The following is a 72,089-nucleotide window of genomic DNA, read 5'->3' as shown; positions in this document are numbered from 1 at the left end:
GAGCCTTCGGTCAACCCACACTTGATTATTTGAGGATGGGTCATTACATCAGCAAAGGTGACTTTAGGTGCAGCATTTCAGATTCCAAGGCCACTATATTGCCTCTCTTCTTTTGTATGTTTCCCTATTATACGAATGATCACTTAATTTTATTTTATTATATAATAATTATATTAAACTATTTAGTATAATAAAATATAATTTAACATAATTATTGTCACGATCCAACCGGAGTGCCATGACGGGCACCCGGTGCTAACCCACCCGGGCACCTCTTATCGTACATTCATGTTCACATCTAGGTGGGCCACATGGCCTGCCTTGTCGACTCATATTTTGTATTTAATTTTTTAGCCTCGTCGACTTGTGTATATGGATATGGGCATTGTTGTTGATGATGATATAAATGTGTCATTACCCAATGAGATTAGTATTATTGATGCATAGAAATCATGAGCAGGCCATGTGACCCACCTAGATGAGAATATGAATGTACGATAAGAGGTGCTCGGGTGGATTAGCACCGGGTGCCCGTCATGGCACTCCGATTGAGTCGTGACAATAATTATGTTAAATTATATTTTATTATACTAAATAGTTTAATATAATTATTATATAATAAAATAAAATTAAGTGATCATTCGTATAATAGGGAAACATACAAAAGAAGAGAGGCAATATAGTGGCCTTGGAATCTGAAATGCTGCACCTAAAGTCACATTTGCTGATGTAATGGCCCATCCTCAAATAATCAAGTGTGGGTTGACCGAAGGCTCCTTCACGCACGAAATTCGTGCGTGAAACCTATTAATGTAATTTATTTTTTTTTGTACTAGTTTAGTTTAACTTTTTTTTTATGCTAAAAAAGTCGCGGATTCCTGAAATCTTGGAGTATCATAAATAAGCTACAAATAATTAATGCTTGTTTCCTTTTTCCTCGTTTGACCCACTTCTCCCCACCCTTTTCGCTTTGCTTTGACTACACTAAATCTAATAAAATAATACTAAATTTTCTCACCACACACTTGGTCCAAAGGCTACCATCCACTTGTTCCAAACAACTATATATAAAGAACCTCTTGAACTTCATGATATGCCATTAAATCACATATAATCTCTCTTTTAACAAAACCCTTTGAGGTATCATCAAAAGAATAAAGCTTTTTTTATTTTTAAATCTTTCATTATGGGAAAGAAAATAGGTTACAATATCCACAATTGGGTTGAGGTAGCTCCTTCCCCTTATATCTCTTGCCAAAAAACTTCTAATGCTCCCAAAGAGGGAAACCATTCTTGAAGAAGGATCTGAAAATTTGAATTTCGTGAACATTAAGCTAATTTATGTTCTTCCTGTCCTCCTCTCTTTTGCCTCTTATGTATTGATCAACAAATATGTCTTTTTCTGATGTCAAACAATCAAAAAAGGAGTTCAAATTCCAATGGGAATAATAGAACACTCTTGGTGATTTGATTTCTTCTCATATATTTGTCTAACTATTGGTGGACAAGAAACGTTACACAATACCTGTGTTGGTTGGAGCTAATAGATAAGTACTTGAAGAAATAGTTAAGGTGCACGTAAACTATTCCGCAAACCCTGCACATGATGAATTCTTAGACGGCAAATTTTGGAGAGAATAAAGGGGGATTTTTGATGAATAAGAGGTGTAATATTTGCAAAAACAAAAGGGTGTACTCTTATTATCATCTTCCTGCATTTTCCACAAGAGGGCGAAAAACAAAAGAGGGTTGAGTGTGTTATTAATCAAGAGTGAAAAGAATGGAAGATGTTTAATTATGAGTTTTAGGCTAGGTTTTTTTTCTTCTATATTCTGGTGGCAAGGATAGGTCTGTATCAACTTTGTTATCATTATGGTTTCTTATGTATCAATGGTCAACTTAATAGACCTATCGTGCCCCCTTTTATGTTTCCCACGTTTGTGGATGTTCGTTATCTTTTTGGGGACCGACTAATTGAAATTTGTATCGCATAAGGCGTAAGGGGAAGCGCTTCCTAAAAAATTTATTTTCATCCTATACAACTCGAACTAAAAACCTCTTGTTATAATTAATTGCAGAGGGATCCTATCAATACTACCATAAACCTGGGTGATTATTGTGTCATTATTTACGTTATTTGTTCGTTGCTCTTTTCTTTTATATATCATGTGATGGACTAGTAGTCCTTTAACTATAAAAAGATGGTACATAATAGTTTATGCTAGGGTTGGTCTTTTTAATTTATATAAAAAATCGAAAAATTTTCAAATCAAACCGAATAGCCTTACATGTATGAAATATATTTTATATGTTACAACTATGTTAAATTGAATATATAAAATATATTTTATAAGTTCTGTTTCAAATATAAAAAAGAATTTTGGCCACTAAATTTTGGGCATTTAGTTGATTGGATTTAGTTTCAAAAGGATACCTCATATACATAGTCATACGGTCATAGATTAAATGATTTAAGTAGGCATGTTTTGTTATAGTTAGCACTAACAGAAGTTTACCTCCATCTTGGTCTCCTCTACTATGTTTCTTGATGTATATGTATCAAACTCAAGCTGTGATTTCTGTGGCTTATAAGCTAATGTTTGTTTTGGCTCAATTCAACATTGTTGTCTTTGGCAAGTTATTCTTCTCCCTGGTCAATCAGTGAGGATGCACGTCGTGATGATGCCATCGTTGTTGTCTTGCTACTTGATATAACACATTTCAGTTTAATTACTTTGTGTAGTTTTTTTAATAGCTTTTACATTAAATATTTCATAAGAAACAAATAGAAGCTTTATTTGATGGTGTACTACAAATAGGTTTGTGGAGGTTGGGTTTGTGGAGGTCTGTGTCGTTGCATTTTAATGGTAGTATATTCTTAGGTGACACTTTAAAACTAAAATAACCGAAAATTAACCGAACCAAACCGATACCGAAGAAAAACCTAGATGATGGGACGATCTCGAAAAGTCTAATTTTGGTTATACAAAAAAAAAAAACCGAATAATTGAAATGGTATAATATTTTTAAAATATCCGATCGAACTGTCCCACCGACACCCCTAGTTTATGCTTTAACTCTAACAAACGGTAATATAATAAGAACCGACCCAACCCATAAGTCATAACTTCCCCATTACGGTATCTACACGTCTGACAAGCTCTAAATGGTCCTTTTATATGAATAATGCTCCCTCCCAGATCCCACCCTTATCGATCACTTTAATTAAAAAAAAATTGGTTCAAAATATATGTCACTTTAGAAAATATAAAAAATATTAATGTGTTGTAAAGGATGAAAGCAATAGAAATAGAGAGACATGGGATGAGAACTTTCTTGTTCATCCAAGTGTGTTCAAGTGTGTAAGTACATCATCTTTCATACCCTTATTTATGCTACTACATTGAGGGTAGTCCAAAGGTGTCCATAAACATGGCAATAACTATGAAGGTTATGGGGGGGCAGATCATGAAAGTATGGGAATAAATATTTACATAATGAGGATAGGATGTGGGAGCTTTAATAGATACATCATGGAGAAGAGTAGTGGGAGTTAATTCTTTAAGAGTTGGACATCCACCATAATATTCTAATATTTCATTACACTCCCCCTTGGATGTCCATATAGATAATGTGTCTAGTTAAAACGTTACTAGGAAAAATCCCGTGGGAAAAAATTCTAGTGAAGAAAAAAGAGTACACATATCTAGTGATACGCATTGTCAGCTGCCTCATTAAAAACCTTGCCAGTAAAACTCAGTGGGACAAAACCTTGGCTAAGGGAAAAAGAGTACAACGCGTATTGTACTCCTCCTGATTAAAATATCACTTGATTCTTCGAGACAACACATCCAAATCGTGTATATCAGCTTCTCAAATGTTGAGGTTGGTAATGTTTTAGTCAACATATCCGTCAAATCATCAATCGAGTGTATTTGTTGAACATCTATTTCACCGTTCTGTTGAAGATCATGTTTGGAAAAAAAAAACTTTGGCAAATGTGTTATGTTCTGTCTCCTTTGCTATCTCCTTCTTTCAATTGAGCTATGCAAGATTCATACGATATTGTTTAAATCTTCATCTCCACATAAACATCATACTATTGCAAAATGTGTTGAATTATTGATCTTAGGCAGACATGTTACTGATTTGCTTAGTAAGTAGCTATCACTTTGGCAGGACTTGAATAAGTATCAATAATTGACTGCCACATAGAACGTCATAATGTGGAAATATCCTTACATGCAAATCAGTAACTCGCTTGAAGAACAAACTTCATGTAATAATAAAAATAATGCCCTGTATTTTACATAACCAACAAAACCTTGATAATATTTGTTAGGATAAACAAATCCATATCAATAATTTCTTTTGTAGAATATGAGATCATGATTCAATATACCCATCATTTTCATGAGGTCTAAATTATATTTATTATATCTAGCGACATCACAACCATCAGGGTACTCAATGGAATCGCACCCATATAAAGATTTGTTGAAGCTTTATTTTCATAAACCTTAAATGCTTCAAACCAATAAATTCCTACGAATTTTCTTCCGTTCTCTATATGGCCATATTGAAAACAATTAATTATACGCATTCGAAATTTTCATGCATTGCCAGACTGATAAGAAACCCCAGTGCATCCACCACAGAAGAGTACATACATCTCTATACAATAATGTCAGGACTTTTGCGAAACACCTTTTATGCCACAAGGTAAAGTTGTACTTTATATTTATGATTTTTATTTCTCATTTTACTTTTCGCACAAGAATCCATTTGTACCCCCCACCGACATTATACCTTGAGGTCCTTGGACTATAGGTCCAAAACATCACTGTTTCAAGTGAAACAAAATATACTTGAATTGCATATTTTATTTGACCAACCTGTTCACATTCTTTGACAAATTTGAATTTAAGATCCTCATCACCATTGAGGATTATATCCTGAAGTCTCTTTATTTTTCATCATTTTCAAGTACCTGAACCTTTATCAAGGTTTTATGAAGTATTATATCCTGATGCTCTTTTAAAGCACTTGCCTCATTATTATGACCATCCTGATCATTTGCTCCTCTCCTTCTTCAAGGAGTTTAATGTTTGGAACTGATTAGTCTATCATTGTAGACTCCTTCCTTCAAGGACTTAAATTCTAACTGGAGCATTTGCAGCCGAAACATTCAATTTTGGATCAACAAATGCGTTTGGAAGTTAGCCTGAATTATCTTTTCAACGAGGATAATACCAGTGATAATTCATTACATACACTTTATTTTCTAGGCACTTATCATCCCTCCCCCTAATGTTAGGAAACCTAACATTTACCTCCGAACCTTATTTGGGGCCCCATCTTTATGTGTTGTGGTGGAGCAATTAAATCATATACCATACATAAATTTTTAAATGGAAATTATTTGGTCCCTGGCCTTGAACCAACCTTGAGGGGAGGATCATAACTCATTGGATTGATGCATAAATGCGCTGCTACATATTAAATACCATATCTCATACCAAATTTCTTTTGGGAGTTTTGTTCTCTTAACCAATTGTTTAGACTATAATTGGAGGCATACAATACTAACTTGGATATAAACCAGCATATCAATATACTTTTCATAGTTTGGAACTGTGCTCTTAATTTAATAATTTGAGCAAAAAACCTTGCAAAAATACAATTGCAAGTTGATATCAATGCACATGTGACCATAACATATAGATGCATCTATTAAAATCAAATAATAGTAAACCGGTCCACATGGCAGGTGACTGGGCTCATATATATATATATATATATCACCTTTTGTACGTTCTAAAAATCAGGGGATACAATCTCAACCTTAGCTAGTACAATAATTAATTTATCACCATGAGAACAAGCAGCTCAAGAGAATTCGTGAAGAACTTTCTATTTCTTCAATATATAACCACATGAATTCTCAATTGTTTTGCTTTGCATTTGAACAGAGATGGTCAACCGGTCATGCCAACTTCCATAGCATGTGATTCCATCATGCTTGTATTTATGTGGTACAAATTCGGAGGAAAAAGGGGCAACATTTCACATATATTTTGTTTACCCGCTATAGTTGTAGTAATATGAAGATATATTAAACCTTCCCATGATTTATAGTCTCAATATAATTCATATTTGGCCAAGGCCTTTGAAACTTAAAAAGTTTCTTTTGAGACTTACTACAACACCAATATTATGCTCAATTTTATTCCTCCGGGTAGTAACAAATTAGCTTTTCCAGAGCTCTCAATTAATTACGTACTACCACATATTTCATAACACCATCCATATGGTGAACATCTCCTTTTAGGGAGTAATTGTCATTATGATCATGGCCAAAACCTTTTTAAGCAAGACTTATTTCTTGCTTTTTACCCTTTGATAATCCATGATAAGACATACCACAATATTTGTGACGTACTAAAAGTACGTGACTAATGACCGTTTTTCCAAAATAGAATTTCTTTGTTTCTCTCCAACCTCCCGTAGAGGTGAGTTATGGTATTTATTCATCCATACATGAGCATGTCCTTATCCATAATCTTACACATTTCACTTTAAAAAATGGGCGAGCATTCACGATGCTTGTCATAAGTCACATTCTCTTCAAGGAATGAACTATAATCATATATATGTGCTTCATAAATTTTCATTATATGCCCATTGTCTTTATCACATTCATAGACCCACCTCGACATTACTTTGAAATTATATTCCTTTTTTTTATGGGGGATTTATAAAATTTTATCAAATTAGGTCGCACGTCAACCGCGTACCAAATTATCTTTCATACCATATTGATTATAAAAAATTGCCTTCGCCTTTGAAGGACCATATTAAGAACGCATAATGTTGTTCCTTTTATAATTACCACAATGATGACTTATTATCATTTTGTCCCTTGTTTCATACAACCATAGTAATTAGTTTGTCATCATTCAGACTTATCATATACTGCTACCACATTCACTTAATAGATCGAATGGAGCAAGTTCAGTGGGACGGACTTCACGATTTTTAATCAAAAGCACATTATTTTGCTTTAGTCATCATTATATCATCAATATATAGTAGTGCATTAGGACTTAAACTCAACTCCTTACCCAGAAGGCGTGATAGGCCATAAAGTCATGGGACTGGAACCTAACATCTTATCATCACGGTGCACCGAGACTTTAACTCGATGTCTTACCCTTAAGGTACGTTGGGACTTGAACCCACCGTCTTACCCGAACCAATGACATAATAGGCCAAAGTGCAGCGGAATTCACCCTTAAACCTTTAAAAATATTACCACTTTGTGATTAGATGTATACGTGAATTATGTTTCAACAACACATATGAAATATAATCATTCCAGTAGAACATGTTTTCATAAACTCTATCAAATTAATGTGTCTTAATCTCTCTTGAATCCTTTTTATAATATTGCTACTCTCTAAAAAGACAAGAAAATAAATTTCCGACAAAAAGTGTTGTAAGAATTTGCTTGCAATTATTAAAAGAACTAGTTATGTGAGGCCCGGGCTTAGTAAGAATTTGCTTGCAATTATTAAAAGAACTAGTTATGTGAGGCCCGTGCTAAGCCCGGGCCCAAACTCAAGATATAAAAGTAGATATTTTAACTAAAAAAATATAATCTGTGTTAGTACAAGTGTACAACAACAACAACAACAACAACAACAACCATATACCCATTGTAGTCCCACAAGTGGGTAATTATATAAAAGCAAAATTTTCATTCCACTGCTTTAATATTTTAACTTCCATTTTGATAAAATTATTTACTTCAAATCAAATGCGGAGCCAGAATTTGACATTTATAACTTATGTATCCTAATTTTCTGAAGTTATTTAGTTCTAAATAAATAATCTATACATAGTTAATGAACTTTTAAGACAAATACATAATTTAACTTGTGCAGCGGATGGAGCTGCTCCTCTCTTAATTAGGGATTAGGGGTTCGAACATGGATATGGAAAAAATCTTTGGAGGAAGCGTTCCCTCCGAATAGGCGCGATACAGTGCTAATTATCTAGATTAATTGGGCTTAAATGCGGATATCGAGCACGAACCAGAAAATCAAAGAACATGAAAAATGAGGTAGAAGGTTCGATAGCTTTTGAAAAGTAGACCTTAAAAATAAAAAATAAAAAAATTGACTTAAATAAATAAGATTAGGACCTAAAAGTAATTAATTATTTTTTTTTAAAAAGAATTAGAAATTATTGTGAGGACTACAAAAGTCCTCAGGTTCGATAGTTTTTGAAAAGTAGACCTTAAAAATAAAAAATCAAAAAATTTACTTAAATAAATAAAATTAGGACATAAAAGTAATTAATTAAAAAAATTTTAAAAATTTGGGAAACTCTTGTGAGGACTACAAAAGTCCTCACATTCCCTCTTATATTATATAGTAATGTAAGAATACTGTTTGCGGTTATTAAAAGAACCTACAATCTTAGTTGTTGAAAATAACATGTATTTACCAAATGAATCAACATTGTCATCCAATTTTTTTTCTAGCAGTGAATAAAAATAAAAATGGTGTGGAATACCTGTTCAACTTCCTTGCGGACAATTGCGAACACATACCGTAATCCCGCAAGTAAGGCTTTCCGGGTGGCAATACGGATGGAGAACTTTGTAGCGATAGATCTGTTATTGTGTCCTTTCTTTTCTTTTCTTGCCAGCAATTATGCTTCCGACAAATTTTTATGGCTTAAGAAATGCATTAGCCATAGCAATTTAAATTAAGATGAATATAAACTCTATAAGTTCAGGTGGATCATAAAATTAATGCCACAATAATAAAATCCATGTACTAGTAACCAGATCTAGTAGCAAATTAAAATGGAAAAATAGTTAAGCTAAATTTTTTTTGGTTAATATGAATACTTTTGCTGTACTACCGTCAATAAAATGCAAGTCCAATAACAAACTTTTATCTCCTTTAATTTCGAATTCTCCATCGAAATTTGCACATTGCAAACTACCACGGTTAAAATAGGGGTGTCAAGTGGGCCGGGCCGGGCCATTTAAATGTGGGCCACAAGGGGCCGGGTCGAGGCCGGGCCGTAAGTTAAGTGGGCCGGGCTGGGGGCCGGGCTTGGAGAGGGAAAGGGTGTCCGGCCCAGCCCACCTCGGATAGGGGCTACACGTCGGGCTAACCGGGCCCGTTAGTGGGCCGGGCTGGATTTTAGTTAGTGGGCCGGGCCGGGTTTTAGTTAGTGGGCCGAGCCGGATTTTAATTATTTAAAAAAAAAATTCTAATGCTAAAATTTATTAAGTTTAATACTTTAAAATCTAGTTGTTGTCAACTTTATTTTAACCTTCAAGTTCCTTAAATTATACTTTGGCCCTATTTTCAAACTATAAATACCATTCATTCTTCTCCATATTATCTCACAATTCCCTACTCTCCTCTTTCTCTAAATTTCCTACTCATCTAAATGGGAACTAAATGGGAACAATGCACATGAGTTTTGATACTAAACCAAAGTTCTTAATTTAATTATCTCATCTGATCCTAAGTCCTAATGTCATGTGCAGATTGTCACGTCTCCATCATCGGTGGAGACATTTCAATATGCTAAAAAATATTTAATTATTATTATATATAAAATATTTGAAACTAATAAGATTATATTAATATATTATTATATATATAACTAATAGTTTATATTATTATATAGTATACTGTATAACCTATTGAAATATTTTTGAACTTGTGTAAGCCAACAGCAAGATAGTAACTTAAAAGGGGTATTTGATTTATTTCACGCATCAGCAATTTCAGAGGTAAATTATTTTTCATTTAGTAGCAATTAAGCAATTAAATATTAACGAATTCGATTCCTCTTCATTTTTATTGTCTCCATTTTTCTCAAGTTCTTACTTGAATAAGAGACACATTACATGAGTTAAAATTAATGGTTAAGTTTTAATTAACTAAAGTAAGATTCTAACTATGGTTTGAATAATTAATAAATATTTCATATATTTGCTTCCAAAATTTTAAGAATCCCACAATTATAGCTACAACTATTTTATTGGGATACAATGTTTTTAAAATACTTATTATTAGTAATAAATGTAATACTTATCTTTTTTTTTTTAATTTGAAGTGGGTCGGGCTGGGCCGGGCCGGTGCCCCGGTGGGCCATCACCCGGGCTTATGGTGGGCTGTCCACCTTGTCCGGCCCAGCCCCCTAATAAAACCCACCTAGCCCAGCCCCTTACACCTATTAGTGTGCTTGGGCCGGGCCGGTGGTGGGCCGGGTTCGGGCTGGCCCGACCCACTTGACACCCTTGGGTTAAAAAGATACTCCTGCTTTTCAATCTAAATAAAAATCGCTAGCTACAATCAGAGGCGGATCTAGGATTTAAAGGTGGCGGGTGCCACAATTTTTTCCAATGTACATCTTGTTAGGAACGTGTATTTGGGTCGGGTCCATCTCTTTTTAGTTTATTCGGGTCAACTTAATAGGTTTTTTTTTATTTGCAAATATGAAAATTACATCTCAAAAATCAAGGAACGAACATAATTATCATCTTAAACAAGGAATCACACTCATTAACACCCATTAACAACAGAAGTAAAATCAACATTTTCACCGAGAAACTTGCATCTCTTATGTATATTAAAAAATGAATTTGCACAAGTAAAATAACATCTTTAATAAGAGAATTACACCAATCAAAATAAGAAAAATAATAGAAAAACTCTTCAATATGTAAATACACCCCATAAGTAAATGTATAATTAAATAAACTACAAGTTTTCAACAATAAATCATAAATTTCATATTTTTTCTAAGCAGTACTTACGAAGTTTCCATCACAATTTAAGTAGTAGAGTGATTTAAATTGAATTTAACAATTATAGAATAACATAAATTTTTATAATACACTCGCTCTGTCCATTATAATAAATTTATATGTCCACTTTTACTTGTAAGTTATATAGTTTGAAAAACCGAGACATAATTTACCATTTTATACCTATTTTACCCTTATTAGTAAGTACTCCAATTTATTTCTCATTTTATTTATTGCTTATTAAGAGTGTCCCAAGTCAAATATAGACAAGTAAACATGGACGGAGAGAGTAATAAACAAAAGAAATTATTAAAAAAATGAATTTTGATCTCAATCCAAAATTCCCATTGAAACCCAAGTTTTTCGATTTAAATACTCACAGATTTGAGATTAAGAGAAATGCTTAATTTAAGGAATTTTGAAGTTTCTATTTGTGTGTTCTCGCTAAAGATCACAGATAAAATAATAGAAAAGAGGAAAAATAATATAAATAATAAAAGATAAATAGAAAATTGGGAGGGCCGAAAAGGGAATTACTGGTACAAAGGAAGTAAAAAGCGCAAAGAAAAACGGGAATCGAAAAATGTTAAAGATATATTTAAACTTGTGTCTACCAGCCGTGACACCTTTGTCTAATTTACGACTGAGGGTGACAAGATCAAATATTTAACCTAATTTAAGCAAATTACAACATAAATATATAAAAAATTATTAATCGAGGGGGTGTCATGCCACCCCACCCCAAAGGGTGGATCCCACCCCGGCTACAATAAAGCAGTAAATTTATACCTTCTGTTAACCGTAATAGTTAGTTTTAGTTTTACCGTGAAGTCAATAAACTTAATAAGTACTAGGGTCATGTCGAGACACTATTGATCTGAACAAGGTATACAGATAGTAGAATATGATGCCACATGCAGTCGATTTTGGGTGACATCCTGTCGCGGCTTTCTGATTTGCTACAAAGAAAAATTCAACGCTTCGATAGAGAAAGTTAGACAGTCAAACCTTAAGGATAAAGTAGTTATATTTCCCACCTGTCCTTAACATTAAAAGCATTGTTTGTGAAATAACGAACTAATACAGATAATCAACATAAAGTTGTAGGCAGTCTGTGACGATTCGCTATACGATTTTAATTAATAAAAGATTTGCTCTAATCAAAGAAAACTGACACGACGACGATCTATTTCGTTTTAGCTAGAGAAAGCCATGAAATATCATGTACCAGTAGTGTAAAGGATTTTACCTTTTCTATGTTGAGGCGGTAACATACAAGTAAAATCATAATGTGATGGTCATGAAGGACAAATGCAATTTATCAATGGTATTGCTGACATATTTATAGCAGGCTTAATTAAAAGCTCAATTTTGAATTATGCTAATACTGCAACTGACAAAACAAACACCTCCCGTACATATCACCAATGAATTCATTTTTCTTTTTTGACAAGAAATGAGTGTGGTATTACGTACATACCTGAATCAGATCGACAAAATTAACCCAACTCCTTTATAGGAAGCTGTATATGGTAAAAACCGGATACGTGTTAAACCGGTGGGACCGAAGGCCGAGGGAAGAAAGGGACAAGAACGTGCATGAAGGCTCCCGTTCTGAACCGGGAAAACGCTTGGACCGGAGCAAAGGAGGGGCATCATTTGGTCCGGATTCTTTCATGACCGGTTGTTCGAGGCCGTATGTCCATTTGGTCGTGGCCGGTGGTCCGGGAGATCCGTTGCGCGGTTGCCACACGTCGATGACGTCCTGCTATGTTCAACTGCCAATCGTGCGGGTGTCAGACCGTACGGTCTACCTAATCCAACCTAACCCAACTCAGAACTTTTTCATCATTATTTTATTATTCATGTTGTGTGAAGCCCATGGGGCACTATTATAAATAATAGGCATTGTCCTCCTCTTAGGGGGTTGGCTTCTACATTACCAAGAACTCTTGTAATAGCAAAATATACAAATCTCCCTCTCAATATATCAGGTTCGATCTATATTTATTGTGCTTATTTCTTACGTTTCCTAAATCAAATAACGTTTATGTATTAGTAGATACACGAGTCTATAGCAAACCATAGATCATCAATTGCTCCTTTATAGCATATTCATATATTTATTTTTTCTATTGAATAGGGTCAAGATATAACCACATATCCTATACCTCTCTTACAATTTTAATTGATTATCCAAAATCGGGGTAAACAGTTTGGCGCCCACCGTGGGGCTAGGATAATAGTGGTCTTCTATCTTGATCTCTACCTTACCCGTCCAAATCAAAAAACACCTTCTGTTCGTCTCTGAAAAAACGGACTAAATGGCTGACAGTGGGCAATCTGGTCACGTCAACAACAACGAGATCCTGGCCGAAAACGAAGGCAGCGGGCCACGAGGATTGCCAAACCCTGCTGACCCTAACCCCGTTAATTCGAGGGAGGGCCTCAACCGCCAAAACACCGTGGACCAGGAGAATGCCACCTTACCGGCCACTGATCCTCTAAATACCCACAATTCTGTTACTTTGTCCCGGGCACAGGGCCGGAAAGAATCGGGTACACCTAATGACAATATTGACTTATGTTTAATCTTTGAAATGTTGCAGGAACAGGGAGCAGCGATTGCCGAACAAGGGATCGCAATTGCCCAGTTGCAAACCCGAGGGGATACAGCGACCCCGGAAAAGTCGAGCGCTGTCGCTGAACCCAGAAGGGACGAGGCAGGGGTTATTGAGAGCAACGGATCCGGAGTTGGCTCCTCCACCGAGGTGCTAAAAATGCTCGAAACTTTGGCAAAGCGGGTAGACTCGACCGAAAAGAGGGTCGAAACATACAACTCTCGGGTGGATCAAATACCGGGGGGCTCCGCCTTTACTGAAGGGGCCAGATTCGAAAAGGTACATCCAAAGGCCTTTTCCTCCTAGTGCAGCCCCGAAATTAATCCCGAAGAGGTTTAAAATGCCGGATATCCAGAAGTATGACGGCACAATGGACCCACACGAACACGTGACCTCATACACATGCGCCATAAAAGCCAATGATGTGGAGGAGGACGAAATTGAATCGGTGTTGCTGAAAAAATTCAGGGAAACTTTGTTAAAATGAGCATTGACATGGTACGACCATCTACCCAAACATTCGATCACCTCTTTCGAAATGCTCGTCGATGCCTTCATCAGAGTTCACGCCAGTGCCAAAAAGGTGCAGGCCCGTAAGGCCGACATTTTTCGTATAACCCAAAGAGACGACGAGTTACTGCGTGAATTCGTCAACCGATTCCAACAGGAACGGATGGAACTCCCCCCGGTTCCAGAAGAATGGGCTGCACAAGCTTTCACAAAGTAGCTCAATGTTCAGAGTTCAACAGCTTCGTTCAAATTAAAATAAAGCTTGCTGGAATACGAGGCTGTGACATGGGCTGATGTCCATAACCGATACGAGTCGAAGATTCGGGTGGAGGATGATCAATTCGAGCTCCCCCCGGGGCCAATAAATGTGAATAAAAGTTTTGAGAGACCAAGGAAGGGTTACGAAACAAAGGCCGAATCGTCCAAGGAAAGGTATCGGCCATACTCCCATTCGGAGAAGCAAAGTTTTAGGTCGGAAAAATTAAGGGTGAGCCCAAGCCGTTTCTCCGGTCGGGGTAGTAAACGGGTCGAGCGCCTATCGAACAGCCGGGGTCTCTCATTCAGGAGCGATGCCGGAAGCTCTGCCGGCAACAAGGACTCACCAAAGATATCGGAGTACAACTTCAACGTCAGTACCTCGGGTCTCATCTCGGCCATCGGTCGTGTCCCGGATGTAAGATGGCCGAGACCTCTAAGGTTGGATCCGGGCCAACGAGACCCGAGCATGGTGTGTGAATACCACGGAACCCATGGTCACAGAACCGAGGATTGTCGCCAGTTGAGAGAGGAGGTAGCCCGGTTACTGAAGAATGTTTATCTCCGAGAGCTGTTGAGTGAACGAGCCAAAAGTCACTACAAGGAAAGGGAAGCTCATCAAAGGGCCGAGCCAGTAGAACCCCAGCATATAATCAACATGATAGTTGGGGGTATCGATGCCCCTCGGGGGACGGTGATGAAACGGGCCAAGGTTTCAGTTGTTCGCGAAAAGCGCAGCCGGGATCATTCACCCGAGGGTTCTATCTCTTTCAGCAACGAGGACGCAGAGGGCATCATTCAACCGCACAATGATGCATTGGTAATTTCTGTACTTATCTTTAAAACTAAGGTTAAACGTATTTTGATTGACCCAGGTAGCTCGGCCAACATCATCCGGTGGAGAGTGGTCGAACAGCTAGGGCTGCTCGATCAGATCGTACCGGTAGCCCGGGTACTCAGTGGGTTCAACATGGCGAGCGAAACCACAAAAGGGGAGATCTCATTGCCTGTGAACATCGATGGCACTATCCAGCAAGCGGTGTTCTATGTAATTGAAGGGGACATGAAGTATAATGCATTGCTGGGTAGACCCTGGATACATAGCATGAGAGTCGTGCCCTCAACACTGCATCAGCTGCTGAAATTCCCCACCCCGGAAGGGATAAAAACCATCCGAGGTGAACAACCCGTTGCAAGGGAGATGTTCGCAGTTGAGGAAGCAACACCTCGGCCCAAAGAATCGGTTCAGAAGGAAGAAGATCTAACCGGAGGAGAGGACACCAAATAGCAATCAAAGCACATCGGGTCGGATCCGGGGTGTGAAGGGGATGATTTCGATGTACCCAGATCGTTTGTCATGCCGGATGACTCGGATGCAACCAAGTCGACTGTAGAGGAGCTGGAGCAGATCATCTTGTTCGAGTACCTACCGGACAGAAAGGTATACCTGGGCACGGGGCTAACCTCGGAGCTCAGGAACGAGTTAATTGAATTTCTTCTAGCTAACGCAGATTGCTTCGCATGGTCCCATATAGATATGACAGGTATATCACCAGAAGTAGCAGCTCACAAGATTAGCTTGGACGGGAAGTTTCCCCCGGTGAAGCAGAAGAGAAGGCCCATGGCGGAAGCAAAACACGCCTTCGTAAAAGACGAGGTAACAAAGCTTTTAAAAATAGGTTCTATCCGAGAGGTAAAGTACCCGGATTGTCTAGCTAATGTGGTAGTGGTGCCCAAGAAAGGTAATAAATTTCGAATGTGTGTTGATTACAAGAATTTAAATAAAGCATGCCCGAAGGATTCATTTCCGTTGCCTCACATCGACAGAATGATCGATGCAACGGCCAGGCATGAGATGTTAAGTTTTCTCGATGCTTACTCCGGGTATAACCAAATCCGGATGCACCCCGGAGGATCAAGAGAAAACATCCTTCATTACCCGGTATGGGACTTACTGTTACAATGTCATGCCTTTTGGATTAAAAAATGCCGGTGCAACTTATCAACGCCTAGTTAATGAGATGTTCGAAAAACGAATAGGAAAAATAATAGAAGTTTATATTGATGACATGGTAGTCAAGTCCCTGGAAACAGAGGACCATTTAAAACATTTGCAGGAAACCTTCGACGTGCTCCGCAAGTATAACATGAAGCTCAACCCGGAAAAATGTGCCTTCGGGGTAAGGTCTGGAAAAATTTTGGGTTTCATAGTGTCAAACCGGGGGATTGAAATCAATCCGGAAAATATCAAGGCCATCGAGGATATCGAGGTGGCGAATAACGTCAAAAGAGTACAGAGGCTCACCGGAAGGATAGCGGCGTTGAGTCGCTTCATATCGAGGTCCTCAGACAAGAGTCATCGTTTCTTCTCCTTACTAAGGAAGAAGAACGACTTCGCTTGGACATCGGAGTGCCAAAAAGCTTTACAAGATTTGAAGAAGTACTTGTCTAGCCCCCCGCTGCTGCACACGCCGAAGGCGGACGAGCCGCTTTTTCTCTACCTTGCTGTCTACGAAGTAGCGATAAGTGGCGTTTTGGTCCGAGAAGAATCAGGTACACAATTCCCTATCTATTACGTGAGTAGAACTTTGGGGGATGCGGAGACCCGTTATCCCCACTTGGAAAAATTGGCATTGGCATTGGTAAGCGCTTCTAGAAAGCTCAAGCCCTATTTTCAATGCCATCCGATATGTGTAGTAACTACTTACCCCCTAAAAAACATCATGCATAAACCGGAATTATCGGGTAGACTAACTAAATGGGCTGTAGAAATTAGCGGGTATGATATCGAGTACAAACCTCGAACGACCATCAAGTCCCAGATCTTGGCCGACTTCGTGGCAGATTTCGCCCCGGCTATGGTCCCCGAGGTCGAGAAAGAACTTCTGCTGACCCCAAGAAAGGCCTCGGTTATTTTGTCGCTACATACGGACGGGGCCTCGAACCTCAAAGGTTCCGGGCTGGGAATCGTCCTTAGAACCCCGGCCGGGGATGCCGTTCGACAGTCCATTAGAATTGCTAAATTGACTAACAATGAAGTCGAGTATGAGGCTATGATTGCAGGTTTGGAGCTGGCCCGAGGTATGGGGGCCGAAATAATCGAGGCAAAGTGCGATTCGCTTTTGGTCGTAAACCAGGTGAACGGCGTCTTCGAGGTCAAGGCCGAACGGATGCAGGGGTATCTTGAAAAGATCCAAGTGATACTACATCGATTTAAATAATGGACCATACAGCACATACCGAGGGAGCAGAACAACGAAGCCGATGCACTAGTAAATTTGGGATCCTCTGTCGAAGGGGAGGAAATCAACCCCGGGACAACGGTGCACTTGTTAAAAACGACGATAGAAAACGGACACGCCGAGATAAACACAATGGGTTTAACTTGGGATTGGCGCAACAAGTACATCGACTACTTGCGTGATGGGAAGCTCCTGAATGACCCAAAAGAATCACGGTCATGAAGGACCAAAGCTGCGTATTTTTGCTTGGTAGACGGCCAATTGTATCGACGGTCTTTCTTCGGACCCCTGGCCAAGTGTTTGGGTTCCGGAGAGAAGGAGTATGTGATGAGAGAGGTGCACGAAGGAACCTGCGGCAATCACTCCGGTGCCGATGCTCTGGTCCGAAAGATTATCAGGGCCGGTTATTACTGGAACCGGATGGAGGAAGACTCGAAGAATTTTGTCCGTAAATGCGACGGGTGTCAGAGACATGCTCCGATGATTCATCAGCCCGGGGAGTTGTTGCATTCGGTGGTGTCGCCCTAGCCTTTCATGAAGTGGGGAATGGACATCGTCGGTCCATTACCATGGACACCAGGTAAAGCCCGTTTTATTCTGTTTATGACTGATTATTTCTCCAAATGGGTTGAAACGCAGGCCTTTGAAAAAATCAGAGAGAAGGAAATCATTAACTTCATATGGGATCACATCATCTGCCGTTTCGGTATCCCCGCTGAGATAACTTGTGATAACGGGCCCCAGTTCATGGGTGGCAAAGTCAACAAATTCCTCGAAGGGTTGAAAATCAATAAAATTGTATCAACTCCGTATCACCCGTGTGCGAACGGACAGGCGGAATCCACGAACAAGACAATAATCCAAAATCTGAGGAAAAGACTTGAAGCATCAAAGCATCATTGGAGAGAAATATTACCGGAGGTATTATGGGCTTACAGAACCACATCGAAATCAAGCACGGGGGAAACTCCTTTCTCGTTGGTCTATGGGGCCGAAGCCCTTATTCCCGTGGAAGTCAGAGAACCGACTCTCCGGTTCTGATATATAATCGAGGAGTCAAACGAGGAGGCCATGGCCATAAGACTCGATCTCACGGACGAACTTCGCGAAAGCGCGTCGATCCGTATTGCAGCCCAGAAACAGAGTGTGGAAAGGTACTACAATCGGAGAACCAATTTTCGTCATTTCCAGGTTGGGGACTTGGTGCTTCGAAAAGTTACCTTGAACACCAAGAATCCCAACGAAGGAAAGCTGGGTCCGAACTGGGAAGGACCGTACAAGATAACCGAGGTAACGGGTAAAGGATCATACCAGCTGGAGTCCATGGACGGGCAATGATTGCGCAATAATTGGAATGTGGCTCATCTGAAAAGATACTACTGCTGAGGTATGAACTCCCCATGCTTTTCTATTTTTGACCCTTCTTTTTTGCAGGAAACCGAGTACCGGGCAAAGAAAAGAGCCTAATTCTGAAAACACGTGTTGCACTCTTTTCCTTAGTACGGTTTTGTCCCAAAATGGGTTTTCCGACAAGGTTTTTAATGAGGCAACAACGTGTTACTTGACAAAGGTAAAGGACAGACGTCCGGATTCTCGGGGTCACACCCAACGAATGGGGACTTGATAGCACCCATCCGATCTTTCAGCTCGGCTAAGGGCTAGGGGATTATTACACCCACTCCGTAGTTTGCCCCGGTTAGCCGAAACCAGAGGCCGCCCTCAACTAACAAAACCGGACCAAAAATGTTAAGTCCCGATGTAAGGACCAAACGATCAAAACGAATCGTGTCCACACAATATTTGCTACGGCAAAACAGAGAACCGGACCTTCTGCATTAGGTTCCAATGTAAGGACCAAACGATCAGAATGAATCGTGTCCATTTAGTAGCTGCTACGGCAAAGGCAGGAGGAAAAAGTTCGTTCTCATGTATACAAATATTTGCAATGCAAAAATTATCGAAACTTTGGATAAATATTCTCGAAATGTCTTTCTGGTAAAACACTTTACCCCGAGGATTACTGTCGTATTTCGGCACTATTTCATTCATATATACCCGATACCGGGCGCTACAGTTGAAATTCGGCAAAGGCAACAAGGTCATAGTGAACCGAGCCAAAATTGGTTGCCTCACAGACGGGGACTTCTACATCAAAATCCAGCTAAGGCTGAGATTCAGGTGTCCGAACAATTCCGGCCCTAATAATGCCCGTTGTGATTCGGAGACGTCCTTATTCACAAAGCATAAGATAAGTCCCACGGGCAAAAACTCAATAAAATTCTCGGACAAAATGTACCGGATGAGGCAAAATGCCGATATATAGGCACAGTCAGAAATAATGACTCCCTAAAAACGAAACTGACAATTCGGGCGGAAACCATAACAAAACATTCAAGCAAAGTGGAGTCAAGGAAAATACATGTTCCATTTATGACGAAGGATTTTTACATTGAAAACTCCTACAGAGGCAAAAAATAACAAAAGGCTAAGTACAGGCCCTAATCTATCCGGAATGGCTGGAGTCGGAGTGCTCGGACACTGTCCGCTCGGAGTCATCAGAGTCGGTCCCGAGGGCACCCTTTGCCTCTTCCTCGACTCTTTTAGCCTCGAGAATAAGGGCCGGCAGATCTGTAAAACCATGCTCAGCTTGCTCAAGGGTGATCCTCCGAGACTTCCATTTTTCGTATTCAGCGGCGATGGTAGCATGAGCCTCGGCGGCCTCGACGCTCTTCAAAGCTTCGTCCAAATCGGCCTCGGCCTGGGCTAACTTCACCACTAGAGCATCCCGAGCCTCTCCAAGAACATTCTGCATTTGGATAGCCGAGTGAAGCTCGGCCTGGAGAGTGTCATTTGCATCAACCATCTTCGTAAGCTCGTTTTTCAGATCATCACACATCCGGGCCCTCATCTACGCCTTCTCCTCGAACACCCTTGCACGCTCTTGATATTGGGCACTCTCCGATTCGAGCAGCCGATTCCTCTCGGCCAAGCTTGCAGCATCCGACTTCACCAAATCCAGCTCCTCCCGGAGTTGGGAGAAGGTGGTTTCGAGCTCACCAAGCCTCGAGGAAATTTGAGCGTTGTCTCGGCTAAGGCCGGTCTTGTCAGCTTCGAGACTCTGATTGTATTCGGCCATCGCGGCCAGCTCACTCCTTAACTGATGGTTTTCGGCCTTCGCTGCGTCAAGCTAGGGTCGGAGATTGGAAAGAGCGGCTGCTCGGTTCAACTCTTCCTCCTTCTCCTGAAGAAGGTGCAAATATTTATCCGTTTCCCAGCCCTGGGCATCCAGTTGGCCCTAAAGATCGTCCATCTCTTGCTAGGCACAGATGAAGGCTTCGTTGACGAGCACCACACTATGCAAGTGAAGCAAGTCAAAAACTTGAACAAAATAAGGCTAAAATTCTTAGTAAAGTTATGCAAGGACGGATAAAAATCTTACCCGGTTGCCCGCATGCATACCCTCATTAATGAGGCACTGCCAAGAGACTCCGGTCATCTTCCGCTTGTCCGAATTCGAGACAAGAGGCCTCAGATAGCTTGCCACACCCACCGGGCGAGAAAGAAAGCTGCAGTCCTCGGGGACAGTGACCATAACCGATTTTGTCCTCCTCGGCTCCACGCTTAGGGCCGGAAAGATACGAACCAAGCTGTCCCTGGCCCCAGATTCGGAGGTCCGGCTGGCCGACCTCGTGGCCCGAGGGATCGGGAGATGCCCGAATCCTGCGGCTTCGCCGGTAGCGGGAGGAGTGCCCGAGAACATATCCTCAAATTCGTCAGGCCTCGGAGCCGGGGTTGAGGAACTTGGAGAAACCTCAGCAGCTTCAACAATGAAAGGGGGCTCTATAGTGGCAGCGGCCTGATAATCGGGCGACGGGCCAATGACCGGTGGAGCATTGCTCTCGGGGGCCGGCTCTGTTCTTTGAGCAGCGTCGGCAGCAGCCACCCCCTCCCCCAGATCTACTTGCCCGTTGCAGGGGGGTCTCTTCGGAGGAAGCCTCACCTGAAATGTCGATGAAATCAATCGACCTTAGAGGAGCCGGGTGAAGAACTTCTTCCGCACCTGTGGGTAGCGCCGGGACTAAAGGCCCTTCACCGGCCGAAGGAGGTGGAGAACCGGTGACATCCTCCTCCGGAACAGGGGCCATGGCAGGGGCCGCACCGATACTTCGGACGAGAAGCTCGGGCTCTGTTTCGTCTCGGAGAGTCCTAACAACGCTCCTCGCCCTTTTCTTCATTTTCTGCCCTTTGTCTGAGGGCCTTTTTCTTTTGGCAGCAGCAAGGATGCGGGATGCACTTGTTGAATCAAACTCGGGTGCCGAGGTTGTGGGTTCGGCTGTCGTCTCCGGTCTGGGATCCACCGAGCCCTTGGGCAAACCTGAAAATCAAAGACACAATGAATACGGGTAGTAGAAGATGCAGTGAACACGGGTAAGGGCAAAGTGTTACCGTGGTTCTGGACGACCCATCGGCAGCGTGACAGGTGTCCTCACGTCCGGTCATCGTGGATATGTTGGCTAAGGAGTGCAGTGACCCATTCACTCAGGTTCCGGACTACCGTAGGAATATATCCATTGGCTGATATAAATAAGAAAAACGGTGAGAAAGTGGGATCAAAATTTGACGAAGCATACAAAAGCAATTACTTAAAGATTCAGACTTACGCTTGTTGTTCCACTTCTCCGGGAAGGGCATGCAATTGGCCGGAATGACGTCCTCGGTCCTCACCCAGACATATCGCTCCAGCCATCCCCTGTCTCTCTCTTCGTCCATTTTTGAAACAAATGGATTCCGGCTGCGCTTGGCAAGTTTTATTACGCCACCCCGGAACAGCCTCGGGGAGTATAAGCATATCAGGTGGGCCAGCGTGAGCTCCTTCCCGGCATTGTTGGCCAACAACCGGAGGCATGCTACGACCCTCCAAACGATCGGACCAATCTATGCCAAGGTCACGTCGTAGGTCCGGCACATGTCCAGGATGACCAGATCTACCGGAGAGTCGAGCTTGAGAGTGAAGGGATAAGTATACATATACAAAAAACCATCCCGGTGGTCGGTGACTGATTCACTCGGCCCGGGGGCAAAAACCCGAACTGGATGGGTGTCCCACCCGCAGTCAGCCCGGACTATGTCGAGTTTCTCCTCAGTAATGGATGAGGGGTATCGCCTCACATCGTACCCCCTATCGGACACCGAAGAAGGTTTTTCAACCTCAAGACCTTTGTTGAAGTTGTGTTTGGCCGGTGTAATGTCCGAGGCTGTAGGCTCGAAGGTGCTCTTTGCTTTAGCCGGAGATGCAGGCTCGGTTCCTTGGGATGAAACCGAGGGAATGTCATGGGAAGTGGTCTCAGACATTTTGAAAATATGGAAAGAAGAAGTTGAGAGTATTCAGAAAGGGAGTTAAAAAAGAGTAAGGGAACAGACGATTCAAGGAATGACCGAGTAAGAAGCAGCGACACTCGAGCAAGAGCAGTTAGCAAAGATGGTAACAAGGTTGTTTCCTTTTACGTGATATAAGCGGTGGATCAACAGCGAACTTGCTATGGAGGAAAATATATATGGTGAAGATGAAGAAGTGTAGAAAGAGTGAAAATGAAGAAGGAATGGATCGTAAAAATGTTAGAATGAAGAGGTGAAAAGGCCGTATATAGGTAAGGGCTGTGACGGTTACGATTTCCCAGCCAACCGGGGAGCACCACGTGCCCCATAATTAATGAGGAATGACTTGAAACTACGTGCGTGCGGCGGTTGTCAGAGCGGACCATTCGGGAAGAGACACGTGGCTGATGGCAGAAGAACGTGGCGCAACTGTTCCCGCCAAAAATGAAAAGGTAACGACGGACAAAGGGAGTCACCGGTTTAGTGATTCATCCACTCCCTGTCACTCCGCCAAATCTACGATTCAGGAAGTGTGGGGACTATCTGTATACGGTAAAAACCGGATACGTGTTAAATCAGTGAGACTGAAGGCCGAGGGAATAAAGGGACAAGAACGTGCATGAAGGCTCCCGTTCTGAACCGGGGAAACGCTTGGACCGGAGCAAAGGAGGGGCATCATTTGGTCCGGATTCTTTCATGACCGGTTGTTCGAGGCCGTATGTCCGTTTGGTCGTGGCCGGTGGTCCGGGAGATCCGTTGCGCGGTTGCCACGCGTCGATGACATCCTGTTATGTTCAACTGCCAATCGTACGGGTGTCAGACCGTACGGTCTACCTAATCCAACCTAACCCAACTCAGAACTTTTTCATCATTATTTTATTATTCATGTTGTGTGAAGCCCATGGGGTACTACTATAAATAAGAGGCATTGTCCTCCTCTTAGAGGATTGACTTCTACATTACCAAGAACTCTTGTAATAGCAAAATATACAAATCTCCCTCTCAATCTATCAGATTCGATCTATATTTATTGTGCTTATTTCTTACGTTTCCTAAATCAAATAACGTTTATGTATTAGTAGATACACGAGTCTATAGCAAACCATAGATCATCAATTGCTCCTTTATAGCATATTCATATATTTCTTTTTTCTATTGAATAGGGTCAAGATATAACCATATATCCTATACCTCTCTTACAATTTTAATTGATTATCCAAAATCGGGGTAAACAGAAGCAACATAGATCCGATCGAAAGCAGATAATCTCAATTGGTTAGAGACTCGTGCTGATAACGTGTTGTAAAGGATGAAAGCAATAGAAATAGAGAGACATGAGATGAGAACTTTCTTGTTCATCCAAGTGTGTTCAAGTGTGTAAGTACATCATCTATAATACCCTTATTTATACTACTACATTGAGGGTAGTCAAAAGGTGGCCATAAACATGGCAATAACTATGAAGGTTATGGGGGGCAAATCATGGAAGTATGGGAATAAATATTTACATAATGAGGCTAGGAGGTGGGAGATTTAATAGCTACATCATGGAGAAGAGTAGTGGGAGTTAATTCTTTAAGAGTTGGACATCCACCATAATATTCTAATATTTCATTACATAATGTATCTTTTTCTAGTTCAACCATTACTATTCTAAGAAGGCATATAGAGATAAAGAGTTCTTTCAAATGGTCCGTCAAGTATAAGAGAGTAAATTTTATTCCCTATTATATTATCTTGAGCATATATGGTTTTTTAACTTTATCAAATCTGAGCACTTTTCTTCCAAGTGACAGAACATAGAAAATACTTATTGAAAGTACAAAAATGCACAGGTTTGTTTACGTGAGTAAAACTACCCCTATAGAGATATTTTTCTGAGAGTTACATTTTCCTCCAATTTCAGCATTAATAACAAGTCATAATAAAGTACTAGAAAAGATAAATAAGAGAATCACCATATTAGAAGAAAAGAAGCCTGTCAATAACCAAAATAATCCATCATAGGAGAAAATGAAATTGGGCAAGACGACCTCATTAAGAACATTATTTAGCTTGGCACATGGAAGACGTGTGACATTTATGTTAGTTACAACTGATACATTTGATTGTTTCTTCTGTTAGATTAAACGTGCTAATTTTCAAACTTAAAGAGGATCATATGTACTGAGGGCAATATAATAAGTACTATGATAGATTTAATCCTAATCTCAACAGACGTTTAGGTTAAAAAATCAAAGAGATATAAGGATAATTCAGTCAAATACCCCTTGTGATATTTCATGAGTGAGTCAAAACCTTAAACAAAAATAAAAAGGAATCGGAGTAATTGAGATGCTTAAAGACAACCGTGTTGTGTGCTAGCGTAGAAAGATACGATGATGGGAGTTTTATATATGTCGAAAGCAAAGAAGGCAAGGGGAGAGCTCATGCCCGGGTAAATTTGTGGGTCTTTAGATCGAGTGAAATCTTTATTCCTTTAGTGGTTTCAAAAGAAGGGGAACCTACCTTCTAAGTCCTATCTATCTATCTATATCTATCTATCTATCTATCTATCTATATCTATACTATTTTAAAAGCATGAATATAAATGTTGGTTGACCAAAATACCATTCAAATATTGAACGACTTTTATATTCTTAATGAGCTCTACTCCTTTTTCTTTTTGAACATACTTTAAACCTAAGAACCCTAAAGAAAACGTTAGGAGTATTTCTTTGGGACATGCTTAATCCTATTACAACTAGAAACTTAACTCGCTAATTGACCCATATATTCTTTTATTGTTCTTCATTTAACCTTTGTCATTTGTTTGTGTCTTGACCACTTTTTATAATTGAGTTTTCACATTTGTCAAGGTTTAAAAATTTGTCATAACAATTAGGGAACTTTATGAAATTTGAGGACAATTATGAGAAGAATTAAGGGATCTTTTTCTCAAGATTATAGCAATTGAATAAAAATAAAATTTATATTGACAAATATTTAATAAAATAATGGATAGAATTCAGAGAATCAGCTTGAAGTATATATAATTTTTTGCTAGAAAGACTAGATTACAAAGTCGGCAGGAATGTGTCGTTAAGAAAGTTGACACGATGTCCAAAAATAATTATTAATAATTAATTTGATCAAGTTTAGAAGCCAAATTTTTTCTTTTAACTGCTTATTTTAGAGAATTAAGGTATTTGACCAAGTTTTTAAAAAATAAAAGGTGTTTTTAGGAGTAGCAAAGCTTTAAAAAAATAGCTTTCTCCAAAAGCATTTTTGGAGTCAGGGTCAAGCATAAATCGTAGCTCTAATATTGATAAAAGCATATTTTAAAATTGATTAGCCAAACACAAACTGCTACTCTTTAAAAGTATTTTTTCAAAAAATACAAATGACAAAAATATTTATTTAAAATAAGCATATTTTAAAAGTTGAATCAAACATGATGTAAATAATATATATCTATTAAAACCATTATTTTAAATTGAGAGTACGTAAGATGTGTACCAAGATTTAACTATACCATCGGGCATGAAATTTGATTCTCCCATTCGTGAGATAATAGGTATCATACTAAATAAGATGGATACTTTATAAATTGACATCATTTTCTTTATAATGATGATGCTACTAGATGGTGAACTATTTTCATTCGCGTAATACATGTTAGTATTAAAATTACCTTAAACAAGCAGTTCGAATTTCCTTTTTTTAGGAGCAATGTTAAGACAAATTAGATAATAAGGAAGACATCAATAAAAGGAGAAACTTAGGCAGCGAATTTATATTTTATTTATTCTTCAAAATAAATAATACTATATTGGATAAGTTCTTGTTGCTTAAAACTTTAAAAAGTCACGTAATATTTTTTCACTTATATGAAACTTACAAAAATGATGAAAAATTATAAAATAAGGTCACACACAAGTGAATTATCTAATTTTAATTTAACTCTAGACGGTGGTTATTACGTGTTGGCTTTATGGTCACTTAATCTCTAATCATAAATTATTTTAGTCGTAACAAGTAGTCTATATGGGGATAATGAAAAAAGCGATAAATCCCGAGAACATCAATTTCAAAGAAGTATTAAGTAGATATAATCCTATACAATTAGTAATATTTTTGTAACTCATAAAATAAATATATATAATTACAAATAATATTATCTAATATATCTTTTGCTAAGATTGAGATTGATTGAGAATAATGTGCAATTGTACGTTTATTGAGACTAGTATACTTAAGGGTGGCAAAATCAGCCCATGAAAGTATGACCCTCCAATCTGTTCAAGCTTGGGTTGATCATTAACCGCCCCAATTATTAGCTCAACCTATTTTTAGTCCAAACCATTGATAGCGTCCAAATTCACTCCTTAAAGAAAAAGTGTACACGGTCGTATGCAATATAATATACCCAACTATGAGTCGAGGTCGAATCCACAAGGAACAATATAAAGGCGGTTGAGAAAGTAAAGGATTTATCACCAACTAAGCTAAGCCAAACACTTTTTCAATATTTGATTTTTGATTTAAAAATTAACAAAGATAAAACTAACCTAGAAAGTAAGTAAAATGATCAATGACCACAAGCATGAATACAAGGAACTCTCAAGTAACGATCCAATATATTTTCTGATTTTACAACTAAGAGCGGGTTTATGTTAATAGATAATGATTTCTAAAATCTCATTGAAAGTCTTCTAACCAAATCAATGAATTTCACTCTAAGCTTTTTCAAGCCCTAGAGTGTGATATTAGACACAATCAATAACCTCAAGTAACTATCCTATTCCTAGCTCAAGTTATTAGATGGATTTAAAGCCCCAAATCCTTGTTAATTAATCTTTCCCAACCTCAATTTTCCTCTTCCGAGCTCAAATCGAAGTAAATGGGCGAGTCCTTAGACTAGCTAATCCCTTAAGAAACATGCAAGAACAAGATTAATTAAAGAAATAATCACCCACTTCATAGAGATAAACATCATTCAATACATAAGCATAATAAGAGTTTCATCCAAAACTTTAACAATGTATATTATCATGAACAAGTTTCAAGTAATGAAATAGAGTACTACACACTTAAATAGTCAATACCTAGCAAGGAAAAGAAGAAATGAGTAAAGGATTAAGAAATTCTCATCAAAAGTCTTCAATTCTTCATTCCCCAAGTGTGAGTGTAAGAATCCTAAGCTCTCCAAGACTTGTATGAAATGACCAAAGAAGAAAATATTTTGCCCCAAGCTTCACTTTTATAATTCCAAAATTTCCTAACTAAAAAGTGACAGAAACAACCCCTAAGTTGTTGATTTGCAGATCTGGCTGTTTTTACAAACTTAGCCACTTTTCTCGTTTTCTTCAATTTGACCTCTTTTGACTTATTTTTTACTTGATTTCTTTCCGATCACTTCTCAATTATGTAAAACCTATAAAATGGAAGTAAACGATATTAAATGCACTATTTTCTCAATCAAAAAAGTCAAAAGTCTAAGATTAAAGAAGAAATAAGTTAGAAAATACCAACTTATCAACCATTTCAGCTCATAAAAAGTTGCGCTGATAAGCAGCCCAAATTGAACCACGAAAAATCTTATCAAAATATTTTCTAAAAGATGATTTTTTAAATTTGATAGATTATATATAGCCATAATAAAAAAAGAAAATAGTTTTACTAGGTACTAAAAATTTATAAAAGAACAAATAAAGAAACTAAAACTTAGTAAGAATTGGGCTGGTTGGTTTTATGACCCGCTTTTAGCTAATTTTAGCCCAAGTACCTTTTGGACGGGTCAATAACCATTTTTTTGCATGGATTTCCCTTCAAAGGAGCTGTTCTTTAATGTTTGCTTTCACTTAAAAAAGTGGCCAAAAATACTCTAAGGTTCTGGGTTCGAACCCCTGCTCAATAAAAGAAAAACAACTTCGCAAGGCAAGGCTTCGCGAAAATTCTGTGTTAAAGCAGAAGTTTGCCTTGCAAAATTTTGCAAGATAGAATCTTTTTTTACTTTGCTGGTATTCTATTAAAGCTAGGCCTTAGGCCTAAGTACTAACTTTTGCCCCAATAGGCCTAACTTTGCTATGAAATTCTGCCTTGCGATTTTTTTTTCGACTGAGCCGGAGTTCGAACCCAGAACTCTAGGTATTTTAGGCGAAGGGCAAAAATTAAAGACCAGCAATTTGAGGGGCAAAAATTAAAGACCACCCCCGAATAAGAGCAATGGTGCAAATTGTCCGTCAATAACCGCCCATTTATTAACTCAGCTTGACCAGCCCAAATTCAGCCCATTCGTCCATTTGACACCCATATACATAGCAACCTCTCATTAGCAATGAAAGAAAGTGGGAAAGAATTAACACTAAATGGAGCTCGGTAAAGTTTTGCGAAGCAATAATTGGGAAGATGTGGTGTTGATCTATCTTTATTGAAAGACACTTATTGCGATAGCAAAAATTAAAGCCAAAATGATAAAAGAAATTGAAACGGAAGAGTCTTGGACAGTTGGGAAAAGGAAGCCACAAGAGGAGAGCTCAAACAAGATGTAAGTCCATGTAACAACCCAAACCCCTAGATTTGTCCGATTGTACTTTAAATTGTGTCTTGAATACGCCAATATGTTGTTATAACTATTTATGACTTCTTGGTACGGTTTGGGTTGAGTCGTTCAGAAAGGGTTCGGACGTGTTTGGAACAGATTTATAACTTATAATAGAGTTGGTGCACCATATTGGTACTAGCACAATCGTGGAAGGGGGAGTTGCAATCGCAAAAAATGGACATAAGGAAGCAGAAGCGGATCTAGGATTTGAAGGTGGCGAGTGTCACATGTTTCTGCAATTTACATCTTGTTAGGAACGTGTATTTGGGTCAGGTCCACCTCTTTGAGTTTATTAGGGTCAACTTAATAGGCCTTTTTTAATTTGCAAATATGAAAATTACATCTCAAAAATTAAAAAACGCACATAATTAGCATCTTAAAGAAGGAATCACACCCATTAACAACAGAAATAAAATCAACATTTTCATCAAGGGACTTACATCTTTTATGTTTATTAAAAAATGAACTTGCACAAGTAAAATAACATCTTCAATAAGGGAATTACACCAATCAAAATAAGAAAAATAATAGAAAAACTCTTCAATAGGTTAATTACACCCCATAAGTTAATGTAGAATTAGATAAACTACAAGTTCTGAAAAATAAATTATAAATTTCATGTTTTTTTCTAAGCAATGCTTACGAAATTTCCATCACAATTTAAGTAGTAAAGTGATTTAAATTGAATTTAACAATTATAGAATAGCACATATTTTTATAATACACTCCCTCCATCCATTTTTATTTGTCCACTATACTAAAAATAAATGTCCACTTTTACTTGTAAGTTGTATAGTTTGAAAAAACCAAGACATAATTTATCATTTTATACCTATTTTACCTTTATTATTAAGTACTCCAATTATTTCTCATAGACGGAGGGGGTCATAAACAAAAAAAATTATAAAAAAAAAATGAATTTTGATCTCAATCCAAAATTCCATTGAGGGCCAAGTTTTTCGATTTACATACTCACAGATTTGAGATAAAGAGAAATGCTTAATTTAAGGGATTTTGAAGTTTTTATTTTGTGTGTTCTCGCTAGCGATCACAGCTAAAATAATAGAATAGAGGAAAGGCAATATAAATAATAAAAAGATAAATTAGAAAATTGGGAGAGGCGAAAAGGGAAATGACTAGTACAAAGGAACTAAAAAGCACAAAGAAAAACGGGAGTCGGAAAATGTTCAAGATAGATTCAAATTTGTGTCTACCAGCCATGACACCTTTGTCTAATTTGCGACTGGTGGTGGCAGGATAAAATATATAACCTAATTTAAGCAAATTGCAACATAGGTATATAAAAAATTTATCAATCTAGGAAATGCCATGCCACCCCCAGCTTAAAGGGTGGATCCGCCCCTGCAGGGAAGGGATTACTTTTGCGGAGGAGGGACATCGTTCGCCTAACGAGTCGGTAGGTTGACCTTCACATTCTCGAATTGGATCCGTGATATATGGACGCGCTCGACCAAGCCTAGTTCCACAATCGTGAAAAGGTGCCTCGAGTGATTGTGGCCCAATCCACATAACTTCGCGATAGAGAAAGGATCCGTCAATCACGGAACGCACTGAGTATAAATACCGAAAATGATTTTAGAACTCGTGTTTTCCTATTTTTAGGCAAACACCACTCTTGATTAGGGTATTTCAGTATGGAATCGAGTTTTTTAACCAAGGTAACTGTTTTAAACACTTCTTTGAACTTTATACGCGATTACGTTAACTAGGTGGCAATGGCCCATGCCAACACGTGCCCAACATATTAAATTTAGAAGTTCCATTTTCTCTTTAAGAGGGGTTGCTCAGAGCCGTTGTTAAATAACAGAGGATGACGGGCATGACTAATAGTAATTACTAAATTTGGGTCGCGGTTACAAGTATTATTGAAAAAGAGCCAAATGTGCCCTCATTATACTATTGAAAAAGAGCCAAATATGTCCCTCGTTATACTTTCAATCCAAATATACCCTACCGTTATACTTTGAGCACAAATATACCCCTCTACCGTTAAAGTTGACCAAAGTGTACACCTAATCCTACATGGCACTGACATTTGGTTACATGGATGCCATTTGGTATGCCACCTCATCACCCATAACCCATTTTACTCCTTTCCTCTTCCACCACTAAAATTTCCTGCCACCATTATATCAACGCCACTAATGTTGGCGTGCTGTGCAAGGATACAATAGACGAATCGAGGCTAACCTGTAATTTGGGAGGTGTATTGGTATAAATTCTACCATGAAAGTTTTGCGGCTAGCTGTCGAATTGAGTTCATCCGTCAGAAATTATGGAAATTCTTGGAAAATACTTCAATATTTCTGCGAGCTAGTCGTTGGAAAGCATGTCGCATCCAAATTTTTCTTGAAGTTTGCCATCAGAAATTCTTTATTTCTTTAAGATAATGCAAGCTTCTTTGGCACCAACCCTGCACAAGTACCTATTCCAGGCACGTCTAAACAACAAACAAAAGGCACACGTGTCAACTAAAAAAATCAAACAATGGTAAAGAAATAAAAACAAAATCTTATACAGAACGCTAACACTAGTGGCGGTAGTGGTGGCAATGGTGGTGGAGGAGAAATTTTTTTTAGTGGTGGAAGAGGGGAGGAGTAAAATGGGATAAGGGTGATGAGGTGGCATGCCACGTGGCATCCATGTAATCAAATGTCAATGCCACGTAGGATTAGATGTCCACTTCGGTCAACTTTAACGGTAGAGGAATATATTTGTGCCCAAAGTATAATAGTAGGGGTATATTTGAACCTAAAGTATAACGAAGGGTATATTTGGCCCTTTTCCTTTCATTTTATGATGAAGCAGTTCATACTAAAGATACAAGAATGCCACCATTTGTAGGTTTCAGCACACACTACATCACATTTTTTTGCTTGGTAATCATACAAATGATTTCCTGTTGATGTGAAATACTAAATCATCACGTGCATTGAAAAAGTCTGTACATGAAGTGTGAAGCTGAAATATATCATAACGTTGTTTGTCTCAATGTCCTCTTGCTTAAAAGAGTCAACTGTATGTATTATTTTCCATGGCTATACTTTGAAAACTCCTCTCCAGTCTCCCAATTTTGGATGGCATCCCACTGGGTATGACTGCAATAGCCTCTCGAAGTTAAACTCAAATTTCAAAACAAAACTCATAAGCAGAATCAGCAACATCAGTGACAATACTCATCATGCTTGATACTGTTACAGAATTCGCCATCATAATCCTGCAAGTCAAAAACACAAATAATAAATGCCTCATGTAAAGATATTTTTTGGTAATTAACTGAATTTTATTACCAAGTAGGAATTTACAGCTTTCAAAAAAATAAAACTGATGAGTATACTACACTGGACAGGCCCAATACTAGTATGCTCAATCCTCTATACTACTACTCAACTGACTGCACTCATACAGGATACCAGTTTACGGATTACAGTTTCCTATCTAACCTATGTGTCATGCTACCTCGCACAACAATATCTTGAATTATACTTCTCACAATCAACTCAGGCTGCCTTCTGGTCTTCTGGAAAACTATCTTGTTTCTTTCCTGCCAGACAAAGTAAACTGCTGCAGCTAAGGCCACTCTGTATGTAGCGGCTGCAGCATTTTTACTTCTGCAATTGTTTACCATCTACAAAACCTCTTCTTTCCACTCTACTGGATCTCTGTTAATACCTTGCCACACCAACAAATCTTTCCACATTTGTGCAGCTACATGACATGAGAAAAACAGGTGATCAACTTTTCTTCTGCCTGCATACATAATGGGCAGTTAAGATCTTCAGTTATTCCCCACTTGCACAATCTGTCTTTGGTATATAGTCTTCCTTGTACTGCTAAAGTCACTAACAACAACCATTTGGGAGATCCTGGATTGTTACAAGTTAGTCTTCTCCATAACATCTTAGGATGGTCTCCTAACAACTTCAAATACATCTTCTTGATTGAGAAGTGCCTTACAGCCTCAAGATCAACCTTATACATTCCTACTTTTTCTATGTAGTGCTTTGCCTTGAATATTTTTTGAATCATCCAGTTTGCTTGTTTTGGCACCATCTCCCAAAGTTCACCTCTATTACCATAGTATGAATGAATCCACTTAACCCATAGGATGTCTTTCTTCAAGGTCAGCTTCCAGAGTGTTTACATAATGCTGCTTTATTCCACAAATGGATATTCAATAAGTTTATACCTCCTGCCACCTTGGGTAGACAAAGCTTTTCCCATGCTAGCAAAGCTTTTTTAGACATCTCCACCTGGCCAGTTCATATTATGGACTGTTCTACAAATCTGCTCAATAATCTTGATGATCTTTTTAGGAAGCAAGGACAACTGAGACCAATAGATTTGAATCGCAAACAATACTGACTTTATCAGCTGGAGCCTACCAACATAAGAAAGCATTTTTGAAGTCCATGACTTGATTCTTCCAAACATTTGGTCTAGCAAAGGCTGGCATTGGATGACTGATATCCTCGTAGAACTCATTGGCACACCTAAATACCTGATAGGTAGCTCACCTTTGACCATTCTTATTGTAGCCTAAACTTGCTCTTGCACAGATAAGGGAACCCCTCCAAAGTAAATACTACTCTTCTGAAGATTGGCATTTAGTCCTGAAACTAGTGAGAAAGTGGTGAAGCATTGAAACATAGCTTGGATGGACCTGTTATCCGCCCTGCTAAATAAACGCAAGTCGTCTGCAAAACTCAGTTGTGTGATCTTCATTCTTCCACATTTAGGATGGTACTTAAACTCAGCCTGTTGCTCCAGATACTTTAATAACCTACTCAGATACTCCATTGCAAGGATAAATAGATAGGGTGATATAGGATCACCTTGTCTGAGTCCTTTTTTAGCAGCAAATGGTTCTATAGGCTGACCATTGACCAGAATAAAATATGAAACTGTTTTTAAGCAACACATGGTCAACTTTTCAAACTGATTAGGGAAGTGTAAGTTGATTAAGATTTGCTCCATATAGATCCATTCTACTGAATCATAAGCTTTCTGATTATCTATTTTCAACATACATCTAGGTGACACATTCTTCCTATTGTACCCTTTAACTAGTTCATGACTGAGCCCTATATTGTCAAAATTTACCCTGCCAGGAATGAATGTGTTACACCTTGGAAATTTCATGTCGTCGTGTAGTGAGTGAACCGCTGCGAGCTTAAGGATAACATGAAGTTCTTAAGACTATAAGACGGAAAATTAGTGGTCGTAGAATGCGTACGTCAAGATCTTGAAGTTATATGAATTGATGGAATAAGGATTGATAAGGATAAGTGGAGTATAAGTGAGGTTTAGGAAAGGTTTCGTAAATTATTGCGTTAAGAATTGTTTGGTAAGGTCTTGAGGACGAGTTATAGGGATGTTTAGATCATTAATGAAGTATTAAACAAGTGTTAAAGAAGGGTGTATAAGGATTGGAGATCAAACGAAACGACGAGAACAACTTCGGAAAACTGTGAGTTACACGATCACATTAGGCGGCCCGTGGAATGTTATACGGGCTGTATAATGGTCCGTATAACCCAACAGCAACTATGTGTTCCATGGTGGTGAACCACGGACACTTATACGGCCCGTGAAATGTTATACGGACCGTATAAGTGGTCCGTATAAGTCCCGACGGGCTGAGTTATTCCAAGTATTTAAATGTGATCCCACTTCATTTTATTCATTCTCCTCACTTCACCACTTCTCTCCAAGATTCTAGAGGGTTCCATACACACTTCATATACAAGAATTCAAAGGAAAGCTAAGATCAATATCAAGAATTCAAGTGAATCAAGTGCAAGAAGCTCACTAGGGTTCCCCCAAGTCAAGAATTCTCTTGGGAGTGAAGTTAGGGTTTTCTCCAAGTGAAGTATTTTCAACCAAAACCCGTTCCTACACATTCAAAGGTGAGTTTCATGATTATTCCATGTTGTTTAAGGTATGGAAAAGTTGAAACACTTGGATTATGGAAGAAAATGGAAAATGGATCACAAAAGATGAGATTAGTACCAATTGTGAATAGTAGATTAATATGAATCATGAATAATGATATGTTGTGAATGTGATTACGTTGTGAATGGTGTTAAGAGCATGAGAGAAACATTAGATGAGAATGAATGTAACGTGGTAGTATGATTATGATTATGGATGACCTTGAGAGGAAATTGTAGGAGTTGGATAATAATGAATTGACCAAAGTTATTGATGATGATATTATGAATGTTATAATTGACGTTTGGGAGTTGAAATATGATATGGGGAAAGTAGTATAAACAAAGGAAATGTTTCCCGATTTTCTTTAGCCTTAGTAAGTACGTTTAAGTAATTGATTAGCTAATGATAATGTGAATTCTCTTGAAGGTAGAAATGTGGGCATCAAAGGAGAATAAGCAAGCGATAGATTAGTTAAACGAAAAAGGTATATAAGGCTAATTCTTTCCTTCTAAGGCATGAATCTTCTAAATTTTCCATGATCATCCTATACGATGGAGACTATGAGTCCCTGAATATACAAAGCTACATACGCACATGATTAAGAAGGGAAATACGATACGAGCATGATATTGATAATGATGAATATAAGTATGAGGAATCCTAGTGTAATATAAGATGTCCATGAAGCTAATAATTTTAAGTATGTTTTCACCGATGCATCTCTTTGCGTACACTCACCTTAAATTGATAGTTCCTTCAAGGTGAGATATGATGTTGATGATTACTCCATAATATAATCGGGGGTTCACGACCTTATGTCACCCCGACATAGCCATAGTTGCCTTCAAATTATAGTGTATGTTCTTAATGATAAATGTATAATGATGCTAAGTCATGATATGTCTATGAGATGATCAATAATGTAAGTTTATGATATACTTATGCTATGTATGAAAATGTTGAGTTACGATGGGTATATGACGGTATGATTACACCGTGCCTAGATGGCCGGACATGTCATCGCTAATGCGGGCTGCTTATGATTACACCGAGCCTAGATGGCCGGACATGTCACTGCTAAGGTGGGCTGCTTATGATTCCACCACGCCTAGAAGGCCGGGCATGATCACCACTAGTGGGCGGCATACGATAGTTACCCGGACGCGGGTTAACGATGAAGATTATGATGTGATGATATATGCGCTGTGATAACATATTTACTATGTTTATATAAATATACGATATATGTGTATGAGATGTATTCACCTATGAAACTCATGCAGGTTATACCTTTCTCTCATGGCTCATGATTCTTCTATTATGTTTATTTCATTCTTGTCTTACATACTCAGTACAATGTTTGTACTGACGTCAGTTTTCTTATGACGCTGTGTTCATGCCCACCGGTAGACAGGGAGGTTAGCTTGATCCAGACCCGTAAGAGCTGTCAGCTGACTTGAGAGCACTCCATTGTTCCGGAGGTACTACTTGGTTTATTCTTTTGTGTATATGTATATGTATTTTGGGCACGACGAGGTCTTGTCCCGTCCATAGGTCTAGTACTCTAGTAGAGGCTCGTAGATACGCATTTGTGGGTAGTATGGTCTCACGATGCTATGATTGTATATATATTATTATTTTGATAGCTGAAGGGCTTATGTATATAAAATTAATTATGTTTTCAAATGAAAAATGGTTGTCTTATGATTATGAGTATATGAATGGTAAAGAAGTGTATAATGACTATGACGAGTAAGGAAATAAGTGGTGCTCGGTGGTTAGCCCCGGGTACCCGTCACGGCCCCTAGTCGGGTCGTGACAGAATGCTGCTTGACTAGCATCAACTAACCCATCCAACACTCCACTGAGTCTACTAGTGATTATTTTTGCAATGATTTTATATACTACTGTACAACATGAAATAGGTCGATATTCTTTAATAGTTGCAGGATGTTGTACTTTAGGTATATGAGTCACCAATGTGCAGTTGATAGGGTTGAGCAATTCAGCATGTCTGAAGAAGTGTAGCACTGCTTCTGTAATGTCATCCCCTATTATGGACCAAGCTTTCTTGTAAAAGAGGGCATTAAACCCATTCAAACCAGGGGCCTTCTAATCATCTATCCCTTTGAGTGGATCTTCAACTTCCTTTCTGGTCATAATTGTTATAAGCTTTAACTGTTGCTCTCTATCCAGTACACTTCCCCTTTTCATGGTATCTGGGTTAACACATGGCAATTGTATAGCTGAGGTGCCCAACAACGTCTGGTAGAATTTCAGGATTTTCTCTTTCACGTCATTTTTATTATGTACCAGTACCCCCTCTATGGTTACTAGGTTTTTTATCTGGTTTTGCACCACTCTGTTCTTCATACAAGCATGGAATAAAGAGGTATTGGCATCCCCTAACTGTAGCCATTTGATCCTTGATTTCTACTTATACACGCTTTCTTCAATTAAGCTCCATTTCTCCCATTCTTGTTTTATTCCCTTCTCCTCTTCAAATAGTCTTTGATGATCAGGAACTGTCCTCATTTTACTATGCAACACTTCAAGCTTTTCTTTATATTCTGTCACCTTCTTACTGACATTATCAAACTTCTTCGTATTTATCCTCTTGAGTTTGACTTTCACTTGTTTCAGCTTCTTCCATACTCTTTCCATTGGATCACTGATAACTACACTAGTCCAAGCTTCTTCCACTGTCCTCAGGAAATCAGGATGATTTGATTAGTAATTGAAGAATTTAAATTGTCTAGCAACCTTCTCATTAGGATCACCCAGTTCTATACATAAAAGGGGAATGGTCTGAAAGTGTCGGGTCCATCACAATTGTCTCCATATGTATCCATTTATTAAGCCAGGAAGAGTTCATCAAGGTCCTGTCGATTCTACTATACATATGGTTATTAGTCCATGTGAAATTTCTCCCTATAGTCTTCATCTCGAGAAGCCTTGAGTTCTGCAAGAAGTTATCAAAATCCCTTAACTCAGCTTCTTGAACTTGTGAACCATTGCTCCTATCTTCTACTTTTAAGACTGCATTGAAGTCACCCACGATCAACCAGGGCTCATTCATGTTATGTGCAGTCTGTAAAAGTCCTTCCCACATGGACTTTCTATCCAGCATAGTGTGCAATCCATATACAACTGTAAACTGGAATTCCATGTTGAGGCCATTCAAGCTCACTTTGCTATGTATGAACTGCTCATAAGTCTTTAACACTGCTACTTCTACTGCATTAGGTTGCCACATCAACCATATCCCTCCGATAGGTGAGCACTGATAATTGTGAAACCAGTCCCAGTTTGGTGCCACTTTATTAACTACATACTTTGCCATATGCTCTTTAACTCTATGTTCTACTACTGCTATAAACTCCACCTTATTCTCCTGTAAATATTTTTTGAATTCTTTCTGTTTGTATACTTTATTCAACCCCCTTACATTCCTAGATATGAGTTTCATTTGGAATACAAGGGTAGTGTATGTCCTCTTCCATCCCCTCTATTCCTTTGGCCAATTAATGCATTGTTGACTGGTGCTCGCTCATCTGCTCCACCATTTAATGGACTGAATGTATTAGTAACCTCCAATTCCATGTCCTTAGGATGCATAACCCTGGCTAGCGTGGTACCCTTAGGCTTGATCCATCCCTCCTCTTGTGTGATTGCTTGCTTCTGCCCTGGTTGTGTAGAGACATTGGATGAACTGGGTGTAGGGTCCTGCTCAGGCAGTTTGGTCCCTGATTCTAAAACTTCAGGCTTCCCTTGATCCCTTACTTCACCTGACTTTGATTGCTACATTATCAATTTAGCCTTATTCTTCTGTTTATGCCCTTTCTCCTTCCTGACTGGTGCTTGTGCTTCTGGCTGTTTCTTACACTGGTGACCAATGGTCAGGCAAACAGTGCAGTACACTGGTGTCCAATCGTATTCAATTGGTTTATCAAAAAATTTTCCACTAGGATCCTGCACTTTCACCTTCATAGGTAATTCTCTAGTTACATCCTTTTTTACCAAGATTCTAGCATAGGATACCCTATCAATTCCAGTGGTATAGGCATCAACATATAGAGGACACCCTAACACACTGCCTACTCTACTTAATATAGCAGTTCCCCAATAATTCACTAGCAAATTCAGCAGTCGAATCCACAAAGGTATAGTTCGTAGTACTTCATCTTTAAAGCAAAACTCAGGGGTCCAAGCTCGAGCGATAATTGGTTGATTGTTTAGAGTATAAAGTATTGAATCCCTATCCTCCATACTACTGAACAAAATCAGAAAATATCCCTCATTATGGTAATATACCTTTGGTGGGACGCAAAGTTCAAGGTTGAAGTTATGAACCTCTCTACTGCGCATATGGTGGGTGAGTTACCAACCACATAAAGCACAACTGACTGCTTCCATTTCCTAGTATCTTCATCGATTTCCTCCTATTGAATTTGTGAGACCCTTTCCCCTTCTATAATCATCGGCTCCATGTATTGCAAGCTCTTTCCTCTAGCTACCATATTGGAGGAGGAGAATAGCGATTTCCAAGCTTTACACTTATCCAGCACTCCGTTTTTAGCTATTTGCCCCTCTTTTGGTAAATTTAGCACCGTAGTAGTAGCTCTAGCTCTTTGACTGCTAGTCGCAGCTGTAACCGGAGAACCCAGCTGGTCCGATGCAACCTTTTTTGCTTTCCCCGATCTGCTAGCCTCTGCAGCTGGTGTTTCTTCCCCCATAGCTGGGAAATCCTCCATTTGGATCACTGAAGAACCTCCATTTTCAGTCTGCTTCGCCGGTGGAGCTGTCTTACTAGAACTCAGATCTGTTGCATTACTGGGTGAAGCAAAATTGTCCATTGCTCCGATGGGTTTTCCTCCACCATTCATTCCCGTTGTTGCCTTCACTTGCTGATCCTTTTTGGGCCGTCCTCTCGCCATTTTCTGGCAAGTGCGCAAGATAGGAGCACCCTATCGTGCACCATAAGAGAGAGAGGAAAAACGTATCATGTAAAGATATTACACGAGCAAAAAAGGCTCTAAGTAAATCTCTTGCTTGAGAAAACAATCAATTTAGCAGAAAACAAATTGTAGAACAAATGGTTACCAAAGCTATGCTCAACAAGTCACCTTGATCTTCAAACAAATTACTCACACACAAGACAGAAACTCAGGTTGTTATCTCCAGGTAAGCAAGCCACAATATGTTTTCTTATATACTAATTGTTGACACCTAATTTTGGCTCGTCGTGTTTAAAATTAACATTTTGGGGGGCCTGATTCATTAAAGAGCACAAAATATATTTTATACATACATTATTATTTATACATCTACTAGTTAACTATATTTTAGTACAGTCCGTCGATGTAGAGAAAATCAGAGCAATTAATTCTTCAATGCAGAGTAACAATTCGATCAAGTCAAGGTGTTGTCATTTTTTAAAAGATGACATTTGAAGTGATGGTTTGAGTTCTTCAATCATTGATTAATAAATTTTTATACATTGGTTAAAAGAGTTGAAGGACCTATTAGGCAATAACTCAAAGATTAAAATGAGCATTAAGGGGACAATTGGGGGGGGAGGGGGGAGTTCTTTTATTTTTTGGACAAAAGAGGATGTTTATTGACATTATAAGAAAAGGGAGGGGTTAATTTAATTTTCATCTTCTACACATATTCTACACACACAACACTTGCATATTTTCAGACTTTTTCTCTCCTCTAAACCCTAAACATTTTCTTTCTCCTCTCACTTTTCTCTTTCCAGCCGCCTCTCCGCCATCTTCTCCGGCCAACTCATGTCACCGGAGCAACCAATAACGTCGCCATGAATAGCTCTTGCCATCTCACCCACTCCACCACACCACAATCCCCTTTTTCCTCGTCACTGCTCCAGCGAGGAGCTCCTAGCTCCGATGAACCGGAGCGACCAAACGCCACGCAAACAACAACATGATGCCACTTCCCCTTCCTTTCTTCCTCCATCTCCGTTCTCCCTGTTTTTTTCTCTTTTTGCAGATCATTAATAGGGCAGCCACCGCAACACCACCACAACACCCCTCTCCCTTTGTTTTTCTCCACATAGAAGCCTTGCTTCTCTCTACCTCGTCACAAACCCAACGCTACCACCGGAAAAATTAACAGCCATCAACGGCGGGGGAAGAGTAGCCAGCAGCGACACTTCCTTCCTCCATGAAACCCATCTCCGACGAAACACGACGACGACGACGAACTCCCTCTATTTTGCTGCTTCTCGCCCCCCTATTACTTCTGCATTGTGCGTATTTGTATATTTTTGCAGGTTTATAACTGTCTTGCATTTAGCGTTACTGCTTCGCGTTGCTGCTGCCATTGTTGGGCAGTTTTTGAGCATTTTCCGGTGACTTCTATGTTGCCGGAGAATCTCTATCTTGCTCCTCGTTGTTGTTGATTATTGTCACTATATTTTGTAGCTTTTCCCCGCGACCTCGGGGTTGCGTTTGTTTCAATTCATATGTCGCTGCGTTGTTTTTTTGGGCTTTTGTTCACATGATGGCTTCTCTTAATTTAGTTACTGATTTTATCCGTTTCTAGAAATATCACGACAAGTCGATTTGTTAGTTGTTTCTAATGATTTTTAACATTTCTTTTGCTAAAAATGAATGTTGGTTTGTACCCGAAGATACTACTCCGTGTGATTAACCTTTCTTGGCCACCCGAGACACGTGGATGACACTTTTACCCTTTTATCATTTTACTTAAACTCATTTGGAAAAATACTACACCCAAATGGCCGATGAAGAAATTTCCATCGATTTTCAAGGCCTCCCATGTACAAAAGACGGATTTTTATTTTAAGTTTATTTATCATTTCTTTAATTCATTAGATAGTTATTTATTCTCTTACTAACATTTTTACCAAGTGCTTATATAAGTACGGGGAAATACATCTCAAAGGCGATACTCGGAAGGAATTCGAATCAATGTTTGTTTTTACTTTCCACGTTCTTTATAACTGTACAAAACATAAACTCGTAGTATAGTGGAAACTTTAATTTTGGAATGACGGGCCGATATATTTATTTACTTGTCGCCTTGTTTGTTTAACTTAAAATTTGTCATTCGCTTTAGGAAAGACTTAGGCCGTCTACACATTCATAAATAGATTAAATTGACTTGGTATAAATAGTTCGTTAATTAAATTCACACTTTTGGCGTTTAGGCAAAAATACTAGTTCATCCTTTATTTTACATTCTTTATACACTTTTAATACAACACACATTTTATATTGTTTTATATTCACCAATACATATTTTAGTTAAGTTAAATCCACATTTTTGATGCTAGGTAAATACTAGGGCGTCCATTTACGGTTTTTTTATTCTTTAAAGGCATTATATCTTTTCACTCATTTTTCATACATAATTCTTTATACTTGCTTTTTACCAAAACATTTTTACTAAACTTTTGTTTCTTATTCTTTTGATAGGATATTCATTAAATGAACTCTCTTTTTAACTAAACGGTAGAAACAAGTCAAATAAACTTTACTTTTCTGAATAATTTCGTTATATAAAATCTTTACACCAATAAATATTCGTAAATTATTTTTACATTCTTTATGCACTAATATACCTAGTTATACAATTCTTTATACATTTTAGGTTTGATGTACACTCTTTTACGCTTGAAATATGTTCTTTATATGTTTAATATGCATACATTCTTTTAATATACATAGACGCACATTCTTTATATCCTTGATATTTATTTTACATAGTCTTACATTTTTTTTTATATATTCTTTATATAGTTATACATTCTTTACACTAATATATATATATATACACTCTTTGTACTAACAGATACACTTTTGTACTTACGAGGTACATTCTTTTTATACTCTTTTATATATTCTTTTTTTACTATACATTCTTTATGAATACTTAATACTTGATATAAATACATTTTTATACATTGTATATACTTAGTAAATTATCACCTAGTGTAGCTCTTCATGAAGTCATAACATTTTGAAAACAGGTAATAATAATGATAAACAGATAGATAATTCTCCTCTAGTGTTTAGTTAAACTAAGTCTAAGAACTGTTTTCGGGCAGGCTCTGAAGGATGCTTAATACTTTCCCTTGGGGTAAATAAAACCCTTATCTAGAATCTCATATGTTTCGTGGACTAAAAATGGAGTAGACACAAATGCATATAGGTTTCCTGATTTCCCTTAAAAATTAGGTGGCGACTCTAACTTTTTTAAAGCAGTTAGAAGAATCAGAAAGTTGCAAACTATCTTGGATCCGTTCAAAATAGGGCGCAACCCTAATTAGACAGAGACCAAATATTTCAACAGTGTTGTTCAACCAATATGTTCAGTATGGTGCGAAACCAAAGGCATACCAATTCACTTTATGTTACTTATATTAAGATTTACACCAAAGGTAGAAACATAGAGCAAAATATTTCTGATGTTGAATTGATATTTTTCTACCTTCAAAGCATCTTATATTTCTCTCATTTCTCAAATAGATTAATCTCAGCCAAACATAAGCTATCGTCTGTTGAACTTTTCCTTCCAGGATATCATACATTATTTTCTTAAGAGAATAACTCAAAAACAAAATAGTCATCAAAAGTTGTAAACTCTTTTTTTAATGGGTAAAGTGTAGCATTTATATACAGAACCAACACATAGGAAGTGATGAGAAGGTCATCTAGAGCTTTAATATAACAGATCTCATTACTCAAATAGGCATAGAAAATATGGCCAATATTCTGACATGAAAGTTACTCTTCATTCATACTCTTTATCATCGGTACACTCTTTCAGTCCTGCTTAAAATTGCTTCCAACACCAAGAGATAGAAGATAAATGTCATAAACACAATTCAACTCGGAAGTCTTCCAAAACTCTACATAATTGGTTAAATGGACTATTATAGTACAATGTGGTCTAATGTATACAAACCATGGATATATTAGTTAACCCGACAACTATTCTATAGTTGGAAACCAGAAAAAGAACCAAAGCATCTAGTTCACTTTAGTTGTTCTTTTATAACTTAAAAGGCACATATGCATACTATATCATTTGACAACTAAGTTCTTGGATGGTTTTCATTTCTTGTTAACCGGTCATAATAGAAAATATCAGTGCAATCCATCTGAGAATTAGAGATCAATAATTTCATTATATCAACAAAGCATATACTTCTAAAAGAACATGCAATCACAGAAAAGCAATCAGGCAATTTCCACTATAAAAACGTTTCATCAGAATCAATCAAAACTCCATAAGTTTCATTAATCGTGTTTCACTTTCTCGGTGCAAGGAAATGAATCACCTAGAAAAGAGGGATGAAAATGAGAAGGTTTTTAGTGAGCAACTCAGCAGAGCAAAGTAATCTTTTTTGAAGCAAATATTTGGAGGAACTCCCAAATTCAAATCAAACTAACAATGATTAGGGTAGAGTGGAAACTCATGAATCACAAGAAAACCCTAGAATGAGTAATCAAATAACAGGAATATAGAAATTTTATCCGAAACGACATAAGTGGATAGACACACTGGAACCACCACCACTGCCATAGCCTTTAATTTGTAAAAATGAAAATTAAGGACGATCTAGAATGTTTTAGAGGAAGGTCAAAAGGACATGTTTCTTAAATATTATGTGAAAAGTCTGGAATGCCCTCAACTTGATTTTTTGTTGACATTAAGCAGACACGTCGAAACCAGTGTTTCTATAATGTAGAGAAATTTATATACACTAAACATGAGAACTAATTAATGGCCCCTAAAGGACAAAGTGAGTATGTTGAAGAATTAGATGAGTAAATGTACTCCAAGTTGAAATATAATCATACAGTTATATTTGACATAATGGACTATGGGAAACCCAAAAATGTATTGGGCCTTTTTACCCTTTGGTCTAGAGTTAGACTTTTTTTTTTATTGATTTTAACTCTGACCAAGGTCTAAATTAAGGAAATGTGTCAAATGAATTAGTTTTAGACCGTTAAACATTATTTTGCATACACTGTAGTTATTAGGAGGAGATTGGACATGGAAGGCAATATTGAAATAGTAAACTTAGCTCAACGTCAGCTTCTTCATCTATTTGATCGTTAGCTTCTCCATCTACTTTCAATATTTGCTCTGAGCCAGTGATTGACCTAGATATGATAGAGGATTGACCAGAGACTTCAACTAACTTCCACTACATCTCTCTCAATGCTTTCTCCAGAATAGTCACCATTGGCATATATAGTTTTAAACACTACTGCCTGCTTAAGTTCTACTCTAGCATCCTTCACGTCCAGACTTTTATTACCAATTTCAGGATCTGCTACTTTGATTTCCTTGGTTGCAGCTACCATTTCACCAATCTGAACATCTTTAAAATTTTCTTGCTTTTGTTGATGACAGCAGTTCCCTCATTCTCCACAGGATGGACTATATTATTTGTTGTCACAATGATGTCATAGCCATTGTATCTTTGAAAGTTGGAAAATTTAGATTCATCTTCAGTGAGATGGTGCCTATATCATGAATCAATGATCCAGTCTCTTTCAAGATTGATGGAAGTCATGACATCTACCTAGTGTGTCTCAGCTACAAAGCACCGCCCCAGTGGTCGTCGACCTCTTCCTCCTCCTCCCCCTCCTCTTCCTCTTCCTCCTCCTCCTCCTCTTTCTTTTCTTCCTCTTCCTCTTCCTTTTCTTCCTCTTCCTCTTCTTCCTCCTCCTCCTTTTCCTCTACCTCTTCTTTCTCTTCGTCCTTCTTCTCCTCTTCCTCTTTTGCGTCCTCTTCCTCTTCTTCGTCCTCTTCTTCTTCCTCGTCTTCGTTTTATTCCTCCTCTTCCTCGTCCTCTTTCTCTTCCTTTTCCTCTTTTCTTTCTCTTCCTCTCTCTCTCCTCTTCTTCTTCTCCCTCTTTCTCTTCCTCCTCTCTCTCCTCTTCTTCTTCTCCCTCTTTCTCCTTCTCCTCTTTCTCCTCTTCCTCTTTCTCTTCATCATGCTCTTCTTCTTCTTCTTCTTCTTTTTCCTCCTCCTCTTCTTATTCTTCCTCTTCCTTCTACTTCTCTTTCCCCTCTTCCTCTTCTTCTTCCCCCTCTTCTTCTTCCTCCTCCCCTTCCTTCTCATCATCATCATCATTATCATCTTCTTCTTCTTACACTTTCTCTCCCTCTTTCTCTTCTTCATTTTTCTCTTCATCATGTTCTTCTTCTTCCTCTTCTTCTTCTTTTTCCTCTTCATATTCTTATTCTTCCTCTTCCTTCTACTCTTCTTCTTCTTCTTCTTCTTCTTCTTCTTCTTCTTCTTCTTCTTCTTCTTCTTCTTCTTCTTCTTCTTTCTCTCTCTTCCTCCTCCTACTCCTCCTCCTCTTCCTCTTCGTCTTGTTCTTCTTCTTCTTCTTCTTCTTCTTCTTCTTCTTCTTCTTCTTCTTCTTCTTCTTCTTCCTCCCCTTATTCCTCTTCCTCGTCCTCGTTCTCGTCCTCATTCTCTCCTTTGTCATCCTTCTCCTCATTCTCTCCTTCGTCATCCTCCTCCTTCTCCTTCTTCTTCTTCATCTTCTTCTCCTCCTCTTTCTCCTCCTCCTCCTCCTCCTCCTTCTTCTTCTTCTTCTTCTTCTTCTTCTTCTTCTTCTTCTTCTTCTTCTTCTTCTTCTTCTTCTTCTTCTTCTTCTTCTTCTTCTTCTTCTTCTTCTTCCTCGTCCTCCCCTCCGTTCTCCTCCTCCCCTTTGTCCCCTTCCTCTTCTTCCTCATCCTCTTCCTTCTTCTTCTCCTTCTCCTCTTTCTTCTCCTCCTCCTCCTCCTTCTCCCTCTCCTTCTCCCTCTCCTTCTCCTTCTCCTTCTCCTTCTCCTTCTGCTTCTCCTTCTCCTTCTTCTTCTGCTTCTTCTTCTTCTTCTTCTTCTTCTTCTTCTTCTTCTTCTTCTTCTTCTTCTTCTTCTTCTTCTTCTTCTTCTTCTTCACTTTTGAGAAATATTGCTTTCTTTTATTCGGTAATATCTTTTTATGTGTCCTACTTTTCCGCATCGATAGCATTTGAGAGCTTTCTTATAGTTATTAGTAGACTCTCCCTCCTTTTCTGGCGAGCTTGAACCACTTTGAAATTAAGAGTGTGGCTTATCTCTGGCTACTTTTCCTTTGAAGTTCCTCTTGTGGCTACAAAAGCATTTCCTTCCCATTCTTGACAAATGCACCGGCCAACTATTTGGCTAGTAGCTCTTGTGATGACAACAAATTCTCAAATTCTTCCAAGGGTGGTTGTTGAGCCCATCCATGAATTGATGTAACAAAAGGAATATATTCTGACTTCAGACCGCGAATGATAATTCTTCTCATTCGTGCCTCAGAGATAGCCTCATCCGGATTTAATAAAAAAATCTCTGAATATAAGTTCTTAATCCTGGAAAAGTACTCGGGAATAGAAAGATTACATTGAGTGGTGTTAGCCAATTCATTCTCCAATATTTGTAACCCGGCTTCATCCTTCTTGTTGAACAAGAGATCAAAGGTCCTCCATATTTCATGTGTTGGTTTGCACCTTAAAATATGATCAAACAAATTATGCGAGATGGACCTTTTAATGATGAACTCCGCCTTTGCATTGATATGCTTCCACTTCTTTTATGCGTCGCTATTTCCGGTCCGTTGGAAGGAGGACTTGTGTAGCTCCCATTAATTAAAAACATCTCACAAATCCTCGCCCACAAGGTATGACTCCATACATGTTTTCCATACCTTGTAATGGGATTGATTCAACAACTCCATCCCAGTCCTTTAACACGACTGCCCAAATCCATTTAGAGAAATCAGTTGAATTTACCACTAACCCGATATTGAAATAAAATCCAGAAGCCATCTATGGCTATGACCCTGATACCATGTAGGGAATATAGCAGAATTAAAAATAAATAGGGGAAACCTTCTGCTAGCCCAAAATCATTAGCTAAGATCGGAAGATTCAACTAAAGAAGAGGAAGCTATGAAAGGAGAACTTGGTTATGGAAGAAGACTTTCTTGAATAACTTTGAAGTGGAGTTGTATTGTCTTGAATTGGGTTGGTTACAAATGACTAAGCCCACCTCTATTTATACATGTGTAGGGATAGTTCTAGAAATTATTCTAGATACATTAAAAGAAAAATTTAGTAAACTTTATCTTCTACCACTACTCTAGAATATCTATATTTTTCTTTAAGATAATTATCCAAGATCCTACACTAGACTAATTTAGATCCCTTATTAAATATCTAGGATTTTTTATAACTCCAAAAAATCAACTTTATTTCTTCACAGTAGTAACTAGTAACCCTAAGTGTCTGGGATCAACTGTGTATGTGAGATGACGAGCATATACATGAGAACCAGATTATTTCTTGGGCCGGCAGTATATCTCTGTTATGTGATGATCAGTTGGTTTATGCTTTGTTGATGTTTATATGTGCATATTGTAATATGCTTATATAATGTTTGGTGCACATTGTATATGTTGGCATAACATTATGGGTTACATGTATGTTGTGACACATGCAACGTTCGGATATTCATGGACGTAGATTATATTTTATTTGTGTTATGACATACATGATTCGAATATTCATACACATCGCATATGTTTGATTGTTGAGCATATAGTGATGAGTATGGTGGATTCCATTGCAGTGTACACACAGATTCATGGTGTGCAGGTTTACATACATTTCAAATAGTTGAATATTTTACTTACTTTATCACCACACATATCGTTATATGCTTAATCCGTACATAAATTGCATGCGGTTGATGATTCTTTTATACTGATTAGTGCATATGATTATATAAGTTATATATGTGCAGGCATTAAAAATTCAGTTAGACTTTTCTATAACGGCATCCTCCTCATATAACAACACCTCTTTATAACAATCAAGTTTTTTCAGAACTGATTTTTTGTGTTATATTTTACCTCTCTATAACAGCAACAATCATCTTTATAACAGTACACTCTTTGTAAAATTACCCCTCTATAGCAGCTATCTTCTTTTTCTGTAATATAATGACTAATCACTTTTATAGAAATAAAATCTCTAAGATTACCAATAATAGGTCTAAAGATTTTGACCAAGTAATTTGATTCTTTAATACACTATTTATGACAAAAAATATTATATAAATAAATATTTTCATCATTAAAATATTTTCCTTCGCTATACAAAGTGTAATTAAGTTTAGAATTTGACAATAAAAAATGAAAAATTAGATTTATGCATCTTTTTGCCTATAATAGTGAAATATCATTTAAATTATTAATGCTATTATAGGTGTATAATAGCTATTCACTGTAACAGCCAAAAAATTCGGACCAAACGATGGGCTCATAGAGAGGTTTGATTGTAATAGTATTTTATTTATTGCATAAGTCTCACCACGACCTTTTAAGGGACTATCGATGAGATCAACTGAGTATACGTTTGTACTCACCCCTTTGTTGGGATTTTAAGGTGTTAATGGGAGATTAGAAAAAGGTACCTTTTGGAGTGCACCCAAAAGGCACCTTTTGGATTGCACCTCTACATCTCACCCTTTCATTGCCTATAAATTCATAGGCCTAGCCTCAGATTTTAGACACAGAAAATCTGAATTCTTCTTCCTCTAAACTGTTCTCTACATTACTTTTCAAAACAAAATTATAGTAGAGTCGTTTGATTTGGTGCCGGATTTGCATTCGACGAAGTTGGTGGGGTTTGAGGTACCGCTACACCATCAACAGGTATATTCATTTTATCTTGGGAGGAAGTAATCGATAACCTCGGGTACAGTGAGGGGACTAAATTCCTTAAGTACAGAGTGAATTCTGTGGACTCAGATATTTTCAGTTTAATACATTTTACGTTTCTCAAGATTAATTCATGTTTCTGGTTTACTGATATTGAACACAGGTTTTATAACAAGCTTAAGGAATTTAGTTTATATTTTCTGTGTTCGCCATGAAAACAAACAATATATATTGATTGTTGTGAAGAACAAATGAGCGGCGGGTTGATCCATAAGAAAGGAAAATTCTTCGTTAATAATGGAGAACATACTTTTGGGACTTGTATCTGTTGATATGTGATTAGTAAAAGGTTAGTAATTTAAATTTGTGTTAGCCATCTTAACGAAAATATTTTTCTCCGGCTAGTTTCACTACTAAATAAATAGGATTTTCTGACCTCAAAAAACCGACCTCAATTGAGGTCGGAAAAAAATCGACCTCATGAGGTCGGTAAAGTCGTAATATTTATTTTTCAATTTTTTTTAAAATAAACCGACCTCATGAGGTCGGTAATTTTGTATCAAAATTTGAAAAAATAATATACCGATCTCAATAGATCGATAATTTAATAAAAAAATCTGATCAATTCATTTATTAAATTTACCGCCCTCGTGAAGTCGGTAAATTTAATAAAAATCTAAACCCTCCTGCTTCTTTTACCTCATTTTTACTTTTGTCACTCTTAAAAATCTAAACCCCGTCTCTCTCTCTCTCTTTCCCTTTCTCCACCGCCCTACCCTCGCCCACATCGCCGCTAGCCAGATCCGTCGCCACCCAGCCAGGTCCGGCATCCAGTACGCCGTCGCCATCATCTATTCCAGGTATTTTTTTTAATTGTTTGGGATCTAGTATAGGGTTCTTCAAGACATTTACTTTTTTGCTTCTTTTGTGGGTTTCTCACTGATTTGGTTTTATGGGTTAGTGTATTTGGTTGATTATAGTTTCTCTTAGGTTAATTCTGCGTTGGTTTTTTGCTCCCTTTTGTGGGTTTCGTTGATTGTATAGGTTATAGTTAAACGAAATTAATATTAATGAAAAGGGATTACTGTTATATGTTAGTGCATTATTAGTATCTTGTGGGAATTAGCTATGTGAAAATGGGGTTCTGTGTGTTTTTGGGGTTTGGATTTGTAGAGTGAATCTTGGATTGAGTAAAAGATTGGATCTTTTTTGTGGGTTTAGAGATCTAGTAGAGTAAGTGTCGGTCTACTGATTTTGTCATCTTCTGGTACTGTATTTGGATTTGGTTTTTGAGTTCTTTGTAATGAACTTGAATAGAGAGGAATGGATACATAAGATTCATATCTAGACCCCAATGAATTTGGATTTGAGCCATAGTTGATGGATAATTTTGATTTTTAGGGTGCTTTTACCTTGTTTCTAAGTTCAGTAGAAATTGTATTGACTTGTTTACTGAGAGAGTCAGTAAGGTATTGTGTATGTTTAGGTTGTTTGAAGACCAAAATAATTGAAATAGTAGTGGTTGTCAGTTGTCACTTGTCATAGATGAGAGTTTGTAGTTTCCTGAAACTTGAATTTTCAAAGTTCAGTTTTTTGTAGTTGTAGCATTGCTTTGGCAATCATTTATTTACAATTTGTTTTCTGCTGGATTTGGTGTTTTCTTGAGAATGATACTATTTCTTTAGAGCTTATTATTGGGGTGCTGCCTTGTAGGATTTTGGTTGGAAATTTGTAAACTTTATAGAGCATGATGGATGTTGTTAACAACATAGCTGGTTCTGAAATAGTCATCTTGGGGTAAATGGGTAGACCTAAAAATATCACTCTAGTGCAGATTTAGCTAATTGTATAATAGTTGTGCTGATATGAAGAAACTAATCGCGTTGCACACATGAAAAAAAAATACATAGCTGATTTCTCACAGCCAAGATTTTCATGCATGTTTATTTCAAGCTGATAATGGTTGTGCTAAATATGCTGCTCAAATATGATATAGATGCTTATAACCATGTACCTGCTTTCAAATGTTAATATAACAGGCGACTTGAAGCCTGGAGCTGAAGTTAAGATTACTGGACCTGTTGGGAAAGAAATGCTCATGCCAAAGGATCCCAATCCTACAGTTATAATGGTAAATATTGGCAGTGCTCCTTCTTATCACTATAACATCAATATGACCAAGCATAGATGTAATTAGACTTTAATCTTTTCATCTTGCAGCTCGCCACAGGAACTGGAATAGCTCCTTTCCGTGCATTCTTGTGGAAAATGTTCTTTGAGAAGCACGAGGATTACAAGGTACGCCAGAGAAATCATTTTTAACAAATCATTTTTATTGTCGGTTTCATGGACACGCTGAGAAAAGAAAAGGATTTTATTTTGATTATATAATCAATGGAATTTCACGATGTTAGTCCTTTTGTTGGTCCTGCTATTTTTGAAATTCATCATGCTTCTACCATTCTTTTTCCTGAAAAGCTGTGATTTACTTTTATTAGATTGTCATTTATTTTAATTACATCCTATTGGGAAACTACTTTAGTGGTCTTGTCATTGCTCTACCGGAGTCTTGTAACTGATATGATACATTCATGGTAAAAAGAAGCAAGGAGAAAACATTTCCTTTTCTAATCCTTTTTTATATGATCTATGTATTTGTTTTGTATGTTATTTCATTCAAAAGTATCATTTGATCTTGTAGAAACTGTCACTGCACAGGTGATGATGGCTAGAAGTGTAGTCTTTTACTTTTTTAGTTTGCAATAAGATAGTTCTTGGACGTCTTTATTATGGGAATAACGCTGAATATCAAGAAAGCAAAACTTGAATGTTGTGCCAGTCTTTGAAAGAACTAACTTATGGAAATATTTCCTTAATTCTTTCGTGTTAGTCCTTGAGAATGTGTTATAGTCAAAATCTCTTTACGGCTCTGGTGGACCTTTTTAAAAGCCTCTCAGTTTCGTAGTGTTAAAAAGTTGATTCTCTACCCTTGGTGCTAGACATTTATGTGCTTTGGCTGTTTCAGTGGTCTATTTATTAACATATTTTTCCACTGCCCAATTTAGACTTATGCTAGACATACTTCAGTGACGGAAGAAGTATGTAATTGTTGATTGGTTTTTATGGATTTTAGAGTACCAAAAAAAAAAATCCCACTTACTTGATATGATTCAATTTTAACTACCTGGGTTCCTTACTTTGCCATTACTGAACAGAGAACATAAGTCACTATGAGCTTTCACACTTGGGTTATATAAAGTTGACTAAGGAAGATCATTGTGAAAATTTTTCCTTTACAGAGATAGGACTTTTTAAGTACTATGTAGTTATTCTGACATATGCATTCTTGATGAACGTAACAAAGCTGACTTGGGCTAGTTATTAAATTACTAAGCTCGATTGGGTGTAATTTAAATTTGCACCGATTGGGTGTAATTTAACTTTGCACCCTGGCCTAGTTATGATCCTTTCATATTTCACTTTATTTACAAAAAAACAAAAGATAAATGGGATTTTCTTATCTAAATAGGTACTGAGATTACAAATTGAAGGGGAAAAAAGGAAGGTTTAATTGAAGAAATGATAAACATATTACTTGTTGCTGATTCTTTGAATTGCTGCATTCATCCCCGAATTTCTTTTACCATTGGCAGGTCACTTTCCACTTAGTCTGGACGTCGTATTGACAATACTTACCTACAAGGTTCTCCTGTAAACATTCGGATAGGCACTAAAGCATTGGTCCCAGGTGATCCTAAGAAAACACACAATGTCGTAACTTTTTTACCACTTCAAAAAACAATTTGCAATAAGAAAAATGTATGATTGCAGATTTTGAGGAAGGAATTAGAGACATGAGACCCTGGGGACAAAAAGGGGATAATCATACTTCTAGAATTAGGACCTCTGGTAAGTTTCTTTAAATTTCCTCCTTAATTGAATTCTTTTATAGTTAGTATCATCTGAAGTTGTTATGGAATAAAGAAGATAAAGCTTGGTCAACTGTGTTTGTTTTGCAAGTCGATGCCTTGTTTCTTTGATGTTTTAAAGAATTGTTTGGATTTCATTTTTTTAAAAACTTTTATCTTCTTTTTTGTCTTTGTCAGTGAAATGAATGAATGAGATAATATACAATAATTACATGTAATTACTCTTATAATTCTTGCCATGTGTGATTCTAATGTGAGAAAGCCTACATAGGTTCCCTTAGTTGTTTTCATTAATATATTGATGGAGTTTATGCTGCCAAGTAAAGTAGTTTGTGAATGTAAGCTTTGTGATGATATCCTAGAAAGAAATGAAGCCTAGAGCTGAAGTTAAGATTACTGGACCTGTTGGGAAAGAAATGCTCATGCCAAAGGATCCCAATCCTACAGTTGTAATGGTAAATATTGGCAGTGCTCCTTCTTATCACTATAACATCAATATGACCAAGCATAGATGTAATTAGACTTTAATCTTTTCATCTTGAAGCTCGCCACAGGAACTGGAATAGCTCCTTTCCGTGCATTCTTGTGGAAAATGTTCTTTGAGAAGCACGAGGATTACAAGGTACGCCAGAGAAATCATTTTTAACAAATCATTTTTATTGTCGTTTCATGGACACGCTGAGAAAAGAAAAGGGTTCATTGAAATTTTAAGTAAAAACATTCACTTCTATGAACTAAAAAACTCACGAAGAGGTTAGCTTGAGGAGTCATAAGTATTTTATCTGTTGTCATACAATTGGGATAAAAGGGGTACTGTGATGAATGTAATGGTGAAAATACTAAAGTTGACTATTGTATATTGGAAAATTCAATGTTCTATACTATGCTTTTAAAACATAGGCGGATCTCGTGGCTTTGTGGGTTCAACTGAACCTATAACTTTTGCTCGAACTGCATATACAACCGAAAAAAAAATGCTTATGTATAATGAGATCACACTCATTTTGAATCTATTTGATTATGCATTTGCGTATGTAATTAAACTACATAGCTGCTAGCAAAAATTCTTGACAGGGTCGTATGGCTAGAATTTTAGTGGCATTATCTTACCTTATCTCATTATTTCCTTAAATACGGCTTTGGGTTTATGCAGTTCAATGGTTTGGCTTGGCTTTTCTTGGGTGTTCCAACAAGTAGCTCACTGCTTTACAAGGAGGTAATTGGATTCTTCAATGCTTCTTGGATTAAAAAATATTATGTAACAATGCAGGATTAAGATTTATAACTTTGGAACTTGTTGCAGGAATTCGAGAAAATGAAGGAGAAGGCCCCAGAAAACTTCAGACTGGACTTTGCTGTGAGCAGCGAGCAAACTAATGAGAAAGGTGAAAAGATGTACATCCAGATCAGAATGGCTCAATATGCTGAAGAACTATGGACTTTACTCAAGAAAGACAATACATTTGTGTACATATGTGGACTCAAGGGCATGGAGCAGGGAATTGATGACATAATGACTTCACTTGCTGAAAGAGATGGTAAGATAAGTTCAAATATCTCATTATTCAAACATACACATGCAAAAGAATTCGATTTTTGTTTACCGCAAGTGATATAAGTTTGTTACATCATCAAGTTAAAGTGGCCTAAAATGCCTAAAAGAATTAGGAAGTGTTACTGCTTATACTCCATGAAACTTTAGTTTTCTAAAATGCCTTCTCCAAATGCTATATCTTTGAGACTCCGGTCGATTTCCATGTATCTATTCTTCTCCTACCTCTTTTTCCTTGCGTCTACCAGTTTGTGGAACTGTGGGGTTCAAGTTTCATATGAGTATTTCAGGATCTCTCATTTTTCGACGAACCATTGACCAAAATTTTTCGACGAACCATTATACACGTGTTTTGATAAGAAAAGATATAAGTTAATTGAATTAAACAAAATCAACCCATTGATAGTAATAGTAGCTGTAAGTCCTCGAAAGCAAACTATCCCCCCATAGTAAATTTGTGCCTGATTTGACTGTTGTTCACCTGTTAGAATAATTTATGCCACGCTCCTGGGGCCTTTACTCTATATTTGTTTTCTCCTTGCCTTTTTTCCCCTGGTAATTCCTGCCAGTGCTTATTAGCTTATGTTTTCTCACTTCAACACTTGCAATTTCTGCTATTTGGAGCAGGATCCATTAAAAGAAACTCCAGATAATGATAGCCAATCACCGGAAGTAAGCTTTTGTGCCAATCACCGGAAGTAACCTCAAAAGCTGCAACTATTGGGCATGAAGCCAAGGAAAGTCCAAAGTAGCTGATAGAGAAGTTATCAGCTGCTCTAGTTAATGTTAGTGCAAAAGAAGACTTAGTTAAGCAGCATGCTAAAGTGGCAGAAGAAGCCGTTGCAGGTATCTTCCACCGTTCCCTTTCTTCCATAAGACTGAATCACACGTAGAATAACGTTTGGAACTTGTTCTGATCAATCATGCATTTTTTTCTGGGATAATTACATTTTTGGACCGCTCTAAAACATAATAGCTGGTAAATGCATAGGTTTTGTATATTAAGTATAAAGATACATATAATCTACATACAATATACATAAATATGCATATAATATACATAATTAGTGTATAGGTTTTGTATATTTTGGCTGGTCCTGTAATTAATTTTGGCTGACGAGCCAAAAATGAACAAAGGCCTTTTTTTTTCTTTTCTTTTAATCTTGATTAGTTCCATCGTTTTGTAATATTTGGTAGGTTGGGAAAAGTCAGAAAATGAGGTTGCAGTTCTAAAGCAGCAACTTGAGGCAGCTGAGCAGCAGAACTTGACTTTGGATGTTCGCGTCAACCATCTCAATGTTTGCGAGGGGTGAAGTAGTCTAATGTTGTAGACTAACTTAATGTAGACTAGTTTAATGTTTTGTGGATGTTTACAAATGTTGAAGTAGTTTAATGTTGTTTTGATGTTTGCAAAGGTTGAAGTAGCTTAAGTCTCTTGTGAATGTTTGATTGATGTTTTTATTCAACTTTGAAGTAGTTTCAAATTGAATTTGATGTATTGGTGGTTGTAGTATATGTGTTGTAATAGTAGTTTAATGTTTTATGTATTTAAAGTAGTTTGGTGTATTGTTGGCAGCTATTTGAGTTGATTTTAATTGAAAGTAAAATTATTTTCATCTTGACAGGGAGCAGCTGGAAAAACAGCTAGGTGCTACCATTTTTCTTGCAGGGTACCGGCCTCATGAGGTCGGTTTTGGGGCCAGACACATAAAATACCGACCTCATGAGGTCGGTTTTTTGCTAAATATTTTCAGAAATTGCAAATTACCGACCTCATGAGGTCGGTTTTCTGCAAAATTTTTCAGGGAATTGCAAATTACCGACCTCATGAGGTCGGTTTTCTACAAAATATTTTCAGAAATTGCAAATTACCAACCTCATGAGGTCGGTTTTCTGCAAATTTTTCTAGGGAATTGCAAATTACCGACCTCATGAGGTCGGTATTTCATATAATTAATATCCGACTAAAAAAAATATTACCGACCTCATGAGGTCAGTTTTTTGCGACCTCATTAGGTCGGTAATATTTCCGACCCACTCTTTTCCGACCTAATTTTGAGGTCGGTTTTGAGGTCGGAAATGACCCTTTTTTCAGGTTGGAAAATACAGTTTTTTTAGTAGTGTTTGACTTTGCGTCAAAGGTATAAAGGGACGTGTATATTCTCCAAAGGTTACCATGTAAAATGGTAAGTGTTGGAATAGTAAAATTATTTGTCGGATGACTAATTAATAAATGTCATCTTAATGACGCAAAGCCTTGTGCTGAGGCCACTACTGCCGTCATTTGTTGCAAAATGTTTCATGGTTTTCCAATAAATTTTGGATCAAACTTTGTGAATCTGATCCAAAAATTTTCGTTTCTCCCCATAGTTGTAACGGCAATTGTGAACTAAGAAGTATTTTCTCCTCTTGAGATTAAATAGTAGTGTTTCTACGAAAAGTGGACATCCTTGAATAATAGTTTTTCTAACAGATTTCTTGAAAGAAATTTGTGTTGAAAAACTTAATTTCAGATGCACCAATAACGAAACCCAAGCGGCGTTTGACAAAAGTAAGTGTTAGTAATTTCTACTCCAGTTTTGGAGACTAAACCTTGATAAGATTGGAGAAGAAGGTTATTCTTTTCAGAAGTGGAAAAAATATTTCATTATTCTTTTCAGAAGTGGAAAAAATATTCTTTTCAGAAGATAAAAAAGTACTTTTGAGAGATAAAAAGTACTATTTTCAGAAGATAAAAACTATTATTTTCGGAGTCTAAAAACCTTTGTGGTTTTTTACTCCGTTTAAAGAGTATAAAAAAATTTACCAATCTAGTAACGTTCGTTGGTTTGAAGATATAAAATCTTCACTGACTGTTTATTCCCCTTGAAGAGATAAAATCTTCACCGATTTATTAAATCTATTTCTGTCAAAATTTATTCGGTTTGAAGATTTAACAACTTCACCGTTTGTTCTAACAATCAGAACAATCAATGGCAAGAGAATTATCTACTGGATGGATGATAGATACACAAGGTTGGAAGCGGAAGTTCTATAAAGAAAAATGACGAAGGAAATAGCTTCAATTTTGTGTTCGTGTCGACTCCAAATAGTCATGGGATAAATGGTCTTGGTTGTTGAGTTACAGAATTGGGATTCATAATTTTCAATTGTGGGATTCTGTAAAATGCCGAAGACATTAAAGTTGAATTCAACCCAACGATAACCAAATTGCCATTAGTTTGGCCCTGATTTCTTAACTGATCTTGACCAAAACAGAACACAAGTGAATTAACGAATTGTCATACATGAGTATATGGATTTTGGTACTTTTGGTTACTTTAATTATCAGTTATGTCTTTGTGATTTATTGGGATCGGATGTTTTCGTGTGGCAATGGTAACGAGTCTGATGACATAACCAAGTGATAAATTTGACTATCATTATGGACAGTCAAATACTTGTTGATAAGCCTATAAACTTACATAGTTTATTAATGGCAAACGTGCCTCAAGGCTAAGAAGGTGACAAATTTTCCATTCCCCCTCTTATGTTGATGTTGAGATAATTATGTCAGCACTATTAGATGATGTCCAATGGTTATTGGGTGCCATTGGACGTTTGTCAATACTATGGATATTTTACATTGGATGCTATACCAATGGAAGAGGAATTCTATCCTTCAATCGTGCCAGGAAACTCTTGAGTTTTCAGAATGAGATGTATGGGCATCGATTTTAATTTTGACATCGCAAGTTAAAGTGATCACATCAAGAGAATATATTCAGAAGAAAGTGAAAATAATCGGGTTATAGTTTCTTTTAACTAGACTTGTTATTTCTACCCTTTGTTACTATTGCGAAATTAGTTTTTCACAATTGTTAGGGTGGATGATTCATTTATGGTGATCTTGAAATGCATGCTAATTAGTTTGAGAATAAATTATTTTATGATATCCTTGCATTAAGTTATTGTTATTCCATGATATATTAAAACACTGCTATATAATTGGAATAACTATGTCGCATGATAGAGTAATTTTAGTAAACTCTCATGTTTGTGGCATGATATGAAGTATTTCGTTTGGACCGATCATACCTATATTTCAAAGTCATTAAAATAATTTGATGGTTGATCATGTGACTTTTCATGATAGGTTGTGCTCTTACATGAAAGGGTGGTACTTGAAATGCTTAAAATGGGGGAAGCTATCCTAACGGCTAGCCGAATACTCAATCGAGTTCCCCATAGAAAAACACAATCTATTCTATACAAAAAATGTAAAGGAAGAAAACCCAATTTGGAATACACTTGGATGTTTGGCCAAAGTGCAAGTTCCTAAACCCAAAAGGGTAAAAATAGGACCTAAAACTGTTGATTGTGTTTTCATAGGATATGCCACAAATAGTAAATCATATCGATTTTTTGTTCACAAACCAGAAAATCCTGACATTCATGTGAATACGGTAATTGAATCAGAAAATATTGACTTCTTTGAAAATATGTCTATCCATATAAAAAGGAATGTGAGTCGTCTAGCCAAGGATCTAAACGACCTCGGGAAGAAACAAAGGAAGATGTTCTTGATGAGGAAAATCCAAGACGTAGCAAATGTCAAAGGACATCTACTTCCTTTGGACAAGATTTTCTAACATTTGTGTTGGAAAATGAGCCTCGAACTTTCAATGAAGCTATGTCTTCATCGGAAGCTCAATTTTGTAAAGAGCAATCAATAGTGAGATAAATCCATATTGAACAACCATACTTGAGAATTGGTTGATCTTCCTCCAGGGAACAAACCTCTAGGTTCCAAATGGATTGTCAAAAGGAAAATGGAAGCTGATGACACTATTGATAAATATAAGGCAAGACTTGTTGTCAAAGGGTATAGACAACGAAAAGGTCTTGATCACTTTTGATACTTACTTGCCAGTAATAAGGATTACATCAATTCGGGTGTTAATAGCGTTAGCCGCCGTGTACGGTCTTGAAATCTATCAAATGGATGTGAAAACAACCTTCTGAAATGGAGATTTAGAGGAAGAAATCAACATGGAACAGCTCAAAGGGTTTGTAGTTTCCGGGAAAGAGAAGAAGGTGTGTCTACTTGTTAAGTCTCTTTACGGGCTAAAACAAGTACCCAAACAATGGCATGCGAAATTTGACCATACGACGCTGTCAAATGGATTCAAGATAAATGAGTGTGACAAATGTGTTTATATTAAGAACACTCCAAATTACGTCGTCATTGTTTGTTTGTATGTGGATGATATATTGATGATGAGTAACATTGCTAACATAAATGCTACTAAGCGCATGCTTTCTAGTAAGTGTGATATGAAAGACTTGGGAGTTGCTGATTTAATTTTGTGAATTAAGATTCATAAGACTCCTCAAGGTATAGCATTGTCTCAGTCTTATTACATTGAAAGATTACTCGAGAAGTTCAAGTATTTAGATTTCAAAACTACCAAAAACTCCAATTGACGTAAACCTTGCTCTTGCAAAGAACAAAGGTGAAAGTGAGTGTCAATTGGACTATGCTATGGTGTTGGGAAGTTTAATATACATCATGAACTGTAAGCAACCAGAAATAGCTTGTGCTATAAGTAAACTAAGTCGGTACATGAGTAATCCCAATCAAACACATTGGATGGCAATTAAACGAGTTCTTGGATATTTAAAACATACCCAAAACTTTGCCTTGCATTACAATAAATATCCCGTAGTTATTGAAGGATACAATAATGCAAATTGGATCACCAGATCAACAGAATCCAAATCCGCAAGTGGATATGTTTTCACGATTGGTGGAGGAGCGGTGTCATGAAAGTCATCCAAACAGACATGTATTGCTCGCTTTACAATGGAGTCTGAGTTCATAGCTCTAGACAAAACAGGTGAAGAAGTTGAATGGCTCTGGAATATCTTAGGAGATATTCCTTTCTGGCCTGAACCTGTGGCACCTATATGCATACATTGTGATAGCCAAGCAGCAATAGGAAGGGCAGTGAGCGTTATGTATAACGGAAAATCTTGTCACATACAACGGAGACACATACAGTTCGACAACTACTCTTTAGTGGAGTTATCACAATTGACTATGTAAATTCAAGATATAATGTATCAGATCCACTTACAAAAGGCCTAACTAAAGAGGCGGTTGAAAGATCATAGAGGGAAATAGGTTTTAGTCCTAGGACATGTCATTATGGCGGTAACTCTACCTTGTAGACTGGAGATCCAAAGAGCTAGGTTCAAAGAGATCAAAAAAAGTTATGAATGACGGTTCAACATGTCAAATAGCTCAACCTATTCTCATGATGAAGACAATGTTCAGAAACAAGTATAAAACATTAAGGCTTTTTAACAAGTTAATAAAGCTTAAGCTTTTTATTGGTTTCTAAGTTTGGCAGGTATGACCAAATAGTGTATCTACGGGATGACACATTTAGGAATCACCTATGTGAGTGTGAAGTGTAAGCTGCTTCAAGGAGTATATTAGGTAAAGGCCCATGATCTATGCACTCATGAAACCAGGCGGTGTTCATGGCTAAAACGAACACATGGCTGAAACGAACACAACAGTGAGAACCAAAGACAGTTAAAGGGTTAATTGTGTGACATGTGGTTGTCTAGGTATATACCAAAGCTCGACAGTTCAAAGATATCAAATCTAACGATTGATCGAGTATATCCAACATATGTTCACTACGGAAAGTTCAAAGGAAAACCTACTTATCCAGATGCAATTAATCCTTGCTTACGAATCACACAATTTTTTATGCATGTTTTAATCATAGAGTCATTCTCCATTCATGTGGGGGATTGTTTGGATTTTAAGGTGTGAATGGGAAATGAGAAAAAGTACCTTTTGGAGTGCACCCAAAAGACACCTTTTGGATTGCACCTCTCCATCTCACCCTTTCATTGCCAATAAATTCAGAAGCCTAGCCTCAGATTTTAGTCACAGAAAATCTGAATTCTTTCTTCCTCTAAGCTGTTCTCTGCATTAGTTTTCAAAACAAAACTATAGTAGAGTCATGTAATTTGGTGCCAGATTTGCGTTCGACGAAGTTGGTGGGGTTTGAGGTACCGCTACGCCATCAACATGTATATCCGTTTTATCCTGAGATGAAGTAATCCATAACCTCAGGTACAGTGAGGGGATTAAATTCCTTAAGGACAAAGTGAATTTTGTGGACTCAGGTATTTTCGTTTTTATGCATTTTACGTTTTTCAAGTTTAATTCATGTTTCTGGTTTACTGATATTGAACACAGATTTACTAACACCCTTCCCCTTCTCTTCTTATGTAATTTTGCAGATTAAATATCGAGTACCATTGTACCAACGAACCACACGACGATCACGATCCAGATTGACAATAATTCCAATGGTGAAACCAACCACTTTAGTTAGTCATGTGGTGGCCAGAACTCTTATATTTCGATTTCCATTTTCAGTAATATCGAGCTTCATCCCATCTGTATTGATCATACTTGCTCTTGAATCTATAGATGGGCTTAGAGACCTATGTAGTTTAAGTGTGGACTTCGAATTTGGTTATAAATCTATGATTATATGATTATTATTGTTGTTGAATCTCTTGTAATGAATTGAATGATTTGAAACTAATTCAAACGTGACAAATTCTAAGCAAATATCTGCTTTAAAGGTCGAAAAACTCACCAAGTAATGATGAATTAGTCCATGCGACTTCTCAATTTTGTTTATGAAAGTAACATATGCTTCACTTTTGTAAGCTTTGAGCAACTAGAAAATAGAAATACAAAGAGTTGAGCCAATTTTATACACTTGTTCTATTGTATCAACCACGATTTTTCTTGACGTCTAGTACAACCATTTAAATCCAATATCCTCTATCATGAACTAATGTTATTCGGCTGCAAAGATGAAAACCTTTCGCACATTAAAATATTCACACGAAGTTTAGTTAATTTAACTCTAAGAGAGACAATGATCATATGTCAACTAAGATAGCTAGCTAGGGCCTCCATTTATTTTCTGTATCATAGTTTAATTAGTCTAATATATGTAGTCTTTTTTCTTACATATTTTTACAAACGATACATGATAATAAAAGTAACTTTTATAAGCTTTAAAAAGATTGATATTTTCGTGGACTGTTTATATTTTCGTGGACTGTGTTCGTTCGTGTGTAAAAGACATAATTATCACGATTAAATGATAAAATTCATAAATAAAAAATTGATGATGCATGTCATGTTATTTTTTAGTTTTGTATAAACACTGGGTAGAAGTCTCTCTCTCTTTTTTTTTTTTTTTTGGTTTGTTTAAATCTCTATAAAAAAATTTCGTGGACTGTTTATATTTTCGTGGACTGTGTTCGTTCGTGTGTAAAAGACATAATTATCACGATTAAATGATAAAATTCATAAATAAAAAATTGATGATGCATGTCATGCTATTTTTTAGTTTTGTATAAACACTGGGTAGAAGTCTCTCTCTCTCTTTTTTTTTTTTTGGTTTGTTTAAATCTCTATAAAAATCGAATTTTTTTCTGAAACTTACATGTAAAATGGTAAAGGGCCAAATATATCAAAGTACTATCGAAAATAATCTAAATATACCCCCTATTACGCCTGCTAGAGGAGTTTCTTTGGTCTCTTATTCTGGATGAAACAACCCCACACCTATCTTCAACTCAGTCAACATTACTCCTTGAATTCTGCTCAGCTTTCATCGCCATCGCCTACGCTGAGGAGGCGAAATTATTGACAACCGGCGGTGGTTGTGGTGTAGGGAGGAGATGGGGTTGTTGGGGCGGTGGGAATGGGATAGGAAGAGAGATATGGAGGTAAGAAGAGTGATGGAAATAATGGATTCGAATGACTTGGGAAAGTGGGGCGGAGTTGTTTAGCCATTAGAGTTGCTTCATCAAGTTCTTGTAGTAGCTCAGTTATGGCTCCTCTCTCTGATATTATTTCCATCTCCATTCTCTTTGAAAGTACATAATTGATAATTACACGACCTTATAACACAAGAGGGGGTAAATTGGGTTATGCCTAATTTTCGTTTAAGTGATGGACCAGGTTACTTTTTCTATTTCGTAAGACTAAATTGTGGAATTGTAAGAAACAATAAAGTAACAGTACAATATTTTTACATGGAAAGCAACCGACTCACAAGAGTGAAAAATCACAACCTAAACCACTGCAGGATTTGTCCTGAACTTCACTAAAGCTGTGAGACTCAACAAAATTCAGATTACAAGAGATGCAACCTATGAACCAACTCTAATCCCTCTTACAACAATCTACAAAGACTGTTGAGTCGCCTCCGAGATATGCTTAACCTGGAGCTGAATTTAACTAAGATTTTACATAAAATAATGCTTCTAAGAAAGCTGGAAATAGATACAACTTAATCACAATCCCAATACAAGTTATTTAGACTTGAAGACAGTGAAACATATGATTATGATGTAGGTTTTTCAATCTGGTCGCACTTGATAGCTAGTCAGAACTCTCTCAAATTTGCTCTTGCTTATTGGCTTGATTTCTTCATTTACTCTCAGTATAAGTGCGTGAGTCTCTTCAATGAAAAACAGACAAATATGTAGTGAACTATGAAGGTAAATGGCATAGTCACAAACACTATAGTATATATATTGGAAGATGTGATAGTATTTTTGAGATGAAGACAACTCTTTTGCGTTCACATGGCTGTATATATGCATGGAGAAAGTCCAAAGCTTATCTCAGATGAGCGTACCATAAAGTCCACGATCTTGTACGCGATATCAATATCAAGAAACTCCTTCATTCCAAGAGTGCTACCATAGCTGGATTCTGGAATGGAACATGAAAATTCTTACCTGGCTCATTTAGTGTAGCCTACTTGTTCTATGTTAATGTATTTGGTCCAAATTATTTTGCCAATCATCAAAACATACTAAGTCCAACAAATTTTCCCTTTTTTGTGAGTAATAAAATATTACACAGTATACATCTCCCCCCTTTTTGACATCATCGAAGAATCTATTCCATTATGCAAAAAGATGAGTTGAAATGTTTTAGTCAAGTCAATATGATACTCATGTCCGCTGGAGCTATCACAAATACAATCATAACAAAATTAAGAAGTCTCAATTATGTATCTTAGGATATTAGTTAAGTAAGATTGACACATCAATTTATAAGAGAAGCAGATTTGTTTCATTAATAACAAGTGTGGGGACCACCACCCTCTTTGCAATTCAAATACAATCCAAACCAGAACAACCAAAAAGCAGGAAGGGGAAGGGGATCCTTTTGTAGCAGCAGGTACAATCTTTTTACGCTTTGAGAGTTATTGAGCCTCTCTTGACCAAGTTCAGCCTGTAGACTGGATATTTTGGCAAGAAGTGAATTTTGATCAATTGCATTGCTACTAGCTGCTTTCAAAGACTCAAATCTCAGCATTTTTGCAGCCAACTTTTTCCCTCATCTTCAACAGTCTTGCATTGGAACCCGTTGATGAACCAGGTAGTACAGTTGAGTTCTCCTCTCCAATCACATCTTTTGTGGTATAACACTGCCAGACCGTCACCTTCACCTTCCGTTGGAAGTGTTCTATCACCTCAGCCAACTAGTAACCATAAGGTAAGGCATGCCTTTTTTTGTCTTGCTGAATCATTTTGGTCATATGCTGAATAATGACACAGGACCGGTGTAACGACCCGATCGGTCGTTTGAGAATCGATGCTCTATTGTACGTTTCATCCATTCTAGAAGCTCTGTAATAATTATTCTGACATGTTTGAAGTCAAATGGATGTCATTTGGTTCACTTTGGGAGAAGGTTTCACTTTGGAAATTCTGTTATTCAATTATTTGGATAAATTGTTTATTTCGGGAAAACGTGCTCCGATTAGCGATCTAAATATTCTGTTAGATTTAAAATATTATTTGTAACGACCCATCCGGTCGTTATTTAACATTTCACGAAACCTTGCCCAATTTAAGTCTAGGGTTGTGGTTAATAAACTTCATAAGATGTTTTAAGAGTTAGGAGTGGAAAAAAATCAATTTCGGAAGGGTCTGGAAAACGTCGGGCAAAAAATTTAAAGGCGGACCGCTATAGCGGTCAGTGGGCCACCGTAGCGGTACCGCTATAGCGGCCTGAGGACCGCCGCAGCAGTCCACGCGGAAACAGTGTCCGAAATTTGATACTCAGTCTATTTTTCTCTTCTTTTTCAACATAAGACTTTCAAGGGCTGACCCTAGGGTTCCTCATGAAAGAAAAACCATAGCCCCCAAGAAAAAGAAAACCCTTCTAATCCCTTCTTCCTCCTTTCCCTATGAAGGATACCCGCTCATGGATTCGGATGGAGGTTAAGAAGACGAGCAATTCATGGAGAATCAAATATCTATTCGCCAAAGAGGTAGGTTACGGTTTACTTTAGTTAGACTTTGATTAGCTAATCGTATATACGTTAGAGTTGATAGGAGAATGCATGCTTAGGTCTTCGGGCACCGGAGTTTGGAGAGACGTACTTGTAATATGATTAAAATAGGGTATAATTAGGACTATAATAATAAAGATTTAGCTTAATAGGAAGTGATGTGGTCGCTACGGAGATACCTCGTAATTACTTAATGCTACCCTAGGAGGGGGGAGTAAATTCCGTGTGTATATCTTATTGTTGATCGTTCATATGGTTATTTCCTTGAAATTAGGAGGTCGTATTAATTGAATTATATGAAGTTGGTTTTGCATTGCGCCTATCAAGGGCTGCGATTATGATTGAGTTGTGATGTAGTTTTGTGCATTGCAACTGTCGCGTTCAGGTGGAAATACAGGTAAATAGGCAAGGCATGAGTATCGCATTGTGTTATCCGGCCTCGTGGCCGTGAGATCGAGTACTTGGATTACATATATGTATACGAATTAATGTGGCCCGCGTCCGAGGTTCTTTCCGGAGCGGAGGTTTGTGCTCGGGTCCGAGGAGTATTCTGGAATGAGTGGTACATGGACACCGTGGGTCCCCTGCAGGTCATGGCTACTGAGCAAAGACATCAGATAGCGTGTATGTACAGTGTGTCTGGTCTTGCATCACATTTGCATTGCATTGCATTGCATTGCGTTCTCATGATTTATTGTTATACACGTGTGTATTACTGTCGTTAACATTGTCCAACCGTGTGTGTTGCCGAGAGCCTGGTGAGGGAGGGGTTACACAAGGCAAGTGTAGTGTTGGTCGTTAGATAGTGATCTATTTCCCTAGATACATCGTATCATAGTAGCAAGGGGAATATGTGGACTCTTTAAAACAATAGGTGTAAAGGTACAATATACGACAATGTGAACACGAGAGTTAATAGGTTTGAATTTAACAGAATACCTTATGGTTGGGAAATAAAAGAAGCGAGCATCGGGAGTAAAGAAGTAAGGGGACGGTATGGTAATGGTCCTTATCTAGAATTCTTGAGGTCCTTGACTTAACTGTTTACCCTATTAACTGTATATTGTATTGCGTGAACTAATATTAGTCGACCTATGATGCTTACTTCAGTACGTGTGGTGTACTCATACTACTCTTGCTACGCCCTTTTTGGGTGTAGATGTGTTGCAGGTTTTTAGTTGAAGTTTCACCGCATGGGTCTATCGGATATTCTGCTCTAGCTTCTCCTAACTCACTCCCGGCGGAGGCTGTGTCATTTATCTTGTCTTCTTGTATTGTAGGAGCTCTTGTACCCGTCTAGACTAGATCCCGGGGTTTTTCTTTCGTCTTTATTTATATTGAAACGAGTCTGTAATAAATGTCTACGTTTAATTTTATTATTTTAAAAGATGATTGTTACATGTTTTTAATTGTTGGGTTTTATTAGTAAGGGTTCGCCTACTAGCTTGTCATATGATAGGTGCCCATACGACCCGTGGGTTGGGTCGTGACAGTTGGTATCAGAGCCCTAGGTTACCGGTCTCACGGGTACAAGAGCATATGTCTAGTAGAGGCTTACGGAATGGTACGATGACGTCCGTACCCGTCTGTAAGAAACTATAGGACATGTAGAAGTTTCCCTTCGTTCATTCCATCGTGCTACCCCAATACGTCGTCCCCTAGTTAGATCCAATTGGTATCTGGTCTATTTCAATTGGTATCTTGACGGGAAAATTGGTGTCTGTCGATTCCAATTGGTGTTCCTCTAATTCGATTCAAGGAAGACCTTCTATAAGGAGGTGTGTAATTAATTGTGTAACCACGTAAAAGTTCCGTAGTAATGTTGTGTGATAGACTGGGTGATTATTCTGGGGCCATTAGCAAAGTTAATAGTGCATTCCTATTTACGTGCTAAACAATTAAGTAAACCCCTACGCGATATGAGCTGAAGTACTGGAAAAACAAAAAGTTTCAGTCACTAGCACTGTAGCACCGCTGTAGCGGTATGGGGACCGCTACAGCGGGATCGCTATAGCGGGCAAAGGACCGCTATAGCGAGCCTTGGATTCCTGCTAGGACTACTATAATGGCGTTTCTACCGCCATAGCAGTACCGCTGCAGTGGTCGAGTGACCGCCACAATGGTATCCCCTGACCAGTAGTCTCCCCCTTCCATCCCCCGTTCTTCTAAGTTTTGTAGTCCATCCACAAACCAATTGTCTTACGAGCACCCTTAAACTGGGGCACCCGCGACAAACCGACCAAAACAAAGATTATCCAAACAAATCAAAACATAACCAAAGCTGTAAATTGTATAAACATCCAAGCCCAACAGGGGAAAATACTAACCAAAGCAGATAAAAGAGGGGGCGGGGGGAGGAGGGGAGGGGGAAGGAGAAATCTCTAAGCCACTCCATGGCTAGTCACCTCATCGCCGCCATCCGAGTCACTAGAGTCCTCGCTACCAAGTCCGGACTTGCTGAGAAAAGAGAACTGGGAGGCATCTCTGGTAGTCACCTTCGGAGGCTTCACCTTCGGAACTAAGGCTTTCAGAAGACTTTTTACACCCTTCCACATCCTCATGAACAACTTGTCTCTAGCCTGGCTCTTCGTCTTCTCGTTATCCAAATCTTTACGAAGATCTACATGAGCTTGAGCCAGATATCCATAGGCGCCCTGTAAGGCATCCACAGCCTCTCCCATCTTAGTCTGGGTCTCCATGTAAGCTTTCATCTGCTCAAGTGTAAAGTAGCCAGTAGCCGCAGTGCTGCTAAACGACCCGGCCTCTATGGAAGGCTGTGCAAATCCCATCATGGCCGCCCTAACAGCAGCCGTATCAGCCTCCATGCGCTCTAAAGTACCTGGGGCCTATGACTGACCACTCCCATTTGGTGGACCACCACTATCCTCGCTGTCATCCGAGCCCGCCCTCTTCCTTTTGCCTATGCCTATGACCCTTTGACCTTCAGTGGGTCAAAAGCAATATCGCACTCCACAATACGGTCCCCAGGCTCCGTAGACACCCCGACATTACGGCAGAGATGGGTAATCGGGGATGGATACATTAAGCTCGGGCCAGCTTTGGCCATAAAACTCTGCCACTCTTCAATAACCTACATACCCACGGTCACGGGTACACCATCCAGAATGCAAGCCACCACAAGGGCCCGCGGGTAAGTGACATCAGTAGTATTGCTCGAGGGGCGAACCCGCCGGGTAACGAGGTTTAGCCACCTCCGGGCCTCAGTAGTAAAGTACCGGCTCTTGATAGCCAATCGCGAGACAGCCCAAGTAACTTTCTTCCTTTTTGATTCTCGTACCAACATCCGTACCAGCTACAGTCTGTTACCGTCAACATCCTTAGCCTGAAACTCATCTTGCGGTGGGTTGAGCAGCCCGTGAACATCATTGATAGCCTCGGCGCTCACCGTCACTACAACTCCCCGAATAGTAATCTGCGGCTACAAGGCAGTCCAATCCACAGTGGGAAGCATAGCATAAAACTCCCTGACCCAGTTGCAGTTGACATCACCGGGCTCTTCAGCTAACTGGGCCCAACCAATATGGTGTAAGGTCTGGTAAAATCTCGGGGCCATTTCTTCGATCGGATCTATGACAAAAGCCCTCTCATGAAGCAGGCCCTTGGTCTGCTACTCCATAAAATGCCGCTTGCAAGCGTTGTTGGGGAACCTGATATATTCAGGAGGAGCCGGGGGTTGTTGTCCTCCTTGTTGTTGTAATTGTTGTTGATCCGCCATGGTTGGGTGAGAGAGTTAACCTACAAGGTGAAAAGTGGAGTTAGAATAGCGCGACGTAAAGTATTAACGGGGATAGGACATGCATGAAATAGGAGGAAAAGCCCAAAAATTTCGTTCTGCCTGAAGCAGCTCTGCTGCAGTGGTGGTATGGCCGCTTCAGCGAAGCCGCTATAGCGGTAAGATGGCCACTACAGCAGCCAAGGCGTCGCCACAGCGGTGCCTTGTCACTGTAGCGGGCTCGCTATAATGAGCAGGTCATCGCTATAACGGCCACCTCCATCCCTGTTGGGCCGCTGCCAGCGACGGCCTCACCGCCACAGCGGTACCCCTATAGCGGTCCATCTCTCCAGTCCGTAGAATCCTTTCCCCAACCTTGTTCCAAACCTAAAATTTTCACTATGATTTTTCCATTTTAGAAAAGGATCATGTGGTAAGATAGCATGCATGATTTTTACAGACGCGCTCTACCCTATTTCAACTAACACAGTTACCAAAATTTTGAACAAGAACACCAACAATTGTACCATAGCGAGACCCCCACCCCAACACAAAAACTAGCCCCCGATCAGTAAATCTGCGGTATAAGGTGTTTCTAAGGCATTATGAACCTGAATTAACCCTCCATGATCCAAGGAACTACCGGCCCAAGAACCAAAAGCCCTCTTTTTCTAGGAAACACAATTTCCCTCCCTAACCTAGTAAGTTAAGCAGGAGATTTTCGAAATAAAAAGCCCCATACAAGTTATACGAGAGTAAAGGAGGTCATTTACCTTGAAATAGAGAAAGATCTGCAAGCCTAGCAAAAGAAAAACAAAAATTTTGTTGTGGAAGGGAACTCTACTTTTCAGATTTTGTGAGGAGTTTAGGATATAGTAAGGGGTAAGGTGGTTATAAGGGAGCGGGGAGGGACACGAGGGGTTGAAAGGTGTATAAGGGGAAAGAAATTTTCGTGGGCAGGGGAGAAGTTTCGGTTATGGGGGTGGGGGAAGTGGGAGGGGTGAACTAAGTTCACTCCCCCTTTATGTTTTGAAACTGCCCGATGGCCGCTGTAGCGGTCGAAGCACCACTGCAGCAGAACCGCTATAGCGGTGGCAGCGAGGTATTTTCCAGTTTCTTTTCGTTTTGCGTTATCGTTCCTTATTTTTCCATAACAATAGTTCGAGACCCTGTTTAACCCTACATAAGCCCCAGGAAGTCAACCCCTACCTCATCCCACCCCGTTCGGGGACGAACAATAATTATATTGGTATTAGCTGTAACGACCCATCCGGTCGTTATTTAACATTTCGCGAAACGTTGCCCAATTTAAGTCTAGGGTTGTG

At 38.1% G+C, this 72,089-nt stretch overlaps 1 protein-coding gene and 1 long non-coding RNA gene across 5 annotated transcripts; both read left to right on the top strand.

Moving 5' to 3' along the window:
* The first annotated feature begins 29,115 nt into the window (after nucleotides 1-29,115).
* LOC132611252 (uncharacterized) lies at nucleotides 29,116-63,265 on the top strand. The gene is made up of 2 exons (XR_009571520.1): nucleotides 29,116-29,376; nucleotides 62,929-63,265. It is a non-coding gene; the product is annotated as an uncharacterized LOC132611252 (long non-coding RNA).
* On the top strand, nucleotides 50,828-57,187 carry LOC132609142 (ferredoxin--NADP reductase, leaf-type isozyme, chloroplastic-like). 4 transcript variants are annotated; one of them, XM_060322999.1, is made up of 11 exons: nucleotides 50,828-51,002; nucleotides 52,182-52,273; nucleotides 52,363-52,440; nucleotides 53,796-53,890; nucleotides 53,974-54,051; nucleotides 54,438-54,526; nucleotides 54,616-54,693; nucleotides 55,225-55,287; nucleotides 55,375-55,609; nucleotides 56,251-56,469; nucleotides 56,821-57,187. In XM_060322999.1, the coding sequence occupies exons 5-10, from the start codon at nucleotides 53,997-53,999 to the stop codon at nucleotides 56,274-56,276; spliced, it is 546 nt and encodes a 181-aa protein (XP_060178982.1). In that variant the 5' UTR covers nucleotides 50,828-51,002; nucleotides 52,182-52,273; nucleotides 52,363-52,440; nucleotides 53,796-53,890; nucleotides 53,974-53,996; the 3' UTR covers nucleotides 56,277-56,469; nucleotides 56,821-57,187. The 4 variants fall into 4 exon arrangements, with proteins under 4 accessions (XP_060178982.1, XP_060178984.1, XP_060178983.1 ...); XM_060323001.1 differs by having other exon boundaries at nucleotides 50,833-51,002; nucleotides 54,415-54,526; XM_060323000.1 differs by having other exon boundaries at nucleotides 50,835-51,002; nucleotides 54,434-54,526.
* Nucleotides 63,266-72,089: the final 8,824 nt, after the last annotated feature.

The sequence above is a fragment of the Lycium barbarum genome, chromosome 9 (assembly GCF_019175385.1).
Source record: "Lycium barbarum isolate Lr01 chromosome 9, ASM1917538v2, whole genome shotgun sequence".
Classification (NCBI taxonomy): domain Eukaryota; kingdom Viridiplantae; phylum Streptophyta; class Magnoliopsida; order Solanales; family Solanaceae; genus Lycium; species Lycium barbarum.
Note: the sequence above shows the minus strand (reverse complement) of the source record. Positions and strands in the feature narration are given on the sequence as shown.

Bases quoted from the DNA above. Each gene is read 5' to 3' on its own strand.
- LOC132609142 (XM_060322999.1), top strand. From the start codon at position 53,997: ATGAGACCCTGGGGACAAAAAGGGGATAATCATACTTCTAGAATTAGG. The intron at 55,288-55,374 runs GTAATTGGATTC...AACTTGTTGCAG, and splicing joins GCTCACTGCTTTACAAGGAG to GAATTCGAGAAAATGAAGGA. The intron at 55,610-56,250 runs GTAAGATAAGTT...TATTTGGAGCAG, and splicing joins TTCACTTGCTGAAAGAGATG to GATCCATTAAAAGAAACTCC.